Raw genomic sequence first — 72,089 nt, forward strand, 5'->3', positions numbered from 1 at the left:
ATATATTAACAAAATCAAAATTAAAAAAAAATGATAAAAAAAAAAATCTCACATGTATGGGTGGGATAAATAATCTAGACAAATGACATTAGTTGGATTAGTTATTCCGACTTCAAAAATGCCCTGGACTGGACAAATTAGTCTATCTAGTCTAGTCCAGTCCTGCGTACCAAACGGGCCTTAAAAATATTTTTGGACTTTCTCTAAATATATATGTGAGGAATGAAATGACTTTTAGGACAAATGTCCATAAACTTTAGTCAAGTCTAGTGTGTGTTCTTGAGTGTTATTCTTCTTCCTTTTTTTTTTTTTAATTTCTTATAACTTTAATTTAATATTTTTCATTATATTTTAAGTAATGTGATTGTAACCATCCTATTACTTCTTATAATGATAAAATTTCCAACAAAGAAAACTTAAATTATAATTAAATAACTCAATGCAGTTAATATGCCTGTAATTTATATATGCACATAATTATTAGTTTTATTTTTAAATTCTTGCGTGTCAAGAATATGAATAAAACAAACAACATCAAACTTATTACAACACTCAATAGTATCCCTAACAAATGTGTTTAATTAATTAATTAATAATTTCTTAATTTTATAACAAAGTCAAAGTTATTACCGCTTTAGCAATTTAATTAGCTCTTTAAACTTATTATATCACAATTAAGTCCTAACTTACGCCAGATCTTATTCGTTCATCTAATTTACATAAAAATAAGTGTTGCTTTTTTCTTTTTTTTCTTTTTTTTTCAAAAAAAAAAAAAACTTTCACGTGTCAATATTTAAAATGTAAACAACCTTAAAATATTTAAATTTTAAATTTATTGTAAACATCAGTGAAATCCACATACCAAACAATAAAATAAGAAATTGAAAGTATATAAGCATAAATTAATCAAACTTTTGTGTCTTTTTCTTTAAAAATAAATAAATAAAAACGAACATTCCAGTTAATCCTAATGATGCCACGTCATGCATGCATGACCATTTTTTTCCTTTAAAAAAAATAATGCTCTCATACTAATAGTGGAGGAATATGGAATTGCACTCCCAAAATGATGTACTTCCTAGTGTTTAAAAAACTCTCATAGTCTAGTCTTCAAACGGGTGATGGAATTGAGTAATGGTCTGCTCCAATTGAAAACAGTATCAAGATCAATATTGGTGCTGCTTTTTTCGAAGGGAGAAACAGCTACGGCATTGGACTAGTAGCACGAGACCATCACAGTTTTTTTATTGGAAGGCCGAACTGAATTCTTCATGGGCGTTGTCGCGCTGCTACACCAGAAATTGCTAAGGTGATTGGGGTCCGTGAAGCCTTGAGTTGGACTAAAAAACATCACTGGCAGCGTGTGATCATCGAAACGATTGCCTGACGGTAGTTCAAGCCCTCCGAAGCTCAATTCAAATGATCTCTTTGTTTTGACAAATCATTGTTGAATGTAAACAACTCTTTTTAGAGTTAAAAAATGTTTCTGTTTTTTTTTTATTAAACGATCAACTAATGTGGTAGCTCACAACTTTACAAGAGAAACTATGTTATTTCCTAGTTGTCATTTTGGTATGGAATCTGTTCCTACCGATTTGTTACATTGTTTGGTAACTGATTATGTTGGTTAATAAAATTTATTTTCCATTCAAAAAAAAAGTTAAACTTAAAATAACTTTTAAAACTTATCTTTAATATTTATTTTGAATTATTTTCTCACGTGTTAATTTCAATACTTATTTTAACTTTATTTTATAATTTTTTTAAAATCATTTATAGTTTTCTAATTTTTTCAATTGAAATTTTATTATTATAATATTTAAAATATAATTTATTTTTATTTAATAGGTATATTTTTAAGAAAATATAAATTGAGAGAAAAAAATTAAAAAATATATATAATTAAAGATATATATTTTATGTAAAATAAAAATTATTAAAATATGATGCATTTATAAGTTTGTGGGGTGCAAATAAAACTCTTATCTTTTAACTTTGACATGAAATTTTATTGTACGAAAATGTCAAAAATCGTGTTCGTGTTCGTGTGTCGTGTCGAAATCCGTTTTGCCACCCTTAGGTGGGGGTCTTATGGTTCCAAAAAAAAAAAAAAAAGTGAAAAAAAAAGATGAAAAAAGTTTTGTATCTTTTGTATTTTTTAATTATTTTTTAAAAAATTAAGTTATTTTAATTTTATTTAAATATTAAAAATCAGAAGAAGAAAAGAGAAAGAAAAAAGAAGCAAAAGAAAAGAAATGGAAAAGAAAAAGAAAAAAGATGAAATAAAATAAATTTGTTTTTTTTTTAATTTTTTAATTATTATTTTTAAAAAAATTAAGTTATTATAATTTTATTTAAATATTAAAAATTAAGTCGATCAATCAAATTACATAATATGTGTATATTTAAGTACACGTAGACAATTCTCTTTTGGCGTTTAAGAGCAATTCATTAACAAAATAGTTGAGAGTAAAACAAAAGGAGAATTCACAAGATTTTATACCCCCGAAAATTAGATTTATAGAATTAAGTATAACCAAATGTATGGTTTAAATTATTTTGCCATGAGAATCCCTACCATTTTATTTGTATATATGATCATTGATCATTGTACCTTTGCATACTTTATAGATAGAACAAAATAGTCATGAATATGAGGCAAATTCAATTAACTTCTGATGCATTCAAAGAAGAAGACAAAGAACTAAGAATTCTCAATTGATATCTTGAAAGTTTGAAATATACGAAGGAAGCTACATTGTACATCTATTTTATTTTATATATTTTAATTTTTACTTTTATTTTTATATTTTTTGAGATTTATCTATAGATGATGTCCACATTATATCCATTAAATTAATAAAAATTATGTGCTAGACTTAAGTGGAGAGTGAGAGAATATTTGGACAACCCATTCATAAAACTGGGTATATTTTAATGAAATATAATTTGAAGGTATTTTTGACTAATAATATTCACCACATATTTTACCATGAAATTTGAGCTCTTAAAAAAATTAGTAAGTATTTATATACAATTATAGATCTACTTTTTATATCCATACTAGATTAATATTAGGTGTACATATATTTAGGTGAAAATTACATGAAATATGAGATTTCATAACAAAGTTAGAAAAATATGGCATTTTTAGGTTTGCCACTTTTCTATGGCATTTTTTCACATTTAAGTTTTTTATGGTATTTGATATGTCATATTTTTATAAACTTATTATCCAATCCCATATTTTATGTTTTTGTTTTTAGCTTAATTAGTTTTATTTATTTTTTTAATTTATTTTACACTTACATTTTAGGGTTTCTTTTTATTTGAAAAATTTACACCAAATACTACATTTTTTTTCAAACATTACATTTTTAATTTGACAAGAACATTTTACTTTTATACTTTTATTAATTTTTTTTTCTTTTTTACTTATTGAAACTTCAAAAAGTTTATTTTTTTGTTTTTTTATATATTTTTTAGTCAATTTTGGCTCTCTTTTTTCTTTTCAAATTTTAAGTCAGTTGCTACTTTTTTTTTTCTTTCTTTCGCTTATCTCTCTCTATTTTTTTTTTCTAATTTCTCTTTGTGTCTCTCTTTTTTTTTTCAATTTTTTTCTCAACCTAATTTTTTTCTCTTAATATATATAATAAGTGTACATTTTTATATTTCATTTTTTTTTACAAAAATTAAACTTGTTTTTTTTTATTTAAACTACTATTTGTTTTTTTTTTCTTAAAAACTAATTATTCCATTAAAAACAGCAGAAAAAAAAAACCAGTTTCATCAATATCATCCCGAAAAAAAAAACAATATAAAAAATCATAATCTAAAAAGAATCCAAACTTTAAAAACTAGTTTCATCAACATTGAAAGAAACTAATAATTTCATTTAAAGAATACAAAAAATAGTTTCATCAACAAGATAATGAAAAAAATTACAATCTAAAGACGATACTAACTTTAAAAACCAGTTTCATCAATATTAAAATAAACGAATTATTTCATTAAAAGAGGCAAAAAAAAAAAAAATAGTTTCAACAATAACATAATAAAAAATACACAATGCCTAATAACTAAACTTTTACAAATTAACGATACTAAATTTAAAAACCAGTTTCGAACATATAAAATTTATATCAATACCTAATAATCAAACTTCTAACTTCATTCTTTATTTTGGCATTTAATTTTTTATTTGCTTGCTCAAAAATTAGAGTTAATTTAAACATACAATATGCAGCAAATATAACAAAGAGAATCACAAATTAAAATCAAAGAGAAAAGAAAGAAACAAAGAAAATTAAAGAGACAAAAGTGCAATAAAAACCATAAAAGAATAACAAAAAAAAAAAAACAGTGGAATGTGAGAAACCAGTTAGTAAAACAACCAAAATAAAAACAAACAAATAAAAACCAGTTTCTTGAGATAAATTAATAAAAAATTGAATAAAACTCAATTATGAACAACAATAAAAAAAAATAATTACTTAAAAAAACCGGTTATGAAAATAATAAAATAATATGTATGTCGAAATCGATTAATTAAAATAAAATAAAAATTGTTGTTCAAATATCATACAATAATAAAACTGGTTTTATACAAACGAAAAAATATATAATAATATCATAAAAATTGAGCAACCCCTTTACAGAATAGTTAAAACATGTGAAATCGGCTTTCGACATGTGAAACCGATTTTGACGTTATAAAAAATCATAACAAAATACAAATGTTAATAATAAAGTTAATTGAAACCAGTTTCATCAAACAATCAAATAAAAACATACACACACAAATATACAAAAAAAAAAAATACTAATCACAAATATAATCAAAACAACACATAATGCCTACCAATAATTTAATAACAAAATATAAGTGTAAGTTTCCAACCTAGAAACAAAATAATAAAAAAGTAACTTGAAAAAAAAATTCTAATAACATAATGAAACTATTTTTTTTATTCTTTTAATGAAATTAATAGTTTCTTTCAATGTTGATGAAAGTGATTTTTAAAGTTTATATTATCTTTAGATTATAATTTTTTATATTGTTTTTTCTTCAGGATGATGTTGATAAAACTGGTTTTTTTTTTTTTCTGTTGCTTTTAATGAAATAATTAGTTTTTAACAAAAAAACAAAGAAAAAAATAGTAGTTTAAATAAAAAAAAAACAAGTTTAATTTCTGTTAAAAAAAAATAATAATATCTATAGTTGAGATCATTTTTTATTTATTTTAGTATTTTATTTTTTTAAAAAAGAAAAAATAAATAAAAAGAAACACAAATTTTAAGTTTTTTATGGCATTACTCAAGACTTTTTCCCATATTTGTAAGTTTTTTAAAAAAATGCCATATTTAGTGTAATTAAGTTTTTATGCCATATATATCAAAACTTATCTTTATTTTCCCATATTTTTGTAAATAGCCCTATATTTAGTTATATTTTTAATTTTTTAAAGTAATTTTTTTAATTTTTATTTTAATTATGTATATTTTATTAGTTATATAATTAATTATTTTTTTGGATATTATTCAATAAATAAAATTATATCTTATTAAAAATATTTAATTTAAGTGTTATTTATAAAAAAAATATATAATTTTAAAATTTGTTATAGTTTAATTATTGTAATATTTTTAATTTTATAATACTTTTTTATTATTTTTCAAATATCATACACAATGTTAATATAAAAAATGATAATATAAAGATACTTTTTAAATATGTGCAATAATTTTAAATTTGAATTGTAATATAAAAAGAAAAAAAAAATTTGTTATATAAATATATTTAATATAAAATAAAATATAAAAAAGATTTGTGTAATGAATTTAAATTTAAATTGTAATATTTAAAAAAAATAGTATTTTTATTATAAACCACATAAAAATAGAATTATCAGTTATTAGTTATTACATACTTAAATTTTATAACAATAATGTAAAAAAAATTATAACTCTTAATGGGTATTACTCATGAATAGGTAAAATTAAAAAATTTTGAGTTTTTGTGCTTAATTTTTCTATCTAATTAAAAAATCTCTTATTTTTATAACATATGGGCTGAGATTGTTCCATCGATAAAAAAAATTTTAAAAAAAAAAAAATTAGCAAGAAAAATAAGAAACAAAAAAATTGAGTTTGAGTTAAATATTTTTGTATGAACATATTTTTGATATAGTGTAAAAAGAGATATTTTTTGATATTTTTTTTAATTAAGCATAGAAATTCAAATTTGTGATTTCATTATTCGTTATTAGATCAAAATTCGATGGTTTGATATTTTTAAAATTAATATTTACAGTTAAATTTATTTAGTAACCATTCATGGGTAATATCCTTTAAGAAGTGTTCCATACATATATATATGTATGTATATTATATAAAATCTTAATAGTATTCTACTATTGCAATTTAATTTTTGCTACTGCAATTAGTATTGTCTATATGATATAGTTTTGAGTGTTTTAGTTTTATCTCTGATACATGATTTTAAGTGTTTTAGCCTTATCTATATGACGTGGCCGGTTTTGTTATGTTTTGTTTTATTGTTTGTTCTTCGATGACTCTCTATCAAATCACTGTTAGTGGTTAGGGAATAACACGTTCTTTGCGATTGAAGGGGTTGTTAGTAGTGCAGTCACATACCTTGCACAATAGTTGAAGGGGTTCTTTGCGAATGAATTTGTTGCAACATTTTCTACTATTGTGTCTTCTGAGAGGTAGATGAAACTAAATATATGTGTTCTGGTTAACTGTGATGCTGCAATCTTTTTGATTTTATTTTATTTTTGGTTTTTTTGTCAAACGATTTGGGAGTTAGATGGTTGATTATTTTGCTCATTTTTCTAATTCTAATTCCGGTCGTATCTCTAATAAAAGAGATCTCTCGATTTGATTGCAATATGTTATTTTAATATTGTTATTATTAAATTTAATGATTTATTCCCAAAAAAACAATATATTAAATGTTGTTGGTGTTAGTAATGATAATTTTATTGTAAAATTCCTACAATGTCATCGGTTCGTATCCTATACATCTTGAAGAAAATAATAAAATAAATGTTACCTATATATCCATTTGAATAGAGAAATGTTAATACTTAGCAATTTTGTAATGTGTAACATTATTATTAGTGTAATTTAATATCATGTCTCACTTATTTTAATTTAATAAAAATTATAAAAGAACTACTAACTAATCAAAGGATGGCACTCCAAAGTGATGTTAGGCACTTTAGTGCCCTATAGCAATACTAATTTGAATGGCATGTGCACATAGTACAATAAGACTATGTTTGGCTGGAAGGAAGGAAGGAGAGTAAGAATGATAGTGAATCTATAGGGTGGAGAGGATAATGACTCTCTCTTGTGTTGTTTAGTATTGGGAGTAAATGTGTGAAGATGGAGAGGAAGTTATTTATTGAAATTATTATAGTATCCTAATTAGTATAGATATTTGTAACTTTTTAAAGGATAATTTTGGTATTTGGTGTGTATATTTTGTCTTTTTCTCAAAATCTTTCTAAAATGAAGGGATTGAATTTTTAAAATTTGAAGGGAGAAAGTCTCTCTCCACCTTTCCTCTCCCTTCCTTTCTACTTCTTACCAAATAAGGGATTTGTTCTCTCCTTTCAACCCTTCTTTCCGGCCCTCACCATCCACCTATCCATCCTTCCTTCCTTCCAAACATACATAGTGTGAAAGTTGTAAAGTTGGAGCTCAGAATTGGACGAAAAAGGATTTGATTAGATTAGACTGGACTGGGCAAAATTGGATTATGCAGAAAGTAATCATGTGTTTGGTTTAAGAATAGACTAGACTATTTTGTTTATTTCATTTTTTTTTTTTTAAAAAAAACTTAAATTAAAATTAAAATATATAATAATAAATAAATAAAAATAAATAACTCTTAGCAAAAATAAAAATAAAAATAATTAAATTATAAAATAAAAAATAATATATCACATATAATTAAATATATATCATAAATAATTTATCATATTTTTATTTAATAAATAATTAAAATATTAAAATAAAAAAATGCTTAAATAATATAAAATTATTTATGTCAAAAAATAATTTAATCAGTAATTTAATACAAATATTAGTTTTCTAATATATTGATATAAATTTTCTAATAATTTAAAAAGAATATATAATTTTATTATCATATTATTTTTATTAGAATCAATTTAAGTAATTATTATTTATTTAATATTATTTTAAATTTTAAAAGCTTATGTATAAAAATTCAAAATTATACATTTTCACTAATTTTAATGAATAAGTTTTTGATAAGAAAATCTATAAATAAATTTGTAATAATTATTTTATTTAAATTCATATTAAATTTAAAATGCATTGACAAAATCAAAATTTAAAAAAAAAATGATAAAAAAAATTATTTGTATGAGATTATTTATATCACACTACTGGATGGGATAAATAATCTCATACAGATGAGATTAGTTGGATTAATTATCCAGATTTCCAACATTCTCAAATATTGGACTGGACAAATTAGTCTGTTTACTTCAGTTCAGTTCTACGTACCAACCCTAAAAGAAAATTTGACATGATTGACATCAAATATATCCATATGTAGTAGATTTTTATTTTTTTTTTTGCTTTATGGATGTTACAATTTCAAGATTAAAGAACCACATAATTATCTTTGAATGGAAGTAGGCATAATTTCTTTCATTTTCTTTGGTGAAATATGATCCTACCCATGTGGCCATGTGTATATTCATGTTCAAACCATATATAATCTAAAAGTTTTGAACACATGGTCAAGAAATTATTGAAAGTTCAAAACAATTTACACAAAGCGAAAGCATTAATTAATTTTGGCATATATGTGTACATATGATTTTTGGAAGAAAGTACAACACTAAATTCAATTAAAGTAAACTTTGCAACAAAAGGAACCAAAATGTCATCTTCCAATACATTGACAATGGAGGAAATAATAAAAGAGAAAAGTTTCTTGGCAAAAAAATGTGCTTGACCTAACACACAACTTGATGAGAGCACTTTAAAGTTTAAACTTTCACAACCGGCCAAAAGTAAAAAAAATAAATAAAAAAATAGAAAATAAAATTAAAAAAAGAGAGAGAGAGAGAGAGAGAGAGAGAGAGAGAGAGAGAGAGAGAGAGAGAGAGAGAGAGAGAGTATAACATATATTGCTTTGAGGCTTAGTTGAAAAGGATTGATCACTCAATAAAAAAGTTCAATACATAAAGATTAATTAATTAGTGTTACATTGAAAAATATACTTTGTACACTATGAAAGATCAAATCATTAGATTTCTTTTGTATGATTTTCTACTATTTTCAATAATTTTCAACACTTAGAGCTATTTGTAATAAGTTGTTTGATATATTAAATTATATTATAGCATGCTTAATTAAAGTTCTTCTTTATTTCATAACGTGGCATGCATTCATTTGTGCAATTTATTATTGTTTTTAACATGTTATACAATAATAATTTTTTACGTAAATTATAAGCTAATTAAGATTTTTACCTCCCGAACTTTAACATATATCAAATTATACCCATTGAACTTTTAAGATCATTAAAAATGCACATGAATTATTGAGACTGTTGAATTTAATGACTTTTGTCCAATTTTAATAAAAAAAAAGTCTAACATAGATGAAAGTTCAAGGAACATGATTTAGTTTATGTAAAAATTCGAGGTGCATGATTTGATATATATCAAAGTCTTGAGAGCATGATTTAGTACATGAATAAACAGTTAAATAGTAAAATTGAATGAAATTAGAAAAAAGTCTTTAAATCTAACAATCTCAATAGTTCAGGGGGAATTTTTAACGGTAAAAAAAGTTCAGGAGACATGATTTAGTACATGTTAAAATTTAGGAGAAAAAATCCTAATTAGCCTAAATTATATGATGTTAGATCATCTAAAATATAAAGTATAAATATTGTGCTAAATTTGACACGAAAAATTAATAAATGTTATATTTGTCACAATATTTATTATTGAGTTTTAATGTACAATAATATTGTATGATGCAAATTATAACGAACAGTAAAATAACAATATTAACCATTATTAATAAATTAAATATTTAAAAAATAACTAATAATAATATTGTAATTAAAAATTATGTATTCTAATTTATCATTAATTAATAATAAAATTATAATTATGTATATTTATTGGTGCCAAATTTAACATAATATTATATATTGTGTTAAATTTAACACAACTTTAAAAATAAGTCAAATTTGTCTTAATCTTTAATATAGTATTGAAGAATTAATTTTCTTAGAAGTGGTAGAATATACGCTATTTTAGCACACCATTAAAGATCTCTTAGGCACCTTGCTAAAGGGTTTTTCTGGTTTGTACATTTCTCAATGAACTTGGGATTGGCAGACTTTGCCCCTTTTTTTTCACCATTCACAAAATTATTGATTTGAAAAGTTTGAGATTTTATGGAACTAAAACATTAAAGGTTTTCAATTGGGGTTTGATCAATAAAAGTACTGAAAACCAAAAGTTGTATACGATGAACAAATTAAACAATGGTCTAGTGATCAGAGCTTCACTGAGCCCCACATTTGGAAAAAGACTGCACCCAAATTATTTATGCATTGCTGGCCCTTTCTTGTCACTCCCTTTTCTCACTTTTCTTCATATAGTACTTTTAACAAAAAAAATAAAATAAAATAAAGGGTCTTTTTTATTTTTATATTTTTAAATATATATTTTTTTATATATATTTTTACGAAATTATATATAGAAACTCTTATTGTAATTAGGGTTGTACAAAAAAATTCGTAAACTGCCCAAACCGAATAATTCGCCCAAACTAAACCGAAAAAACCGATAAAAATTACAAACCAAAATAACTTGAAAAAATTACAAATCGTCCAATCTGTTAATTGGGCGTGTTGAAAATAGGTCAAACCCGCCCAATTAAACCGACCAACCCAATTTTGAATTTTAATTTTTTTTAACCTTTTAGTTTTTATTATATATAACATAAATGATTAAATATATAATAATATAAAGTTATATATTTAATTGTTAGTTTTAAAGTCATATATATATTTTGTGTTGTATTTTAGTGGAATGTGATATTTTTAATTTATCTTTCTAATTTTTATTGATTTTGACTTTGAAACTAAAAAGAAAAAGTTTGGCCGGTTTGGGCGGGTTAACCCGACCAAACCGATGGTCGGTTTATAGATTTTTTTTTTTAAAATTGAGCGGGTTGCACTTAAATTTTAGCAATCCGATATTTAAATTGTGTTAGAAAATATATAAGATAAACCGCCCAAACTGACCAATGTACGACCCTAATTGCAACTAGTGCTGCAACTTAAATTGTAACAAAAAATCGTATAAAAAATCCTATTGCAACTAGCGCTACAGCCACTTTAAAAACTTAAACCGTAAATTTAAAAAAAAAAATTAAAAAAACTGGAGTAATTCTCCTAAATATCTTTATATATTAAAAGTGCCTATCTAACGGCAATTCTTGGTTTAACAGAATATACTTAAAAATAAAAAGAATATTCTGTTAAATTTAACGATTAGGTTTGATCTCCCGTTAACAAATAAACCCAATAATTAAACCAAAAAAAATTAAACAATCTTTTAAATATTAATAATCTCTTTTTAAATTAAAAAAAATCATCTTAGCCACATATCTCTCTAACCAACCTATCTTGGTTAATATTTTTTTATTTATTTTTTTTTTAAAAAAAATCTTTATATATTAAAGTTAACCTCGTTATCTAATGTTTTCTCTAGATAAGCATAGGAAGCAGAAATACCACTTCTATCTTTGTGTGATTGCAGATATACCACTTCTGTCATTGACCCACTTTTTAGCTTTATAAATGGAGATGTTCATATAATATTAATACTTTACAGAATATTTATAGATATAAACTTACATTACAATGCTATGTTAAAAAAAAAAACTAAATAGAATAATCTACTACTCCAATAATAAATTTATTTACAATTTTATAATTACACTAATATTATTTTTAATACATTATTAAATAATATTTCAAATATAAATATTTAATTTTTTCAAACAAAAAATTTGTAATCTTTAAAAATAAAATACATTCAAAATCTTAAAAAGACTAAAATCTTAAATAAAACTAATAATACGTGGCTCGGCACGTACATTCACCTAGTATTATATATACATACGAAGAAGTAGAGCATATCACCACTATAGCATATAACAAAAAGATAAAAATAAAAAAACCCACTTTCGATTTAATGGATCTAAAGTTAACAAAAGAAGAGAAACTCAACACGCAATAAAGTGATTTGTTTAATGCTATATATGAGTTTCACAGCCTATTCTGTCACGCCCCAAAAGTCTCGACTCTTGTTATATATATATAGCATTAAACCATAACACTTTTCCTTAGTGTTATCAAAATACTCTCTCAAATTCCTCCGTTTTTTCAATATTTTCTCTTTCAAAAATCTCAAACTCTGAACTTAGTTAAGAGCTAAAAAATAATCATGTTTCCCATAATCGAATTCCCATCTCTATCCTCACTTTTCACAGCCTTTACTTCAATCACAGCCTCCATAATGTTGTTTCAGTCACTACTAAACCAATTCTTGCCTAAACAAGTTCGTGACTACCTAATCTCATTGGCTCAAAGATTGTTCAGAGCAAATGACCAAAATCTCACCTTGGTTTTCGATGGCGGCCGAGATTACTCGGGCAACCAAGTCTACGACGCGGCCGGGGTTTACTTAGACACCCTTCGTAGCCCGAAAACCCGAAGGCTTAATGTTCGAAAGAGTACTAAAGAGAAAGGCCTAACCATTAGGCTTGAAAATGGGGAAAAGCTAAAGGACTTTTTCGAAGGAATTGAGCTTCATTGGAAGTTTGTGTTATCAGAACAAGTGAATAACAACTCTGGCCACAGATTTGGTTCTCAAAGCTCTGAGAAAAGATTCTATGAGTTGAGTTTTCACAACAAGCATAGAGATTTGATTTTGAACTCTTATATTCCTTTCATTTTGAAAAAAGCCAAAATCATGAGAGATGAGAAAAGGGTGTTGAAGATGCATACTTTGAGTAACACTTTCGACCCGGGAATGAGATGGGAATCGATTAATTTAGAACACCCTGCAACTTTTGATACTTTGGCTATGGACCCAAAAAAGAAGAGTGATATCATTGAGGATCTTAATAGGTTTGTGAAGAGAAAAGCTTTTTATAAGAAAGTTGGGAGAGCATGGAAACGTGGGTACTTGTTGTTTGGACCGCCCGGGACGGGTAAATCGAGCTTGGTTGCTGCCATGGCTAATCATCTTAAGTTTGATATTTATGATTTGCAACTTGGTAATGTACAGCGTGACTGTGATCTTAGAAGGTTGCTTCTTACAACGGCTAATAGGTCTATACTTCTCATTGAAGACATTGATTGTAGTGTTGATCTTCCTAATCGTCTCAATGGAGGTGGAGGAGAAAAAGATGGTGACAACAAATGTGGTGACCAAAATGACAAGAATCCTGGCCCATCGGTAAGTCTTCAACTTTTTGTTTCGAAATAACATTATTATTAGGCACTAATACTATTTGGCACCACTGAATATTGATTTTTTATATTTTATATTAAATTATACTAATAGTAATACGACAGATTACAAATTACAGTAATGCTAATTGATTGGTACCTTTTAGCATAGTTGTGATATGCTAGATGTGCCTGTTAGAGGGTGAGGCAGCTGACATGGCCTAAGATGTCAAAATTTTGCCAAAAAAAATATTACAAAAAAGTTTAAAATTTTATTGAAAAAAGAAAAACAATTTCAAAATTTTGATATTATATGTGTATATTTTTTTTAAAAGAAAAGAAATAAAAGAACCACAAAAACACTCTTCAAAAGGCCTATTTTTATTATTTTGTCAAATGCTTCTTAGATCCTTAGGCCATTAATATAATGTTGTTTGTTTTATTAATTAACTTGTGCTCCTATAATTTGTGATGGAAAAAAAATGTTCTTTTTTTTTTTTTTTTTTATCTCTTTGATTTGGGTAATCTTAATTTTCTTTCATATAAGTGGCCTTTGTGGAGTTGAGTTGAGTAGTGAGCTATGTGCACAGTTTTTGTCTCTTCACTCCTATAATAGTAAAGTTGGTTTTTTTTTTTCATCACACTTTACCAATTAGGACAAAAAATTTGGGTGCCTTGGAATCTGGTTGGCCATAAAAAACCATAAGTGCCTAACATGGATTATCATCACTTCTCATTTCATTAAAAGGAAAAAAGCACCAAATTAGCCCCACCACCAACCTTTCCCCACTAAACAATTCATTTCACAGTCAAATTACCACAACAAAAAACTCTAGTTATTCTACTCACTTCTCTTATTTTAGTACTTTATTTTTGTTTGTTTTTTTAACAGTTGGAGACTTTTTATAATAGAAGAAATTATAAAATTTATGGGGTTTATACTTTTTTGTCTAATAATATGGCTTTCTTTTTTTTTAAAAAAAAATATATATATATATTATGAGAAAATTAAAGAAAAAGTTAAAAAATATGAGAAACTCAAGTATAGTAACCAGGTACTCTTATAGTAACTAGAGATATAACCAATTACTAGTGGGTAACCAGATACCTTACCGTTTCTTTCCATATTTTCTTAACTTTTTTTTTCCCATAAAATAATTTTTTTTTTTTTGAAAAAAACTATATTTTTACAAACTTATACTCTAAAATCTATAAAAATAAGAATTTTCCTTTAGCTTTAAGATTGAGTGGACTTGGGGAAAGAATAAAAATTGTTGGACCTTTTATTAAAAAAATATGGTATTTTTAAAAACTACTAAAAGATATGATTACTTTTAAAACAAAAATATTTTTCTGGTACTAAATTTTAATTATAGTAGACATCTCTTCAATATTTAGAAAATTATAATATTTGCATCCATGAATTTTATATATAAAGTTTGTAGACTAACTTAAAAGAAAAATGAAGGACCAACTTAGAGTTTAAAGATTTGCCCCACAAATAAACCTATTTAAAACTAGCTCTTAGATTTGCATAAAGAAATTGGTCTATGTGTAAAGTAGTAGATCCACAATCACAATTTCTTAAATTCTTTTTTCTTTCCTACTTTTTCTTTTGAGAATTTGACTTGAGGAGAAATTAAACAGAAAGTTGTTGAATTAATATTTTTCTATAACACCAAATGAATTAACTTTTTTTTTTCAATCAATGCAGTTGACATTATCTGGATTGTTAAACTTCATAGATGGATTATGGTCAAGTTGTGGAGATGAAAGGATCATCATATGCACCACAAACCACAAGGACAGGCTTGACCCAGCTCTGTTGAGACCTGGTCGAATGGACATGCCTATTTACATGGGCTATTGTACTTATGAGGCATTTAAACAATTAGCCTCAAATTACTTGGGAGTCATTGGTGACCACCAATTCTATGAACACATCAAAGTGTTGCTTGGTGAAAAACAAGTCACTCCAGCCCAAGTTGCTGAGGAGTTTTTGAAGTATGAGGATGCTGATTTAGCTCTTAGTGAATTTCTCAAATTACTTAAAGGAGAGAAATTGGAATGTGATGATGAAGAGATGAATAATAATAATAATAATAATAAGACTAGTCAAACCAATAGTGTTGTTGTTAGTACTATTGGTTGTAGTGATAATTCTACTTCTCCTCAAGGGCCTATAGTAGATGATAATTGGCAATTTGAGTAGTGTGATTAGCTAATTAATTAGGAATTAAAAGAAATGGGAAATAATAGACCTTGTTTATGGTCATATATGCCCCTTGTTTTAGTGTGAATTAGTTATTAAAGGTCAAATGTTTGGTTTGTATCTTTTGCCCTGTTTATGTTAATTTATATATAATTGTGATGAACTTAGTTAAAAAGTAATAACACATAAGTGTTTGTAGTATTTTAGTACCAAAAAAATGTGTATGTATGTGGGAAAATTATAACTAAAGTGCACAATTAAATCAACTAAAAATTTAATCAATAAATAAATAGTGATGATAAGATTAATAATTCACACTATTAGAATGCGAAAGTGTATGGTCAAGGTAGTAGAATAGGTGAGTGTATGATAAGGTGCATGAGATTTCATCTCAAAATCAATTGGCAATGAGAGGAGTAACCCATGCATCTTATATATGATATTTAGTTTCAACGCATTATCAATGTGAGACTCTCTAACATTCTCCCTCAAGATGGTGGCTATTTTTTTTTTTGCTCACCAATCTTGCACGACGGCTCAGTATCTTCGAATCACAAGCAGCTCTTTTTGGCTCGTCTTTTTGGACTGGATCGATTACTTATTAGAGTTAGTTTGGCTCTGATAGCATGTTAGAATGCGGAAGTGTATGGTCAAGGTAGTAGAATAGGTGAGTGTATGGTAAGGTGCATGAGGTTCCATTTCAAAATCAATTGGCAATGAGAATAGTAGCTCATGCATCTTATATATGGTATTTAGTTTCAACACATTATCAATGTGGGACTCTCTAATACACACAATAATTGAAGATTTAAACATGGATGAACAGAATATTAAAACCAAAACGATAAAGCAGTAAAACAATAAAAAAAACAACACCGGGATATATACTGGTTCAAGTCCTATAGATCGATGTGATTTATGGCTCTACTCTAGTTTTGGAACACCACCAAAATCTTCTTTATTGTTTGAGCAAGAACAGGGTACAATACAGTCGAGATTGATTCTCTGATGAATTCTCTCAAAATGTTTATCTCTTACACTCTTACCTAAGAATTTTTTTTATCTATAGAAGATTCTTCATACAAAACTCAAATTCAGTCACTCTCTTTTCTCTGAACCTCTCTCTCAAGATCACCTCTCGAAACTCGTCTAATTCCCGTTCAGTGGACTCTATTTGCTCTTGGTTGGAGGAAATGCTTCCTCCCCTAATGTTTATTGTATTATGAATCTGGTTTTCATATAATAACATTTTATTTCAATAAAAAAAGATTTTTTTTAAATTACTACATTTTACATTGAAATATTTGTATGTATATATTTTTTAAAAAAATATATGTTTTAATATGTGTAAATTAGATTGGATCGATTATTTTTATATGTTAATTAATATTCAATTTGTACAAATACGAATTTTAAAATTTTCAATTGAATCCAATTAGTATAAATGTGAATATCTATATTTTGTGAATTAGATTGAATTGAATCGTGCCAAATTTAATTAAACAGTGTAACATCTAGACACCTTGAGAGTAATTTGGCAAACATTGATTTTTGGGTAAGTTAAGTTTGGCTTTGGCCACACCCCAAACCGTGTCTAAAGACTTTTCCTTAGCAACACCACCACACATAACATAGAGCAGTTGACTTGACTAGCATCTGATGAATTTACCATGATACCCTTTAAGGTCATGTCAGTTTTGTAATTTGGCAAAGCCTTTCTCATATCTTTCAAGTTCAGGAATTTGTAATCAGTCTCTTCTTCTATTTTCCTTTGTTCAAAAGTGACATCTTTAGAAGAAGAAGAACAGAAAAGGTTCAGAGAATAATTTGAATAATTCTGATCACATTCTCTAGCAAAACCCAAACTGTAAGTTTAACCCACTTTTTTTTTTCCCTTTATTAATTCTTGATGTGGATTTTGCTAGCTTAGTTGAAATTTATATCCATTGATATGATTGTATTAGTGTCTACTGAAACTTCAGGGTTCAAATTTGACAGGAAATTAAGCAAACAAAAAACCCTTTTCTATACCCTGTTTTGGATTCTACTCAACTCAACTCAATTATTATTATTATTATTATTATTAAAAATCATACTTATGAAAATAATTTTGAACTTTGGGTGATTTTGAAACTTGAAAGCCTCCTATTTCTATTTCTATTACTATTTATGTCGGGTTAGCATGATTATGATTAGTTTAAGTTTTTCGTTTTAACTAAAAATAAGAAAGCCCCTTTCCAAATGAGCATTTCCATAAAGACTGCAGTAGAAGAATTTAACTTAGTAATGTGACCAAATTAGCAAAAGGGTATATTTGAATTTCATGTGTTTGTATCAGAATGGAGTATTTTAGAATTTATTATTATTTTCCCAAGAAGGGAAAACACTGAATGTGTTACTTTTTCTCTTTTCTATTAGATATCTTCAAAGTCAAAGACATGGTTGATGCTGTTGTGTCTGTGTTCTTAGAAAAACTGCTTGAAGCTCTATCCGAGGGGAGTCGGGTTTTGATCGAATTCAGGGATCAATTCGAAACTCTACAGAATGAGCTTCAGTTAATGCAATGCTTTCTCAAAGATGCAGAGAGGCTCAAAAGAAAAAACCAAACACTTCGCCTAATCATGGTGAACTTGAGAGAGCATATTTATCAAGCTGAAGACATGCTTGCTGATTGTCAACTCCAATCAATGGATAATGATTCTTCATTGTCTAGTGGTTGGTTGATGTGTTTCAATCCTTCAAAGATTCCATTGCAGTATCAAACTGGAAAGCGCCTCGAGGAAATGATTGAGAAGATTTTTGAAATCAAGAAGAACATTTCAACTTATCTTGGAGTGCCAATTTTGAGCCAACCAGGGAATTATGGTCCACACGATGACCAAATACCAAGATGGAGCTCTCCTGTTTATGATCATACCAAAGTTGTTGGTTTAGAAGGTGATACTATGAAGTTAAAGAACTGGCTTTTGGAAGGTGACAAGGAAATTTTGGCAATTGGGGTTGTGGGGATGGGAGGATTGGGTAAAACAACTATTGCTCAGACAGTGTTTAATGAGAGGGAAATGGAGGATTATTTCGAAAGGAGAATATGGGTTTCGGTTTCTCAAACATTCACTGAAGAACAAATCATGAGAAGCATATTGAGGAACTTGGGAGATGCTAGCATTGGTGATGATGCAGGGCAACTGTTGAGGAAGATAAACCAGTATCTTTTGGGGAAGAGATTTTTAATTGTGATGGATGATGTTTGGGATGGTGATATTGGTTGGTGGAGTAGAATCTATGAAGGGTTACCAAAAGGGAATGGAAGCTGTGTTATTATTACTACAAGGATTACTGAAGTTGCACAAAAGATGGCTGTGAAAGAATCAAGAATGCATAGACCAAAGTGCCTTAATAAGCATTACAGTTGGCTTCTGTTTCGAAATGTAGCATTTGCAGCTCATGGAGGGGTGTGCAAATATCCAGAATTGGAGGGTGTTGGAGAAGAAATTGTTGACAAGTGTAGGGGTCTTCCTTTAGCAATCAAGGCAGTTGGAGGAATTATGCTTTGTAAACCACCGCGTTACCCTGAATGGAAGCGAATTGCAGATCATTTTCGAGATGAGTTAGCTGAGAATGATAACTCTGTCATGGCTTCACTCCAATTGAGCTATGATGAACTTCCATCTTACCTCAAATCTTGCTTTCTCTGCTTGTCTCTTTATCCTGAGGATTGTGTCATAACAAAGGATCAGTTGGTACATTGGTGGATTGGAGAAGGTTTTGTGCCACTGAGATGTGGAAGATCAGCTACTGAAGCCGGTGAGGATTGTTTTGCGGGATTAACAAATCGGTGTTTGCTTGAAGTGGTTGACAAAACTTATTACGAGGCGATAGACAGTTGTAAGGTTCATGATATGGTTCGTGATTTGGTCATTGATATTGCGAAAAAAGATGCATTTTCGGGCCAAGATTATTCGAGTACGCGCCATTTAAGCATTGATACCCCCATAGCAAACAAGCAGTTGACCGCCAATTCGAAGCTACGAGCATTGCTGTCCACAACCAAAACCGGGGAAGTGAACGAGATTGCTTTAAACATAGCAAGGAAGTTCTGTGATTCTCACTACTTAAGAGCCATTGATCTTTCAAGATCAATCTTTGAAACCCCTCTAAAAGGTCTGCTAAGTCAAGTTGGATCTCTCCAACACTTGACTTATCTCGGCCTAAGCAACACTCACCCGTTAGTTCTACTTCCACCATCATTGGAAAAGCTTCAAAATCTGCAGATTTTAGATGTAAGCTACTGTCAAAACCTGAAATCTATCCCTACATACATAGTCACATTCAAGAAACTGAGGGTGTTAGACGCGAGCCACTGTGGTTCACTCGATTTCCTGCCTAAAGGGTTAGGAAGACTGTCACAGCTCGAAGTGTTACTAGGTTTCAAACCCGCGAAATCTAACCAGCTAGAAGGATGTCGCATTGGAGAGTTGAAAAACTTAATGAGACTAAGGAAACTCGGGCTTCAACTCACTCGTGGAGACGAGATTGCAGACACCGAAGTCCATTCGATGGTGAAACTACCAGAGCTGCAGCATCTGTCAATAAGTTGTTTCGACAGTCACGGTGATGATATCATAGCGAAACTAGACAAATTCTTTCCTCCTGAACAGCTTCATGAGCTGAGTCTCAAATTCTATCCAGGAAAGATTAGTCCAATGTGGCTAAACCCCATTTCACTCCCCATGTTAAGGTACCTCTCAATATGTTCTGGCAATCTTTGTAAGATGAACAGAGGATTTTGGGGTGATGATAACACTTCTGTTTGGAGAATTGAGGGACTGTTGTTGGAGTCTCTCTCTGATTTTGAAGAAGAATGGTCAAAGGTGAAGCAAGTTATGCCATCACTAAGGGTTGTTAGTGGCAGTTGGTGCCCTGAATTGGTGTCTTTTCCTATTCAAGATATTGGGTTTAGGGGTGGAGTTTGGAAGAAAGAAGAGCCAGAAAATTTGTGATTATTTTTTCAACAACAAATTACAACTAGTTTATTCATATTTCTTTTGGTACAAAATAAATATAATAAACAATCAAAATCTTTCAATTAGTAACACACAGTTTCATGAATGCATAATTTTATTTGCACTAGTTCGTTTTTGATCAAGGAATAATCAGATGTTGTTTGGATTAAAACCTGTGAAGAAGTATTTGAAGCATGAACCACCAGTTTTGATATCTATGCCTCTAATGCTAATTATATTTGTGTAACTAAAAATTCAGGGCAAAAAAATACGTGTAGTGAAAACTTTGATGTTTTCATTAATCATTTTTTTTGGTATGATGAATGCATAATTTTATTTGCACTAGTTCGTTTTTGATCAAGGAATAATCAGATGTTGTTTGGATTAAAACCTGTGAAGAAGTATTTGAAGCATGAACCACCAGTTTTGATATCTATGCCTCTAATGCTAATTATATTTGTGTAACTAAAAATTCAGGGCAAAAAAATACGTGTAGTGAAAACTTTGATGTTTTCATTAATCATTTTTTTTGGTATGGCATGCATGAAATAAGACTTAACGAATTTCTAAAAAAAATTATCTTTCTCCAAAATGGAAACTTAACCTTCAAATTCTATCGTCAATGCATAAGAGATTACCGATATAATATATATCATAGTTTTGGGTGATTAGAATTGTAGAAATTTTGTCCAAACTGAGCATGAAATCTTAGTAAAACTAAGTAAGTTGCATCCTTGAGACTTGAGAGGCACTTAAGGGATGGGAGCTCTTAAGGCATATTTGCTTTTGGCCCAATGAAGGGGATGCTATGTATGAATTTCCTATAGGCTACAAGGTAGCATGTGATTTTTGGGATTGTCGAAGGCAGGAGTAAAGTCATAGTATATAAAATGAGAATTGCTAAAAGACATTATTGGTACTTAACACATTCTTCGGTGTCATACCGCAATTGGTATAATTAAGTATCGAGTCCTATATAATTTTAAAAAATAACTTTTAAGAAATATTGTTAACCAATCATAAAGCGCTACTTATAAAAGGTGTTGGACGACACTACTAATACCTAATAACAATGCCCTTATAAACTATTGAGATGAGTACGAATTTAAAGTGCACATAATATTTAATGTAACTTTTTAAGTAGAAATATAGTGAGTTTCACATAAATTTAATGCGAATAAATTTAAATTATACTCAACTTAAAAATTATTATCTAATAATATATATTTTTAAAAAAATAGTATGTATTTTGAAGTATAAACATATATAACTACATGAATTGTGTTGGTGTATGATTGAAAGTATGCAAGTGACATGCATATAGCCTTAGGTAATATCTTTTAACTTATTATTGTTTTCTTTTTGAAAAAGAACTTTTATTGTTGAAATTAATATGTATATACTTCATTATGATGTATGGGTATAATAATATAATATTTACTCATTAAACAAAGCTTTGATTTGAAAATGAATTATCATATTATATGATGTATGATTGAATATGAGAGTTTGGACATGTTTTGTGCTCATCATATAGTAAATGTATTAATATGTTTTAATTAAAAAGTTATATATGGGAGTGAGTGAGGGTGTGGTTCTCTAATGACGTTGTAAGTTGTAACCTAACTAATTAGTAATTAACCCTTATTATTTATTTAATTATTAATAGATGATGCATGCACATGAAATTCCAAATGCATTGGGTAATCTACTTTCTTTTAATATATACAAATAAATACATACGTAGAGCTTTTCAGGATACTTGTGGACACACTACCCATCATTTCAAAGGTCAAGCTTCCACAATTAATAAAAAAAAATAATAAAATCAATTTGTTTAATGCTCAATTATTTAAAAATTTAAACTGTACTTTATGTGCATATATATATATTAATTATATGAAATATTGAAATGTACAGCTCCACTAACCTAAATCAGGTCACTAATTTCCCTGCCCACCATGTGATGATGCATGTAGTAAGATTTTATATTTATAAAATTTTCCCTAAAATATATAAGATTTGTAATTGGGGGCATGTCACATGTGCATATGCTTTTTTTTTTTTTTGAAAAGGCATGTGCATATGCTTTAATTACCAGTTTCTTTTTTTTTTCATCATAAAAAGAATCAATATTACCTATTTTTTTCTTCCAAAAAAAAAATATTACCTATTTTAAAATGTTTAAATAGCATCAAATATAATATTAGTGCACTTTCAAAATACATAGGAGAATTATCTCATATATTATTTTTTTTAATATTTTTCAAATTTACGGTTTGAGTTTCTAAAGTGGTTGCAGCGCTAGTTGCAATAGGGTTTTCTATACGATTTTTTGTTGCAATTTAGGTTGCAGCGCGAGTTGCAATAGAAGTTTTTATGTAGAATTCTGTAAAAATGCAAAAAAAAAAAAAACTATTTTGAAGTGTAAAAATAAAAAAAAACCTCAATATATATAAATATGTACATATAATTTTAGTGAACTCAACCCTATATACTTTATAAGTATATACCGGGTTTTTTTCTTTCTTATAAGTAGAAGTAGGCAAATTATTATTTACAAAAATGGCGCGCACACTCATTTATATATATTAAATTTTTATTTAAGAATACATTTAGTATTAAGCAAAATATTTAAATTAAGAGATTATAATTATAGAGTTACACTTAAAAAAAAGGTTCAGAAGGAAGCACAAAAAATCAGGCGACGTCAAATCAAAAGATGGAATTATTTGTTATTTATAAGTGGTTTTATAAAAGGAAAAAAGGAATGTATCAAGATCTTCGGTTAAAAATTAGTGTCTCATACTGTGTTAAATCTGTCAAAATTTGACACATCAACTAATCTAAATTATATTACATATATTAACTATTTAAATAAAAATTAATTGATATGTCAAATTTTAATTGATTTAACACAATATAAGACACTATAACACTATTTTTTAACAGAAGATCTTGATTCAAAAGGAATTATTGTATTTAAATAAAGAAAGAAATGAATTTATGGATGTTTAACTGCCAAAGTATAATATAGGTTGAGTATACAATGTGCATTAAACAAAATTACTTTTAACTTTTTAGTTAGATATAAAAATTTTGTAACTAAATGTGACTTTTATACAAAATAAAAAATTACTTAATTTGGTTGGGTTGATTAATTTTAGAATATATTGAATCTATTCCAAAAGTAATAGAAAAATTACTAGAATAGTTATCAAAAAGAGCTTGAAAATATATGTATATAAATATATTATTAAAATCTGAAATTAATTGAAGGACAAGAATCAGACAAAATTATTAATAGCAAGGTTATTTAGACACATTGCTATTTTTCTTTAGGAATTGATTTTAAATAATCATAATAATAATACATAGTTTGAAAATTATAAGGATGATGATGAATATAATATATGAGAAAAATTGACAATACATGTTGCAACTTTCCAAGCCCTATAGATAGGCATGAAAGCCACAACTCCATAATAATTAAGAACACAATAATTCTCATAGGGACTCTATATTTTATTAGTTTTTCTTTTTGTATTTTGGAGATATAATATAATGTATATACTCTCATATCATGATTTCATAAGATGTTAGGTGTTAGGTTTTTTGTTTTTTGTATATATATGCTTAATTAGTGTAGGTGTTACAATTGGCCATTCGACCTAGCTATCCATCTCCTCATTGAGTAAGGTTTTTTTTTTTAGGGCTCATTAAATAAGTTTAAGTGCTCATCTTTTCTACTCCCAAATTAATATATTTATATAAATGAAAAAGAATTGTTAAAAATTATTATTGGTGCCTAATATTTTTTTTGATGTCATACCTAGTGTAATTAAGTATCGAGTTTCAGACTTTCAGTGGGGTCATACCGCTTTTAGGGAATATCGCTAACTAATTGTGAGACAATATATCTAATAGCAATGCTCGTTCTAAAAGAGAATTGCTAAAAGACACTACTGGTGCTAAGCACCCTCCTCGGTGTCATACTGTTATTAGTGTAATTAAATATTAAATCTCATATAACTTTAAAAAAATATCATTTATAAAATATTGCTAATTAATCGTAAAACGTCACCTATAAAAAAAAAACAATGCTCTAAATAAATCTATTATTAATTTCGTAATATATATATATATATACACAATCTAATATTATATCTCTCTTCACAAAAAAAAAAAAGAGGTCCAAATTGGAATTCTCAACTTTCAATATTTAAAATAAGTAAATAAACTCGTCACTAGAAAGCAACTCCACCACTTTTTAATTTTAATAAATGTAACACCTAAGAGGTCCACAATCCACTATATAACCATATAATATAATAATAATAATTGAGTCCATTACATATCTAGCAAGTTATAACACCAACAAATAATATTAATCCATATTTATTAGACTATAATGCACTATTAATTTCTATTTCAAGTTACTAAAAATTTATACTACGTATATGCTTTTATTTATACATCATCATTTATTAGAAAATTAGATCATTTGTTAACTTTAAATATTTACTTCTCTACTTAATTATGTATAGATAGAAATTTTTTTTATATATGCCACCGACTAAATACAATGATATCTAATTGTAATGACAACTATCAAATGAGATTTAATTAAAGTAATATTAGGTAATAAAAGCTTAGCCCTTTTATTATTATTATTTATTTATTAAAAAGAGAGGGTAAATCTCTATTTTTTTTTAATAAAAATGTGGTAATAATGTTCAATAATAAAGTCTAAGAAAATCATTCACTAATTGATATTTTTAATAATAATTGTGAATTTATCATGGTCTATATAATAGTATTGTTTTATTTTATAAATATTGCTATTAGATATGATTAAATATTTATAATAATTATTTAATTATATTATATAGTGATATAACATCTGGTGATAGACATAGTGAAACCATTGTGTCATTTTTTATTTTTATGTCTTGAAAGAAAACAAAATTTCTTAGATATAATATATGTGATCAAGTACATCTAAGCACAGACAATTAGGAATAAGGAAAAAAAAATCATATATATATATATATATTTATAGGAAAGTTAAAATGTTCAATAATAATGGAGTTTATTATATTCTTATGACAATCCCACATATATTTTACAAGCCCAATAATATTACATATGCCAACCAATTTCTCTAATAATAATATGTGACACAAAAGGCTTTAATATAAGAACACAAAATTAACCCCATCTCCCACCCTAATAATTTATAATAAAATTACCCAAAACAAGCCAAAAAAAAAAAACACTAATAAATATATAATTAAAGAGAATGGACCCCACCTAGGACAATAATTATATCAATACATATACATCTGATGATCTGCTGAGGCTGCCATGATTGGTTGATTAAGAGGAAGAGAGTTCCAAGGGTTGATCATCATCATCATCATCATCTGAGAATCTTGATCATCAAATATCTGATTATTATGATGATGATGATGATGATCAAAAGGGTATGGTGATGTAGTAGTTTCAGTTGTTGTTGTTGTTGATGAGTTTATACAGTCGATTATTTCGTTGAGTGACTGTAATCTGTGAGTGAGTTCACCCATTTGAGCTCTGAGAACAGAGTTCTCTGCCTCAAGATTTAGGTACATCTGGTTGGTGATGTTAAGGCTGTTTATGATTTGACTGTTGTCTTTCTTTAGCTCACCCACCTGTGACACTAACTCATCCATGTGTTGCTGTTTACGCATCCTTGACCTACGTGCCGATTCTCTATTGGACAGCATTCTCTTCCTCTTTCTCTGATCCACTACTTTCACATCCACCCGACCCGCTTCCTGATCCGAATAACCCGATGAAGACCCGGTTGCAGTACTCGATGAACCCGCCATAATATAATAAAATTAAAAAAGCAGTTTTTTTTGGGAAAATAAAAATTAAAAAAAAGAGCAATTAATAATAATTAATAACAATAATTATAATTTAAAAAAGGGTTGAATTAGTTCATGAGAAAACGTAGAACCAGTAAAGGAAAACAACAGAGAAAGATTGAACAAGATGGGTTCTACGGCGGAGACTGGAGCTTATCATATACCCAGAAAGGAGAACTTCACTGAGTACCGGAGACATCTTCAGAGGTACTTCTTTTGGTTATTATTAACATCGATTTATATCTATAAGATTAATAGATCTCTTCAATTCGATCTCGATCTCCGGCTCTGGGATTAAGAGGGAGATTTTTGTGAGTAGAAAGTAGAAGTAGAAGAATTAAGAGGGTGAATAAGGGTTATAGGGAGGGAGATAAGGTGGGAAAGAGAAGGGTTTTTGGAATGGTGTAGAAGTTGGATTATATAGAACAAGGAATACCCACTTGCTCCCAATAAAGTCAATAAAAATAATAATGAAACTAAAATTAAATAATTATAATAATAATAATGTTGTAGTGTCGCTTCCTTAGCTAGAGTAGCCATGCATTTTATTTAATATTTTTTTTAAGGGAGAGTACTAATTATAATTTTTTTATTAATTTTTATGCTCAACATTATATGTGGAAATATTTTTTAATTTTTTTTGCAGCTGTATTCTTAATAGTAATATCATTTTCTTTATAAATATTTGAAAATTTTAAAAAGTTTACAATATATTCCGCATGTATTTTTTAGTACGGAGATTTACTAATAAATTATAATGGAAATGTTATATTATTTTATAATATAATAAGTGTAGATTAAAATGTAGTAATATATATTATTATGTGAATAATATGTATTAGGTGTTTGGTAAATAAATTGTGTAACATATAATTTATTTATCCTAAAATTGTAACTTACACTTTATAACATGGAGAAGAGTTACAAAGTTAATTGCTTTTGTAACTTCTTTTGGTTGATCATAATATTGTGTAATAAAAGAGATGTTACACAATTTGATGATAGGATTCAAATGGTTTGAAATATAGTTGTTACAAACTATATTAATGCTCATTATATGAGAAAAATGAGATGATGAGTTTGAATTCTAAGAGTGATCACCTAAACACTATATAAAGGAGTCTAATGTGCTCATTGAGAGAAGAAGTTTTCTATCAAGAAAGCACTTTGCTAGAAAACCCTAAGGCTTGATAATTCCCAAAGCTATTTCCTAGAGAGTTCCCTTAGTGCTTAGAGATAGGGGGAAATAAGCTTTTGGACAAAGGTGTAATACCTTGTTCAAGTCATGGTGATCCCCACTAATCTACACTCAAGGTTGTGAGTGAGTGTTTATATATATATATTATTCTCTTGTTATATATATATACATATATTATATTACATGTGTTGTAATCTTCTCTTCTACCTTTCATATATATATATAATATATAGTGTATATATATGTATTGTAACATATATTTAATAAATATCTTATTTTAGTCCTTGTATTATTTTACAATAGAGTTGTAATAAATCTTGATTTTCTTCCATTGTTATAAAATCTCTAACAATCAAAAGCTTATCCTTTTTCAATGGAAGAGGTGATAAATCAAGATTGTGAGAATACAAGGATAAGAGATTTTATGTGAAAGCCATTCATGGGTGAGCATGATGGTGAATATTATGTGATTTACTATTTTATATGATAGTAATATATAATATATATATATATGAGTTATATATATGTGACATATATGTGATTATATGTTTGTATCATATTAATATATATAGTAGTGTATAATATGATATTTAAATTTTATATCATGCTATTATATGTATATATGTGAGATATATAATATATAATATGTATGTATGAGTAATATATATTATATATATGTAGAGCATGTGATATAATATATATTAGTGAGATTAAATATGTAGAAATAATTACTTCTATGTATTTATGTGAGACATGCATATATAATATATGTTATATATGTGTATATAATATATATCATGTATATTATTGTGTATATATATGTTATATATGTGTGAGGTATGTAACATATATAGTTGTGTAATAAATATACATATTATGTGTATATGATATGTATATTATAGTATATATGTTATATATATATGAGATATGTAACATATATATTTGTGAATTTAATATTGACATTATGTGTATGTTACATATAAGATGTTGATAGTAATATAATAGTGTTTATTACTATTGATGTGAAAATTATTATCATCTATTTTGTGAATAAAGAATAGATTTGAATTCTTATTCAATTTGGTGGTGAACATCTCACTTTATGAGATAATAAAAGATGGATTTTGAGAAGTTACATCTTTTATTGGATTATAAGAGATAATCATCTCATATTATGAGATAAGGAAAAGTGGACTATGAGAGTTACACTTTTATTGGACTTGCATTGTGATCATAAGCAAGAACAATTAAGATCATAGTGGATCCAAACTTGTGAAATGAGTCATAAATTGAAAGAGCAATTTTAGACTCAAAGTAAATGAATCATTGTGGATTCAAAAATAGTGAAAAGATAACAAAATTGGAGAAGCAATTTTGAATCTTAAATGATCAAAGTTGTGAACAAAATTGTTGAGAATTTTGTTAACTTTGGTATAATTTTGGGTTAATTTCAATAAGGAGATAACCATAAATTATGAGTAAAATAATCACATTATTTTATGAGTAGTAATGTGAGTTTGACATTTTAGATTTATTGAGAAAACTAAAAATGTCAAATGATATTTTTTAAGGTGACCTTAAAAAGTCATTTCAAGAGGAAATACACAAAAGTGATATTTTATATACACTATGCTAGAAATGTGGGGGTGAGCCACAATGTGTTGAGACATTGTTGATTAATTTATTTGATTTTGAATTCAAATTCTAAATCAAATTTGGCTATGTGCATATCTAAAATTTTGACATATTTTGGTGTCAAAGTTAAGTGAAAATAATTTCAAGAAGGAAATTAATTAAAAAAGTTATAGAGACAAAGTGGTCTTCTATATTTTAAAATCAAGATATTATCTTGATAGTGAAATGTGAAAGTGTGGGGGTGATACTCCAATATGAAAAGTTTAAGACATGTTTGGTATCTTAAAATAAAGTATAATTTAGACATGTTTGGTGTCTAAATTAGTGTTTAATTTTGATATGCATGGTATCAAAATTATTGAGAATTTGAGTTGTGTGAAAATTAATCTTTTATGATTAAATTTTCAAAGCTTAAGTACTTAAGGAGAAAAGTGGTCACAAAGTGAACACTATATTTTTGGCATGCATGATTCACATGGAATCAATAGTGAGAGGTTATAACAAATCGCTTAATCTCCGTACAAGATTAAAGCATGAATGTTCGAGGGATGGGACCTGAACTCCCTTAGCGTTTTGCTCATTGATGGTAACCTATCTTAACACTAGTAAAAATCTAGTCTTAAGTTCAATAGGTAATAACAAGTCAATAGAGTGAATGTGGTACTCAATTGTCCCATCTATGGATGAGTACATGTTGTAAAATTGAGGGTTAAAACCAAAAGGTTTTTTAATGGAGCTTAAGCTTAAGAAAACTCACTTAAGCTTAAGAAGTGTCTAACGAGTGGTGAGACACTAAAACTCCACCTATATGGACTAGAGGTGGTGCCGCCTCTTATGAGAATTGGGAGTATTCTCTAGAGAGTCTATGAATTGGAATTTTGCACATGGCCATTAACGGTGCAAGAGCGAGACAAGCGGTCTCAAGTGAGCATTAGCGAGGGTGTGTGTGTTATCACCGGTTTGTACTAAAGAAATAGTGGTTCAATGCTACGGCAACCAAAATTTCATCAAACTTTGTGGTAACTACACTAAGGTAAAATTCAAGTCGAAAGACATTTTACCTAATGCACCTAAGCAAGACTTCTTTGAAAGTGTGTATTTATTCAATCAAAGTGGGGGAATGTTATATTTTGATATAATATTTTGATTGATTAAATAAATGTTACAAGTGTGTTACACATTTTAATCTAGTGGGGGATTGTTATATTATTTTATAATATAATAAGTGTAGATTAAAATGTAGTAATATATATTATTATGTGAATAATATGTATTAGGTGTTTGGTAAATAAATTGTGTAACATATAATTTATTTATCCTAAAATTGTAACTTACACTTTATAACATGGAGAAGAGTTACAAAGTTAATTGCTTTTGTAACTTCTTTTGGTTGATCATAATATTGTGTAATAAAAGAGATGTTACACAATTTGATGATAGGATTCAAATGGTTTGAAATATAGTTGTTACAAACTATATTAATGCTCATTATATGAGAAAAATGAGATGATGAGTTTGAATTCTAAGAGTGATCACCTAAACACTATATAAAGGAGTCTAATGTGCTCATTGAGAGAAGAAGTTTTCTATCAAGAAAGCACTTTGCTAGAAAACCCTAAGGCTTGATAATTCCCAAAGCTATTTCCTAGAGAGTTCCCTTAGTGCTTAGAGATAGGGGGAAATAAGCTTTTGGACAAAGGTGTAATACCTTGTTCAAGTCATGGTGATCCCCACTAATCTACACTCAAGGTTGTGAGTGAGTGTTTATATATATATATATTATTCTCTTGTTATATATATATACATATATTATATTACATGTGTTGTAATCTTCTCTTCTACCTTTCATATATATATAATATATAGTGTATATATATGTATTGTAACATATATTTAATAAATCTCTTATTTTAGTCCTTGTATTATTTTACAATAGAGTTGTAATAAATCTTGATTTTCTTCCATTGTTATAAAATCTCTAACAGGAAAGTCGACGGTATTTTTTTTTGTAAGAAAATTTATTTTTTTAAATACTACTAGTATTTTGGAAAAAAAAAATAATACTCTCAATTGACACAGTAGTAGCAGTACCCTATTCTTTATGTTGGAAATTACTTAGAACGGTCTGTAGTGTTTGATTAATACATTTTGATTACTGAATTTAAAATTGTATTTTTTTTATTTATTATATATATAATAAGAAATATATTTTAGATAATTTTATTTCACTTTTTTTTAAGTCAAATAATTTATTAAAATTCATACACTATAAAACCTTGATAAATTAATAGCATTAGAACTAGTGATGAAAATTTGACCACCTCAATGGGGCAAAGATTACCCACCTTAATGGGTAATGGGATGAGGGTGTGGTGAAATTTTACATACCCGAAGCAGGTTCAAAATGGGATCGAGGTGATACTACTCACCTCATATTCGACCCAAATATATAATTTCTAAATTTTCATATAATTTTCTAATCATTACGTATTAAAATTATTAGCTATATACTTACAAATTTATCTCTTAATCTTCCATGATTTACTGTGTAATAAAGTTATCTCTTAGTAATTTTTTCCCCGAACTTTGACATGTACTAAATCATGCCCTTGAATTTTTTTAACCGTTAAAAATTCCCCCTGAACTATTGAGATTGTTAGATTTAAGGACTTTTGTCTAATTTTAATAAAAAAATTCTAACATGGATGAAAGTTCAAGGGGCATGATTTAGTACATATCAAAGTTTGAGAGGCATGATTTGGTGGATATCAAAGTCTGGGAAGCATGGTTTAGTACATAAACAATCACTGAAACAGTATAATTGAATGAAATTAGTCAAAAATCCTTAAATTTAACAATCTCAATAGTTCGAGGGAAATTTTTAACGGCCAAAAAAGTTCAAGGGTCACGATTTGATACATGTCAAAATTCAGGTGGAAAAATTACTAATTAGCCTTATTTTAAAGTCAATATCTTATTTTTTATTTTTTTTTTATTTTGAATTATATTAAATTATTTTCTTTTTATTATTATTGTATTAATTGTCATGGGTATCCAATAGATTCTTATACCCAATAGGGATTCTCCTACCCCGAACCCATCGAAGATTAAGCGTGGTGGAGGTGGGGTGGAGGCATAAATAGGAAATAGGAACAGGGGTCGGGAAATGCATTACTCGCTTATTACTTATTCAATTTTTATCCATAATAAGGATGAGACAAAAAATATAATTTATTGAAAAACATTAAATAATTGAGTATTAATTTATTTTTATTTTTTTTTGGAGTCCGATAGAACAAAAGTATAATTTAATCAAAATTATTTAATTTACCGATATACTAATGAAAATGGTACATATAGAATCTCTCCTTTAAATAAATTATTTAGTTAAAAAATAATTATTGGTTAAATGAGACTACTATAGATATTTTTTTTTTTTTTTTGAATGGAGACTACTATAGATATTGGTATAGAATCTATCCAAAAAAAATTATTTTAGTTAAATGGAAGATATTTAAATGAGAATACTAATTATTGAAGCAATGCGGCGGGAGACTTCATTAAAAGTCTTATTAATGGAATTAGTTTTAATTTAAGTATATTAAGTATATTAAGAATATAACACAATTAATTTTAATACTAAGCATGTGATATGTTACTTGTAATGTCTTTATCGGTGAATTAAAAAATATATTTGATGACAACATTTTCAATGTTGACAACTGAAATGAAGAGATTTAAATAAAACTCAAAAAAAAAGTGATAGTGTTGTTATTATTGTTTGAACAAGTTGTAGAAAAAGTAATGACCAAAATTAGTGAAAGAAAGCCACTTAGTATGACCTCAGTTGATTGGAAGGTAGATTAAAATTATTAAATGTAAAAAGATGTATAGTACTTTGAAATAATAGGGTACACAACCTTAAATCTATGTTCTAATTGATTAAGAGTATGTGGCATTTTTCAAATTTGTGATTAAAAAGCTCAAACCACACTGAATTTGTTGTCTACTAATGAGTAATGAGTATTGGGCCCCTTAAAATTCGTACAATTGGTGTTCACGCGCACGCGCATTATACCATTTATATATAATTTTTTTTTTTGCCTACTTAAAGTTTCGAGTATTGTTATAGGATATTAGTAGTAATCCGTAATTTTTATAGTGATATTTTTCAAAAATTAATTTTTTTTTTTAAGATGAGATTTGATACTTAATTATACTAATATCGATATGATGCTAGACACTAATAGTGCTTTTTAACAATTCTCTAAAGTAGTGTCCAAATACTTTCCTGTAAGTAGTGCAATTAAATATCAAATCTCACATATTTTAATTTAAAAATTATTATAAAAAATTATTAATCATTCCCAAGATAATACCTTGTAGTGGCATCACTAGTAATAACAATATTATCTCCTTTATTTATACACTATATATTGTTATCAGTATAATTATGTATTTATTTTTAGCACTTAATTATTTTGCTACCAAATAATAAGCTAGAAAATGTCGAAAAGCACCTTAACATATTCAATATCGAATTCGGTGTCATTATTGATGTAAATCAATATTGGTACTATTTTTAGTTTAAATTAAATATATAAGACATGTATGAAATCGTATTGATAACAATATGTGATTTTCAAGTTTTGAACACCCCTCCACGTGTATGAGGTTAAACATGCTTAAAATTTCAAGTAGCAACCTTTTATTTGCCTTTTTTTTATTATTTGCTAATTTATATATTTTATTTCTTTATTTTTTACAAATAAATGCTTGCAATAAAATTATTTAACTTGCTTTTTAAAAGTAATCCTATAAAAATCAAATTTAAAATTTTAATTAATATAGTAATAAAAATCAAGAATAGGAATATTTTAAAATAAATTAAATTTTTCATGTACTATATTAATCTTGCACTTAAATCAAACCACAAAATAATTTAATATATAACAAGTTTGTGTGGACTTATTCCGTTGTTAATTTGTTCGAAAAAAATAATATGAGAATATAAAATTTAATATTAGTTTGTGTGAATTTATTTGAGAATTTTATCAAATTGTAAATATTTTGTTTTTTTTATCAACATGAATTATAATTATATTTTTTTTCTTTATATATGAAATTTGTGAAATATTTAGTTAATATATTATATATATATTTTTGGATGCTGATGCACCTCTTAAAAAATAAGAGTATTGATGTACCTTTTTGTATTTTTAATATAAAATAATTATAATTTCATATTTTTTTCACCTAATAGTGTATATTATAATCAGTTAATATACTTTGTAAAAATTTTTAAAAAAATTAAAATAATTTATAATACATAAAGTAAGATTTAAATTATTTCGCTTATAAAATAAAATAAAAAATCAATTTTCAGCCGGTTAAATAATTATTATGAAATTCGCAAATATAAATAAAATTAAAATTATCTGAAAACTGAAATCAAAGAAGGTGCACGTAATATATCTATTTTTACAAAAAGAAAAGAAAAAAAAGAATCTTTATTTTTATTCAAAAGAAGGGGAAACTAGTGGATTGGATACAAAGAAAGCTTAGTAATGATGCATTGCTAATTCTATATATGCAAATATATTTATATAGAAAGAGAAGTTGAGTTCTTTTTTTTAGGAAATAATGTAAGCAAAAGAGGTAAACTGATAGGTTAATGATGTAAGTGAGGGTACACTACACACTCACTCACTCACTCATTAATAAGAATAAGAAGAAAAAAAAAAAAATCTATAATGGAGATGAACAAGTCTGACAATAACTGATTTGTTTGTTTCCCGAGAAAATAAGCATAAGAAAGCGGTGGGAAAAAAGTTAGTTGTGGTGTGGAAAATAGTCAGGTGTGTCCTAACACTTGTACCGGAAGTGACTGTATATTGTTAAATATCAGCCGTACAATTTAACCACGTGGCATTTATCTGACAGCTCTGAAAACTGGTCCCAAATTTTTAATATTTAATTTTCAGAAAATAATAAAATAAAATTAAGATCATCAGATCTCATCAGGCCCCGCCCACCGCCCCATATTACCACTCGCCAGCTAATTTTTTTTAATATTAAATATTTTAACATTTTTGGGTAAACAAACAAACGAAGAAAAAGGTCGAGAGATAAAATACATGGAAATGTGATTCTACATGCATGTGATCCATTCTTGTTTATTTCTTCATTTTTTTTACTTATTTTATTGTTTATGTCATTTTCTTTTTAATGCTATAAAATATAGTTTGTGTTTTTAGTCTCTCCTACTCCTACATTTAATTTATACTATTAGTAGAAGCCATATAATTAATCTTAAAATTTGTTTATCGGGTTTGCGAAATTTTTACACAAAATAGTTAAAATTATACTTATTTTTTCTTACTTTTCTAAGGATTATTCATTTTGTTTTTGCAAATGTTATTTTTTTTACTTACATTTGCAACTATAGAACAAAGTTTTGGCTTCCACCTTATGAGGTTGGAAACACCGTTAAAGAGCGCATAGAAAATGCAACAACAATTCGTCCATTGGCATCACGAACCAGAACCACAACCCTTATACTCAAAAGATTTGTCGCGCGCAATTATAGAACATGATTTTTAACTGTCGGTAATTAGTTCACATTTTTTTTTTAAATAACACGTTTTCTCTCGATCTAATATAACACGTTTTTAGATTTGAAAATTTTTAAATTTATATAATTTCAAACTCTCTCTCTCTCTCTCATCTCTCGCTCTCTCTTTCTCTTTCACGAGCTCCACCACAAGCTCCAATATAGACGAAAGCCCATTTAAGATCCACCACGATCGGCCACGAGCACCATCGTCACTCCTCTCTCTCTCTCTCTCTCTCTCTCTCTCTCTCTCTCTCTCTCTCTCTCTCTCTCTCTCTCTCTCTCTCTCTCTCTCTCTCTCTCGTCCGAAGACAAATGTACGACCACGAGCCACCACAAGCACTGGTCAGTCTTCTCTCTCTCGTCCACTCTTTCTCGTAACTTCTTTATTATTATTTTTATTTTAGGATTTATGTATTTTTGAGATTTTTGTATTTCAAAGATCGTCTAAGATCTCGGAGATTGTGATTTTGGCAGAACCGTAACTCAAATCTCGACTCTTTGGGGCTCTTAATGTCAAAGAAACTCACATCTTAGTTTCAAGGAGGATGAAGACAGTGATTTTTTTTTTGGAAATCCACTATAGCGACGGCTTAAAACCATCGACTATACTATAGGCCACGGTTTTATATATTAGGCCTATAGTATAGCTGACGATTTTAAACCGTAGCCTATAGTATCGACTATAACTGACAATTTTCAATCGTCGGAAGTTTTTTTCCCCGGTCTATTTTTACCATTGTCTATTCTACCCAGTATTCGCGATGCTCATATAGGCAAACGTTGTATAGACCATTAGGAATTCTTTACCTGACAGTGTAAAACCGTCAAGAATTTTAGGTTTTTTTAGTAGTGTGGGTTTTACAGATTTTGAGTTATTCGGGTTCAAGTTTCAAATGTGCGGGAAGTGTGTACCAAACTCGCCCGTGGGGTAGTATGGGTTGTCAGGTTTTGGGTCTAGGTAGCTCATGGCACGGGTTGGGACGGGTTCGAGTAGGTAAGGATCGAGTTTCAAGTTGGGCTGGGCCAAGAAAATAGCTTTTTTTTTATTTTTTATTTTTTGTTAAAAAATGTCATCTTTTACATTGCACGCTGGAGCTAAAGTGGTGGTGCGTCGATCGTGTCGATGCTGGAGTGATGGCGGAGCTCGGAAGGACCTGGACCTCGAAGACGATCAGAAAAAAAAAACAAATAAAAAAAACAAAAATGAGAGAGAGAGAGAGAGAGAGAGAGAGAGAGAGAGAGATGAGCAGATGAAAAAAAGAAGAAGAAGAAAGAAAGAATCACAAAAACATACCTTAGATGGGCGGAGGCCGTTGGTGGTCAGGTCGACGTCATGCGTGGCTAGCTGGGCCACCAACAAGAAGGTTAGAGAAAGAGGAAGAGACTACGGTGGACGAAGGGAAGGGAAGAGGGAAAAGGGATTAGGGTTCTTTTTATTTGAGATTTTTCGAGTTGGGATGAAGGGTAGGTATTAGGTTAGAAAATTAATTAATAGTGTAGGTGGGTTTCGGGTGAGTCCGGGTGCAACCCGAGTTCTGAAACTGTCTAATTCTCAAATCTGAACCCACTTGATAACTGGGTTTCATCACCTGAACTCGCCCTATAATTTTTACAACCTATTTTTTGGGTTTTTTTTTAGTTTCGGTCAATTGGATTTCTCAGGTGGTTGGATTTTCGGGTACAAATATTTCGCCCTCGGAGCCAACCACATTCCTTAGTGGGGGTAAAAAAATTATTTTTGGTTATTAATAAAAAAAAAATTATAATTTTTATGGAGAAAAAAATAATTATGTGATGATAAAAATAAAAAGAACAAGTTTTATAGGGAAAAACATAAAATTGCATGGAATAAAATAAAATTATGTAAGAAAATAATAAAAACAATATGAAATTTATAAGGATAAAAATGAAAATATGTAAGGATACAAATGAAAAAAATATATATAAATATATTAATTTTATTGGGCAAAATGTATTTTTTAAAAATTTATATATAGAAAATTGAGGGATGGGGTAAGTTTATATTTTTTAAAATGGTACAAAATAAAACACTAAATTCAATTTTCGTCATGGCAATAACACCTTCAAATCATTTTATTATTTAATTTTATTTTGATGATAATTAAGCTCATAGTATAGATTATATTATTTTAAAAAAAATACAGATCTAAATTATCATTTAACAAAATAAATGTTAAACAAGAAAAAAAAAATTCTAATTGATAATTTTACAAAATACAACACCTAAAATAATAGTATTTACCTCATAGTAGTTTCTCACTCATTTGATGAAAACAAAAATAATGGTTCTACCAAAAATAAGCAAAAGTATGATCAGTGTCCCATTATAGATATAGGTTTTGTAGAACAAGGTTGGACCAAAATGACATGGTTGTTCCCCTGTTTTTTTTTTTTATTACCATTGTAGTGGGTTGGTGACCTTTTTCTATGTCTGCACCCAAAAGTATAAGAAAGAAACAATATCTCTATCCTCTATCTCTAAAGTCATCACTACACCAAAATTAACTTTATGTTTACTTAAATCATCTTCTCTTCATCACTTTCATCTTTCCAACTTTTTTCTATATACATATATTTGCTCATCTATTCATATGTATATATAAATGCATGCTTTTAAAATTAGTAACTTCTTCCCCACCCATTAAGCTAAAGTGAAAAGTACTAACCATTTTCTTAATTCCCCTCTTTCTATTAATTACATCACATTATATACATAATTTATATACTAAATTTTGTTTGTAATTTGTTTTTTTGAGCTTCCAATGATCGATGCTGTTTATAATCCAATCTAATACAAAAGTTATTATATAAATTTATTACAAAAATATTCGACATAACTGTGAATATTTATTTATATTTGAACATATATATATATAATTTATATAATACGTACCCTCGAATGAAGTAACCATGTACTATTGGTTCAAATTGATCACTCAAATTTTTGTTTCCTTTATTGGTTTTTTTTTTTTCATAAGAGGGAAGGTCTTTGTTAGTGCATGCCGACGTGGAAATACAATAAAAAGAGTTGAGATTAAAAAGTAATGATGTAGGGTTTCAACTCTTATATTATTATTCCAAATTAAATAGGAAAATATATTTACTTATGTATATATAATATATAAATATATATATATATTTCCAAATACATTTCTCATTGCCCATATGGTGTCACAATCAACCCAAGTTGTTCATTAACATAATATTTTAAAGAAGAAAAAGTAAACTCGATGAAAGGCAAACAAATTAACCAAAAGAAAAAGCATATATTCAAATCTATGATCGATCACAATCTCAATTATATTTAATATATAGACATATATATGTCAATATTAATTTATCATGTGCTCTAATATTATCTAGGTCCCATAATTAACCATAATCTAAAAGAGTGACGGACCCAGAATTTAATTAGAAGATGGACGTAAATTTTTTTCATATAAAAATATTTCAAAAGAACAAGTAAATATAAAAAAAAAAAATACAATTCAATATTTCAATTCCCAACTAAAAAGATATTAAATATCAAGCACTAAAAATCTTCTAATCATAAAAAAAAAAACAATCTAAAACGATGTTCAAAATATATAACATACTCAATATTCTAAAAATTTAGCAAATATATCAATTTTTGAGCTCATATCTTTAGAGTTGTCATCGACGAGTTTTCATGTTTTCAAAACGATAAATAATAAGCTCGTTGTCAATAGCATTGAATACATCCTTTTTGAGATATACTGTCAAACTATTATTCAACTATTGATCTCCCATTTTATTGCACATTTGTAGTGGGCAATTAAAATAATTAAAAGATTTTTTTTTAATTAAGAAGTAAAAGAAATATTTTTTTTCAACATGGGCTTAAGCCCACACTAATCCTTCATTGGGTCCGCTATATCCTTATCTAATGCCTCGTATTTTATATAAAAAAATAAATTTATCCTGTGTATTTTCAAGAATGCTTATCTATAATATCACTTGTATATATATTTTGAAATTATATATATTTAGTATTAAATTTAAGTTAGATAAATAAAATTTTATCAATTTAACTAAATTCTTCCATTTACATGTAATTATTTAGTAATTAAATTATACTATAAAAAACGGTTACTTTTAGTGACAACTTTTTAGTCACAACATAATTTTTTTGTGATTAAATGTGACTTTTTTTTAGTCACAACAAAAATTTACTTGTGACTAAAACTTAGTATTTAGTTACAAGTTGTCACTAATTTAGTTTTAGTCACAACAAGTATTGTGACTTAAAACACATTTAGTCACAATAAATTGTAATTTTTGTGATTAATACATTTAGTCACAGACCCTTTAGTCACAGCATAAGAATAATAATTTATAATTAGTCACAATTTTTTCTTTTAGTCACAACTTTTGTTGTGAAAGTAAAATTTTTTTTAGTGTTAATTGAATTTTATTAATCAAATTTCTTATGTACATTGTGCTTCGAAGTGGCTCATGAATTAGTTAAACAAATTTTAGTGTTGGATAATATATTGTATTTAGTTAGAAGAAACTCTTCCTACTATTTTTTCTGTTGTTGTAAATGACACTCTTTAAGTTATAATAATAGATTTTTTTTTCAAAAAAAAATATATATATATAAATATGAAATTTATGTATAATTTAATAAAATATAGAGTACCAAATAAATACACACCCATTTTTAAATAGTAAAGATTCCCCAACTTTAAAAATGGCTTGTATAGTTTGAGCAAATGCATGCATGTATATATAAGTTGGTCGACAGTCAATACATTGAGAAACTTCCTCACTCTCCAAATTTGGATCTTATCACAATTTCTATATAAATATTTATAAATATATAAGACAATTTCTTTAGTATACAGGACCCAATTAGATTGGATTGAACTATTTGTTAAGATTAGATTGAATTATGTTAATATTATAGATAAAAGAATTAAATATAAAAGAATATATATACTAATAAAAATAATATATACTAATATAAGATATTTAATAAAAATAAAATATTTATAACTAAATAAATTGATTAATATATAATAAAAAATAGAAATTAAATAATATTAAAATGATACACAGCATTTATCAAATTTTAGTTCATGTATATATTGTATGTTATAAAATTCAACTCAAAAAGAATATTTAAAAAAAAATTACACAAAACATATTTATAATTTTTAAAATTAAAAATAATGTCATTTTTATAATTTAATTTATTAGTTAACATTTCAAGGTAATGATATATAAAATATAAATGGACTAGACCATTAGAATTTTATCCAATCATTCAACCATAAAATAAAATGCCAAACATAGATTAGTATTCAGTAGTCCAATACTCCAAACATGACTATATTATATAGGGTAAATAACGGCATAAGTACCCAAAATTTTAAGTTTGTAAGCGGTATAAGTACCCAATATTTATAAAACTGTAATTTTTTTCTGATTTTGTCAATACAGACTCTGTTATTGTCTTAAACAAAGCACATATAAAATTCAAATTCTAAATCATTTAGGTCTAGATAAAAATATGTAGTATCAGTTACTTCCAAATGTTCTTTTAATAAATTTAAAACACGAGTTTTAAAGAGATAACTCTTACCCACATTATCAGATTTTACAACCAGTTTTGCCAAACAAATTACCTGATCAAACATTGCACATAGCACAATACTATTTTTAACTATGATTTTACACAAAAAATACTCATAATCAATAATTTTTTTTTTATAAGAAATCATACCTTCGACATTGTTCGGATTTTTAGGGTTATGGCTCGTGGTGGTCTCTCCATTCGTGGGTGGTAGAGATTTTTTTTTTTTAAAAAAAAAAAAACTCCAATGTCTGTTTGTGGTGGTGGTCTCTACGTTTGTGGGTGGCAGAGGTTTAAAAAAACTCCAATATCTGTTTGTGGTGGTGGTCTCTTCATTTGCGGTTGAAGAAGGGACTGGGACAATAGGAGAGGGATTGAGGTTCGACGGTGGGTGGTCTGAATGTTTGCGGTGGTCTCGATCAGTGTAATCGGGGTTTCGGTGGTGGAGTTAGGTGAGAACCAATGAGAGAGAGAGAGAGAGAGAGAGAGAGAGAGAGAGAGAGAGAGAGAGAGAGAGAGAGAGAGAGAGAGAGAGAGAGAGAGAGAGAGAGAGAGAGAGAGAGAGAGAGAGAGAGAGAGAGAGGGCAAAAAGTTTTGAAATGAAGGGATATTTTAGGGTATACATAAAAAATTGGCCTATTTCACTAATATTAGGTAACTTAAATTTAAGTTATCAATTTTAACTTATAGTATTCATATTAAGTAAAATTTCTCTTTGTCATGTACATTGTGATAGTCAGTAGTCCCGTGATTCGTAAGGGAAAATACTGGATAAGCTGTGCAATCTCACATCACCTGGAAAAGGTCAAGTGTGATGATTCTGAGATTGTGTAGGTATGAGACTACACAATTGAACCTACACAGTTGAAGATGGCTTAAATGGATTGGTTGGCACTACCTATATCAACAAGGTGCATCTTGTTTTTCGGTAGCCCATCACGAAAGAACTCCACAGTTAAGTGTGCTTGAGCTGGAGTAATTTTAGGATGAGTGACCTCCTGGAAAGTTTTCACAGGAAGTGTGCGAGTGGGGACAAAGCACGCTAGAAATACTCGTGTTGGCTTGTAGGGTCAGTCGTCATTCTAGGAAGCAGCCAGAGTGACGCACTCGTGTATAAGAGCCATCATTCTGTGGGTGTAAGGGATCGATGGAGGCTTGAAGCGGGAACATTACAAATGGTATCAAAGCCTTGACCCAACCGAAAGTGTGGTCGACGAGGACGTTGGACCCCGTAAGGGAAGGTGATTGGGACAGTCAGTAGTCCCATGATCCGTAAGGGGAAATACCAGGTAAGTTGTGCAATTCCACATTGCTTGGGGAAGGTCAAGTGTGATGATTCCGAAATTGTTTAAGTATGGGACTACACAGTTGAAGAGGGCTTAACTGGATTAATTGGTACTACCTATATCAACAAGGTGCATATTATTTTTCGGTAGCCCATCACGACAGAACTCCATGGTTAAGCGTACTTAACTTGAGGTAATTTTAGATGGGTGACCTCCTGGAAATTTTTCACAAGAACTGTGCGAGTGAGGACAAAGTACGCTGGAAGTACCCGTGTTGGTTTGTAGAGTCAGTCGTCATTCTAGGAAGCAGCCAGAGTGACGTACTCGTGTATAAGAGCCATCATTCAGTAGGTGTAAAGGCCTAATAGAAGTTTGAAGCAAGGACGTTATGTCAATTTTCATTACTGTGATAATTTAGATGAACCAAAATAATGTATTAATTTTTAATTTTACACATAGTTTTAAGTGATATTTTTAAGTTTTCCATAATGGTTTTGCACCCGGAGGACTAAGACAAAAAATTTCAAATGATGGGCGAGATATTTAAAATTTTAAAAGAAATAGAAATAATTGGAAGAGAAAATAAAGAATTTTTTTTTATTTTTACATTTTAAAATATATATATTTTTGTATTTTTACATAAATTTACATAGTAACTCTTATAGCAACCAACGGGACAAAGTAAATCGCAACCCAAATCTACTTAGCAACCTACATAATACCTACTAGAGCAACAACGGGAGCAACTCAAACCGTTAAAATAAAAAATAAAATTAAAAAATAGAATACAAGTGATTCTCCAAAAATTAATAATAAATTCATTTTCTTCAAAAAAAAAATTGGGGCCAATGCTCGATTTCCCCGAAACCTAGATTGTGTGCCCCATCAATTTCAAGAGAACTCAATTTTTAGGGGATGTATCATTTTTCACACACATAGCTGCCCTTTTAATAAAGAAAGAATTTTTATTTGTATGGTTTTAAGGTATAAATTTGTAAGAATATGGCTTATTATCAAAATATAATGTTATGATAAATTTTTATTTATTTATTTATTTTAAAAAAAGAAAGTTAAACAATATGGGAAAAATTGTATAATGTGACTTGTTATCCCTCTAATTATTATAAGAGTACTTCGTTACCCCTCTGGTTATCCTAAGTCCATCAGATTATTTGGGTTTTCATATATTTAATCTTTTTATTAAAATATTCCCATAAAATTAATTTTTTTTTTTGTAAAATTATATTTTTACACAAGTAGTATAAAATTGGGGTATGTTGAAAAATACCACTTTTATTAATCAATTAATCAAATTTACTTCTAATTTTATATTTAATTGAAACATACTTCTTTTTACCCAAAATACCCCTGACATAAGAGAGTCACATGGAGAGTATACTGAAGTGATTGAGACAAAATTGGTACAATATTTAAAAAAAGAAGTAAAAATAATAAATTTTATAAAAGAAGGTAAAAATTAAAAAAAAAAAAAAAAAAACAATATAAAAAAGGTATAGAGTGTAATTTTCTCTATAAAATTCCATAAAATATTTTTCTCTATAAAATTCCATAAAATAATTTCTTCTTTTAGAGAAAGAAAAGTTAGTGGGTATGGTATCTATATAGGCCCAATTTTAGCCCACCAAAGGCCCAGTCAACATATGCCATGTTGTTGTCCATGGATAACAAGGCCTAATCAATGAGGATTGAAGACAACAATTTGCAAATTATTAACATGGAAAAGAAAAGGACATTTTTTTATGTTCTTTTTATGATAAGAGTACAAAATAAGTACTATGAGAGAGAGAGAGAGATTGAAGAATATTCACATGGGATCTTTATTATCCATTATATTTGTTCCTTCTTATCCAGTGTGGTACACCTCAGCTACCATTCAGTGGGGCTTGTCAAAATTAATCAAGTTTCTTATAATATTATGTAATATATAAATTAAAAATTTATAATAAACCTAAAAATTTTTCATTTAATTTTTTTAATGATAACGTGTGTTATAATTTTTAAGAACTAACTGTAAATTTAAATTTTTTTTTTTTGAATATTTTATAATATCGAATATCTATTTTTAGTATTATAAATTATTTAAAATTTATAAATAATTACAATATATATAATCGTAAACAAATATTAGACTAAAAATGTCTTGTGATATTGATAAAAAAATATATGGAAACGATACTCTCAAGGGTGTAATATAAATTTTACTCAATATCATAAAAGCATGTTTTACAATATCACTATCCAATTTTGAAGTTTCATTACAATAGTTCTCAAACCCAAACCAAAGAAAAATCCACACATCATTACAATTTACAAATACTAAGAGTCAAAATATGAGCACCCACAAATTAATAATTACACCCAAATATTTTTTAAACCAATCACATTTACTTAAATTAGAACTCACTCATTGTCAAGTCACTATGTATAAAAATTAATTAATTAATGGGTTTAATTTGTTGACAGATACTCATATCATTTATCGTACCAAAATAACAACAACAATAAAAACAAAACAAACAAAAGAACAAAAAAAACCAAATTTATTACACTCCTTTGGTTCTTCTTCAAGGGAAATAATAAAGCCTCAAAATAAAACTACATAACAGAGTAGAATAACAAAGTCATATATAGATATAGTCTCATAATTATAAGTAACTAGCATAATTATATTTACACCTTACAAGATAACCATGGTTGCTATGCAATGCAAAGATCTCAAACTACCAAAGTAGTTGTTAAAAACCAAATCTTTGAATGTAGAATCATGGTGTTAAAAATTCAAATGCTGAACAAGTAGCATCAGTAGTAGTTCTTCATAGAAAAATAATATAGTAGATAGATAGTACTAGGGTACTGCTGGTTCCAAAAGCTCTCAATTTAAGTCAAGAAAAAGAAAAGGTTTTTTTTTTTTTTAATGAAAGAGAGGCATTTTTTGACTCATATATTGATACTATTGACAGAAGCAGCTTCAGGATGGTAATGAAGCATTTCACTCCACATCATTTCCCTTATCATTGGTTCCATCAAATTCTCATCTATATCAAGGCTGATTGGTACCTGGGCAGGAGGGTTTCGTCTCGAATCGTATAGTCCTGACATGTAAGGGTGTTGAAGTGCTTCTGTAACAGTGATCCTCTTTGTTGGATCAAACACAAGCATTCTCTCTAGCAAATCTATTGCTAATGGATCAGCATGGGGATATAGCCTGGAAAAATGTGTCCCCCTAGAATAAGGCAGGGATTTTATGAACTTTCTGGCCTTTGGATTATCAATAAACTCGATATCTGTTTCACGCTGGCTGCCAAGAACATTGATGATTAGTTTAAGCTGGTTGAGGCATTCAGTTCCGGGAAAGATTGGTTTTCTACCAAGGATTTCAGCAAATATGCATCCTACAGACCAGACATCAATGGATGTTCCATAGTTGTCACAACAGAGAAGTAGCTCGGGTGCACGATACCAGCGAGTCACAACATATTCTGTCATGAATTGCCCATTTCCTCTACTGGTTCTCGCTAGACCAAAATCGCATATCTTTAGGTCACAATTAGCATTGACAAGGAGGTTCCCGGGCTTCAAGTCTCGGTGAAGAATGTTTGCAGAGTGAAGATACTTGAGCCCACGAAGCAACTGCACAACAGTGAAACATTCATAAGTAATGGCACTGAAAATTGCATCAATCCACTGGAAACAGTACTTAAAAGAACTGTAAAACACACAGGCATATATATAGTATAAACTTGATATTCAATCTTGTACCTGAAATAAAAAGTATTTGCAGTGATCACTAGAAAGCGGTTGTGAGGACTTAATAATTTGATGGAGGTCAGTATCCATGAGCTCATAAACCAGATAAACATCTTTGAAAGTTGCTCTATGAATAGGCATCATAACATCCTTTAAAGCAATCACATTCTCATGTCGAATATGCCTAAGAAGCTTCAACTCCCTCAGAGTCCTCAGGGCATCTACGCGGTTCTCAAACACGTTGTTGATCTTCTTAATTGCAACTTTCTCGTTCGTTTCCCTATTGATCGACGAGCACACCACGCCATAGGCACCTCTCCCTATTGGTTTGATAGGAACATACTTGGTGTCAATCTCAAACAAAGTTTGCCACATTGAGTAGTAATGCTTTCCTTGTTGCCTAACTCCATTAGGGGGATCAACCAAAGTTGCCATTTTCCCTACAAATCACCAAAATCAATCAACACCCATTTAAGATTAAATCACAAGAAAAATAATTACAACAACATAAGTTTTACAACATACACTTGTTCAAAGCTTATTAAACTATGAGCAACACAACCCAGTTATACAATGAGTTAAAACTAAGAAAAAGTTAAGAGGAATGTACAGAGTATATAAAAGATGTGCTGTTAAGACTTTAGAATCAATCCTTACTTGCCAATTCTACTTCTGGGTTATGATCTTCTCCCTGTAAGGTTATTCTCTACACTTTCTTCTCCCCTCTTTTTTTAAATAGTAAAATTCCCACTTTTATGCCTTTTTCCCTTAGACTTCTCTCTCTCCTTTTCCTCACTTTGTTCACTTATGACCACCCTCTCATATACTTAATCCTCTTCCTTAAAAAACCTCTCAAATTCAGTTCACACACAAAGCTAATTTATTGAACCTCAACAAAACAACAATCTTTTCCTCTAGATTCTTACAACTCCTTAATTCTTCTCCTTATTCTCAAAATTAAGCCAAGAATCAAACTTTTACTCTGTTCCAAGTAAAAGATTCCTTCAAAAACAAAACCAAGCAAAACCCATCTTTCCAAAAATAAAGCTCAGTACTTTCACCCTCCAATTAAAAGAAAAGAAAAAATAAATTTTTGCAGAAACCCCAAAAAGGAAAAAAGAAAGAGAAAGAGACTAACCTCAATAATTGACAACCAACATGAATAATCAGAAAAATCTGAGATAATAGAAGGCAAATTTCATCAATATCCTTTATCTGAAACAGGTCTGTGCAATCAGATCACGAAAGAAAAAAGCTTAATGAATCCTTCAAATCGTCTTGAACAGAAAAAAACTTAGGCGATACCCACCATTAAAGATACAAACTTTAAGAAAACCCAATACTTAAAATGAGAAAAATGGAAACGGGTTTGGGGAGAATGGGGCAGGAGATCATGAGCCAAACCCACCCATGACACTACCCACACGGCTTCGTAAGCTACCCCAAATATACAGAAACGACAGCTATGGATTCTTTTCTTTCTCTTCTTTTCTTTTTTGGGTTTTAAATAAAAATTAAAATTTTAAAAATAAAAATAATTACTTTTTAAAATATATATTAATTTGTTTCTTTCTTTCGTCATTGATTGCTTGGAAATGAAGCACTATCAAACAAGTTTAAGAAAAATATGGAAACCAAAGCTAAAATATGATATAGATATATAGATATACACATGTACAAAACAGATGGTGAGGTGAGCTGTTGAGTTGAGTGTGGTGAATGAAGCTTTAGCTTAGGTCTCGGCTTACTTACTTCTTCTTCTTCATCTTCTTTCCTTTTTTTCTTTGCCTAACTCAATGTACCACTCACCCAACTTTATCCATAACACTTTCCTAAAATATTTATTAGAGGAATAACATTTAAGGGTTGTTTGGTTATATTTAGATTGATTTAATTTAAAGAAGAATTTATATAATAAACTAAAATTTTTAAATAAATTATTAAAAAAATAAGTTAATATGATTTTTTTTTAATTTTTTAAAGATTTTTATTTATAAAAATATATTTTTAGTAAAAATAATAAATTGTTTTTTTATATTTTATTTATAATTATATGGTGAGATTGATTTTCATTATTTTTTAATTGTTTTATAATTTATTTATATTTAATTTATAGTAATGGTTATAAGATTGATTTTTTTGTTGTTTTTTTAGTTATTTTTTTACTTTTTACTAGAAAAAATATATTTTTATATTTTTATAATTTTATAAATACATTTTTGTAAATACAAATTTAAATAGTAAAATTGTAAATAAAACTTAAAATTTTTGAAAATTCTCCTAATTAATATTAGTGATATTTAAATTGAAAATATTAAAAAGAGCACTCAATGTGTCATATTGTTATAAGTATCAATTGAGTTTCACAAAATGACACCTTAGTAGTACTAGGAGTCTAATAATATTGTTTCATTTATTTTAAAAGTAGAATATGTAAGAATTATGCTATGATTTTTTTTCTAATAGTTGTAGTATTATTAATGATATTTATATCTTCCGTAAGAAATTTTTTGAGCTTAATTATATTAAAAAAAAATATAGTAACTTAAATTTTTGAAGTCACTATACATGTAGTATTGTGCACCATATAATGCTAATATAATATAATAACTCTTTTTGTAATTAAATTATTTTGTAAAATGACACTACAATAGAAAATGTAAAATTTTCATCAATTACTCTAAAATGGATTTATTATTTTCTAATTTAGAAGTTATTTAAATTTGCAACTAAATAAAAATAAATTAAAATCTTTATGTAGAATATTTTTTATAATGAAAAGCTCTATTTATTATTTCCTCCTCTTTTTTTCATTGTCACACCAATAATGCCCCATACCTTTGGGAAAGTTACCCTTTTGGTCCTACAAAACAACAAACAATAATAAATATTCTTATACTATCCCATTGTGTCCTTTCTCATACTATTTTTGTTTTGGATTGGCACTGAATATTTCAAAAAGTCATGTTTTTTTTTTCAAAAACAAAAAGAATTAAAAGTGTCTAAAGAAAGTGATAAACTTAATTAAAGAAAGTAATATTCTTATAAAATATACACTAAAACACTACATCGATCGTTGTGATCTACAACTAAAGATTTTTGTGAAACATTTAATAAAGATTAAACCCATTTTAGTGCTATAAATATCCATAAGAATAATTATTTTTTGCTTTGTTTGTTGTTTATGTAATGAAATTCATAGAGAAGGGGGCATTAATTTAGAAAATAAAATAAATAAAAAGAGGAATAAATAGTAAAAGATTGACTACCTTATTAAAAAAGTTTGTTATCTAATCAAATGTATTCATAATTTCATGGAAATGGTCAATATTGATCAACAAAACAGAGTATCACTTTTTCTAACAGGTCTAACTAGTCTGTAATTTTTTTTATATATATTTATTTTTGTTCAAAAAAAAAAAAAAAGATTTTGAATGACCATAACTTAATAGTCCTAATTGACCGACCTTATGGTGCATTTTTTTTTTCTTTTGACAAGATCTTAACCCAAAAAACTAAATTTTAAAAAAATTTACATAATAAACCAAAAATTTAAAAAAATTACAAAAATATATCAATACAAAAAAAAATTATTTTTTTCTTTTTGAACTTTTTTATTTACAAAAAATACATATTCAGTTAAAATAATGAACTGTTTTTCTAGTTATTTTATAGTTTATTTATAGTTGTATTATAATTATATTGTTATGAGATATTTTTTGTTTATTTTATAGTTGATTTATATTTGTTGTGAAGTTGATTTTACCTTATTTTTTAGTTTTTTTACTTTTTGTTGAACAAAGTATATTTTTATAGTTTTAAAATTTTACAAGAGTATTTTTATAATTAAAAATTTAGACCGTAAAATTATAAATAAAACATAAAAAAAAGTATTTTTAAAAATTTTTCCAAAATTTTTTACTTAAGAAAATCAAATATGTAGAGACAAAATTCAACAGCCATTTATAATATTAAAATGTCAATTTAAACACACATATATATAGGTAGTTTACCAATCCAACATTTCACTTTTGACTCACAATAAACTCACTATAACTCCAACCATTCCATAAAACTTCCCCATAACAAACCACAAAAAAAATGAAAATCATGTGTTATTTTTCTATTTGAATATGTACAATTATTGCTTCAATTTACAAAAATATTTATATTTTATTATTAGAATTCTAAAAAATCACGATTCTAAATTGAATTAATTGAGAATAATATGAAGTAGGCAGAAGTAGGAACCTCTCTTAAATAAAATAAAAAGGTCAATGGTGTGGTGTGGTTCACATCCACACAAATTAAAACACTGTGTTTCAACAGTGAAAACAGTACTGATCACAATATATATATATAGTGTTATTATTTATGATTCTATTATAAAGTCGGTGATATATATAATATGTAATTATATTAACTAACGGCTTAGATAATAATTAAGCCAGGTTTGAAGAGCTAGCTAGCTGTTGTGAGTTGTGACCATAACATACATACATGCATATATTATATATATGATATATATATATATGAAATGAAAGAGTGGACTTTGATAACGAAATTAAGAAGAGAAGATATAGTTATTAGTTGAGTGAAGATATTAACTAAATAATATATATAAATAAAACCAAACCTCATCATATCATGTATATATGCCTTTGCTTTCTCCACAAACAATGTTGTGTTGAATTCAAACTACACTCTCTCTATTAATTCTGATATTTTACATTTATATATATATTAATAATAATTATCTTCCAAAAGAAACATTCCCCACAAAATGCACTTTTCTTTTTCTTTTCTTACTTTCTAATTTATAATTTAATTTCTCCTTTTTTTTTTCTCAACCTCTTAAGCAAGAGATGTGTACACGTGGAAAGTAGTGGTGGCGGTCGCCGGTGGTGGTGGTGGCCGAAAAGGACTTTAGCCGGTAGCTTTATACATAACTTGCTTCTATACTTATAGTTTACTTATAATTAATTAAGCTCAATTTTGGCGTGTGGGATTTCTCTTTTTGGCCATCATCATTATCATCATTAATACATAAATATAAAGTATATATTTTATGTCATATACTATAGTAATATTATAATTTATATAATAGTAACCCCTTAAATAGGTTTTCATTATTGTTTGTTGTCACAATGCCTATATATGTTTTCTTTTATATTATGTGTCTCTTTTTGTTTTGTTATTATTATTGGAAAAGAATAGAAAAAGATTTATAATTCATGCACCAAACATGCAAAGATGGCTTAAAAGACTTTAGCATTTAGGTCATAATAACTAGGACGATTTTTTAAATTTGGGTAATGGCCCATAATTTATTTTTGGCACTATATATGTAATATATAGTCACATTGTTTGTGCTCTAATTATGTGGGTAGTCTTTCTTTCTTTTTTTCTTCCCTCTTGATTGGTAACCAAAGGCATGTAATAAAAAAGCTTTAATAATTCATTACTCAAATGTTTAAGAAAGAAAAAAAAAAGCATTATTATAAAAGAGAAAATCTATGGAAAGTCATTTTATGCAGTGAGCATTATTCAATAATAGAATTATTGTTGAGCAAAATTAAATCTACAAATGAAACTTCTAAATTAATGTTGAAGAGATTAGAACTTGGCCATTGATCGAGTTCAAACAATATCATAATGTAATATTCAGTTTATATATATATATTGGTATTTGGTATATTAAGTGTGATACAATTATATTATTATTATTATTATTATTATTATTATTATTATTATTATTATTATTATTATTATTATTATTATTTTTGTTGTTGTTGTTGTTGTGCGTGTGTAACTAGAAAATATATCTATTCTATATAAAGTGTGTCTATATAACTGAATTCTTGCGTTTATGAGAAATTCATGGATAATTTTTTTTTAAAATAATTTTTTATTCAAAAATTATATATTTTTTTTTATTAAGATGTATTTTAATATTAATTTTTAAATAAATTAATATTACTTTTAAATTTTAATCGGGTTTATGAGAAATTTATGGGTAACTTTTTTTTAAAATAATTTTCTATTCAAAAATAATAATTTTTTTTATGAAGATGTATTTTAATATTAATTTTTAAATACATTAATATTACTTTTAAATTTTAATCGTATAAACCTAACCGGAAACACAATCTCTGAAAATTCTCAATAAAATAACTAACCCCAAAAGGATGAGTAACCAATCGTGATTATTTAGGATAATCATTTATAATTTCTTTTTCTAAATCTCAAACCCTCAAACCCTATATTGCTATTGAATTATTGCCTCATCTTCTATGCTGTGATTCATGGCCTCTCTGCTGCGATTCCTCACTTTTTGTTTATTTGGGTGTAATATTCAGTGTTCTATTAGCGAGTTATCCTTTGTTGCTCAAGTAATTATTAATTTGAGTAAGTCTTCTATTCCCTTGCTATATTGTTTTACTTTTAAACAGCTTTGGGATATGCGAAATATAATGTCATCCGTTAGAGAGTTTGTTGGGCACACCAAAAGTAACAAGATATCCTTTTCAATTTATAATCCTTGAATTTTTGATGATGCTCATTTTGAAAGGCTAGGTGTAATTGTAATGTCGGAGTAGCTAGATTTTTTTCAGAAGATAAAACTCACATCAGCACCGCCATTGCTGGCACCCATTCTAACGAATACTATTCTTCTAAGCTCATATCTAACACACAATCCTATGGGAACAACATAAAATTGGGTTGAACCAAGATGAGATAAACATTTTTAAGTGTATTACCTTTAAATATAATAAAAAATACCTAGCATAAAATTTAGTGTACGTGCCTCGCACGTAACTTTTTACTAGTATATATATATATATTAAATAGTGAGATAAATAAATAGTGAAACATTAGATTAGTTAGTTTAAAATTTAAAATTTAAATTTAAATCAGCATAATTTTATCTGATTAGTTAGATTTTTTATTTTTAAATTTATACCTATTATACGATAGTTTATATACGTATATACTCTAGAACCCTAGCAGCCAGATAGTATCATATTCCTTTATTCTCACCATCTCTCATTTTTTTTTTATCCTCTCTATTGAATCAAATCAATTGTTTTAATCTTAAGAGCTTCGGGGTTAGCAATCAACCGATCATCGTTCCGTGTCTTCGAAATCTTCAGGTAAAATTCGTAGTTGTTTTTATTTTCGTTTTCAGAGAAATAGGCTTCCATAAAACTATCATATCTCTCTCCCCATATGTCTGTTTTCAGTGATCTAGGTACCGTTTTAAAGATAATTTAATGATCTATATTTTTTTATGAAGAAATTCTTTCCTAATTCTGATTATTTCGATGTTAAAAAATTCATGTTTTACACTGACTGTCGAATTATAGTTTTTTTTAAATTTCTTTTTGATATTGTCATAGTAAAAGTGTGATATCTCTCTCGATATCTATTATTTTCAAGCGATTCTTGTACTGTTAGAAAGATAATTCAATAATCCATATTTTCTTTGAAGAAACCTTTCCCTAATTCGGAGTTCTTACCAGTCAAAAGTTAGTATCTTTACTCGGTTATGATATTTCGTTTTAAGTTTTATTTCAGAAAAAGTGTCTTCAGTAAAAATTCAATATCTCTCTCACTTTTGATCCATTTTAAAATATCTTTATCTCGTTTTAAAGCTTAGAAAAATAGCTACATTTTTTATGAAGAAAGTATTGTCTAGATCGGGGTGTAACTATTTTTAAAACTTTTATTTTTGGGCTGTATTCAGAAATCGGCATGATCCAGGATTTTAAAGAAACTGTTTTGAGAAAACATGCATAACTCTTAGGTTATAGCTCCGATTTTGATGATCTTTATACCGTTAGAAAGGTCTTTCAATTAACTAAAAACTTTGTGAACAGTAGGACTTCTAATTCAAACGTTTTATAAGTCAAATTCTAGGCTAAACTTGCTGTACAGTAAGAATAATAAATATATTGAGTTTATCGGTGGACTAAGGGTTTCACTAATTGTTATAGGGCCTAGAAGGTATTGTAGGAGTTAATTACAGCGGAGTTGAGGTAAGGAAAAATAATTATACTTTATACTTGCTTTTTATATGGTTTGAGAGTATGACTGCTTGAATAAATTGTATTGAAACTGTGAAATGTGATAGTTTCGGTGAAATATTAGTGTTTTGTCGATGGATTGTATATGGTTGTTTAATCATGTTCCAGGTACTTGGAAGTGGTTGGAAACCACACATGTATGGTGATGTGGTAAGTGAGGCAGTGTACGTAAGGGTGCACTGGTTATTGGTACTGCGTTCTGGTTAAGAACGTAAGACACTCCAGATTTGTATGGAAGCTGGAGTGTGATTGTGAGTGTGAGTGTGTGGTATTTCAGTATTTGTGTGGTTGCCTCTATCTATACTTATGATTAGTTTGTTGTATGTTTGATGTATATGTTTGTGCTATGATGTGTGAATGCTGGTACATGGTATTTTGTTTTTCCTTACTGGGCTTTGCAGCTCACCCCTTATTTACCCCCTATGTGCAGATAAGTAAGCCTGTAAGCTTTCGGTGACAAGTTGAGTCTGGGCAGCATGGGGTGTATCTCGTGTGATCATGTAACTGCGTGTGGTCTTGGCCATCTTCCGCTGAAAGTTTTTTTTTTAAATTTATTAAACTTATCGAGGATGTTGTCGTTTAAATTTTCTATTACTTTTCCCTAAGTGGAAATACTTTATTTTCAACTGGGTACCCATGTTTTGAAAATTGTTTTTTTTTAATAAAGGCAACATTAGTATCTTAACGCCAGTTTATTTATGGCATCTTATTTTATATATGTAAGGGCGTTACAAATGGTACCAGAGCCACAGTTACATTGATCTTGAATTCACGCGACATACACACCATCGCTGCAAAGGATCAACTTGTCATCAAGTATGTATGCTTTATATATGTTATGTCTTATATGTTAAATTTGGTTTAGTCTTTATCTTTTAATTTTCCTTTAGTTAGCTACAAGTTTAGGGTATGGTTAATCGAAATAATTAACTGATTCTTCGGAGTTAGAATTTTAGTATAACTCAAACAATTTTCTTATTAGTGTAATTTTTTTTTTATATGAGTGAAGATTATTTATTTATTTATTTATTTTACATGGTGAATTGTTGCTTGATGATTTACGTTTTTTTTAGTTTATATAATTTAGTGTATAGATATTTCCTTTTTGAGCGAGATACATCTTTGGTTATTTTTCTTATCGATACCATCTCCTTTCTTTTGAAGAACAAGTTAAGGGATTTGATGGAAAACGGTGAACCCAGAAGATCAACCCGGTTGAATGAAAGAGCGGCTGTAAGAGACCGAGCTAGAGGTCGAGGGCGAGGAAGTGCTCGCGGTCGAGGCAGGGGAAACCAGCATGTCCCTGCCGAGGCGGTGATCCAGGAGAATCAAAATGCCCCTGTAAATGGACAACAACCAGGTCAAGGTGGGGGCAACCACGAAGTCCCTGCTGGGGTAGTTGGTCAAGAACACCAAAACGCCCCTGTAGTGGTGCCACCACAACAAGAAGATTTGGCGCAAGAAGTTGCTCGTCTCAGTGAAAAAATTAGGAAGCGAGATGAAGAGGCTCACAACCGTCAGGAACAATCCAATCAAGGACAACATCGATTTTTGCCGGTGCAATACATGCCTGTGCCGGAGGGTCGATGGGAACCAATATATGAAAGGTTCCGCAAGCAACACCCACCAAATTTTGAAGGGGGCTCAGATCCAATGGAAGCTGAGGAATGGTTAAGAACAGTGGAAGGTATTGTTGAGTACATGCGGCTCGGTAACGGAGATAGTGTAGCTTGTGCTGCTAGTTTATTGAAAAAGGATGCCCGCATCTGGTGGGATGTTATTAAACAAACACGGGATGTGGCCGCAATGACCTGGGCTGACTTTGTACAAGTTTTTAACAAAAAATACTACAGTGAAGCAATACGCTCAGCTAGAGTTAATGAGTTCACGAACCTGAGGCAGGGTAAGTCTACAGTTACAGAGTATGCTCGCCAATTTGACAGATTAGCAAAGTTTGCCACAGATCTGGTTCCTACTGAGTTTTTGAGGATTCATCGTTTTACTGAAGGGCTCGACTCCCGAATAAGTCGGGACATAGCGATGTCAGGAATAAGGGCAACCACGTATGCTGAGGTACTGGAAAAAGCCCTAGAAGCTGAGTTGTGTGAAAGTCGTATACAGAAAGACAATACAGCAAGGTGGGAGGCCAGAAAGGCCAGTAATGGAGGTGGTGATAACAAAAGAAAACTGCCAAGTAACCAACACAACGAAGCCGACAAGAGAAACAAGATAGGGTCCAATAACTACAAAGGGAAGAAGCCATATGTGGAGTACCCCCTATGCCCAACATGTGGTCGTAAGCATCCGGGAGAATGTCGACTGAAAGGCAAGACTTGTTACAAGTGTGGGCAACCAGGCCACTATAAGAAGGACTGTCCACAAAAGGGTGATCAACTCAAGGATGACAAACTTGTCCCAGCTCGAGTATTTGCACTAACCAGAGGGGAGGCTGAGACTAGTAACACTGTGGTTGCAGGTCAGATTTCTATCTCTGGAAAACTATGTACTGTTTTATTTGATTCTGGAGCTACGCACTCATTTATTGCTTTAAAGATGATAGATAAGTTAGAACTACCGTATGTAAACTTTAGTTATAAGTTCATGACGGAGTTGCCCTCGGGCGAGGTTATGATATCATCTAGAGGAGTGCGGGATGCGCCAATAAGGATTGCAGACAAGGAACTTAGTGGAGATCTGATAGAGCTGGAGATGAGGGATTACGATCTTATCTTGGGTATGGATTGGCTATCACGACATGGAGCAACAATAGACTGCCGAAAGAGGACAGTGACTTTCACCCCTGAATCTGGAGAGGCATTCATATTTGAAGGAATCAAAGTCAAGTCAAGCTTACCGCTAGTTACAGCCCTGAAGGCACAAAAGATGACACGTGCGGGATGTCAAGCATACTTGACCAGCATAGTAGAAAAGTCAAGAGAAACCACCCTCAAGCCAGAGAATGTCCACATAGTATGTGAATTCCAAGAAGTTTTTCCGGAAGACCTACCAGGGCTACCCCCAGATAGAGAGATAGAATTTGTGATTGAGCTGGCACTGGGCACTGCACCAATCTCGAGGGCTCCATACCGCATGGCTCCCAATGAATTGAAGGAATTGAAGGCTCAACTACAAGATCTTTTAGACAAGGGGTTCATTAGACCAAGTTACTCACCTTGGGGTGCGCCAGTGTTGTTCGTCAAGAAGAAGGACGGTAGTATGCGGATGTGTATAGACTATCGAGAGCTGAACAAAGTGACTATAAAGAACAGGTATCCCTTGCCTCGCATCGATGATTTGTTTGATCAGTTACAAGGGGCGATCGTCTTCTCAAAGATCGACTTGAGATCTGGGTACCACCAATTGAAAGTCCGAGAGGAAGATATACCAAAGACGGCATTTCGAACACGGTATGGGCATTATGAATTTCTAGTGATGTCATTTGGGTTAACCAATGCCCCAGCAGCCTTCATGGATTTAATGAATAGAGTATTCAAGGAATATCTTGACAAGTTTGTGGTGGTATTCATTGATGACATACTCATTTATTCAAGGACAATGGAAGAGCACGAGGAGCACTTAAGGCTAACTCTAAGCAGACTCAAAGAGCACCAATTGTACGCCAAATTCAGAAAGTGTGAGTTCTGGTTGGAGAAAGTGGCGTTTCTAGGCCATATAGTGTCCAAAGATGGGGTAGAGGTGGACCCTGCGAAAATTGAAGCAGTGAAGAGCTGGCCAAAACCAAAAACCGCAAGTGAGGTTCGGAGTTTTCTCGGACTAGCTGGATATTATAGGAGATTCATTGAAGGGTTCTCAAAAATAGCCACACCGTTGACGAATCTGACTCGAAAGCAACAAAAATTTGCATGGACAGATAAATGTGATGAAAGCTTTCAGACATTGAAAGATAAACTCATAACAGCACCCGTCCTGTGTGTTCCAACTAACAAACACAAATTTGTAGTATATTGCGACGCATCAAAGCAAGGGCTCGGCTGTGTGTTGATGCAGAATGAGAAGGTGGTAGCCTATGCCTCTAGGCAGCTAAAGGAGTATGAGACAAGGTACCCAACTCATGACTTAGAGTTGGCAGCAGTGGTCTTTGCATTAAAAATCTGGAGGCACTACCTCTATGGAGAGAAGTGTGAAATATACACAGATCACAAAAGCCTAAAATACTTCTTTACGCAGAAAGAGCTCAACATGAGACAGAGGCGGTGGTTGGAACTGGTAAAAGATTACGATTGTGAGATACTGTACCATCCTGGAAAGGCTAATGTAGTGGCGGATGCACTTAACAGATGCAACTATGCAATCTTATCAATGTTAAGGGCATTAAAAGTGTCGTTGCAACAGGAAATTGAGAGATCTGGAATAGAGTTAGTAACAGGAAAGCTAGCTCACCTCACAATTGAATCAAATTTATTAGAGAATATCAAAGAAGAACAAGCCCAAGATGAGTTTTTAATCAAGAAGCGGGTCGAACTACAAAATGGGAAAGCCGCGGACTTCTCAGTTAATGAAGAGGGTATTCTACTATACAAGGCAAGGGTGTGTGTACCTAAGAAAGCGGAGTTGCAATCAAAAATCTTACAAGAGGCGCACACTACACCCTATTCTTTACACCCAGGATCAACCAAAATGTACAATGATCTGAAAGGTAGGTATTGGTGGCCGGGTATGAAAAATGATATAGCAGAATTTGTAGCAAAATGTCTTACCTGCCAGCAAGTTAAGGCCGAACACCAGAGACCTGCAGGGCTGTTGCAATCTCTTGATATTCCTGAGTGGAAATGGGAAGATATTGCTATGGATTTTGTGACAGGGTTACCGAAGAACAGCAAACAACAGGATTCTATCTGGGTGATTATCGACAGACTCACTAAATCAGCACATTTTCTGCCTGTGCGCACTAATTACAATGCAGAGCAATATGCTGAACTGTATGTAAAAGAAATTGTAAGGCTACACGGAGTCCCAAAGACCATTGTATCTGATAGAGGTTCAGTTTTTACTTCTAAGTTTTGGGAAAGTGTGCAAAGTGCTTTGGGCACAAAACTGAAGTTGAGTACAGCATTCCATCCTCAAACTGATGGACAATCGGAACGAACTATTCAAATACTAGAAGACATGCTACGAGCTTGTGCGTTGGATTTCCCAAGTAACTGGAGCAACTATTTGCCACTAATGGAGTTCTCGTACAACAATAGCTATCAATCTACAATAGGGATGGCACCCTATGAAATGTTGTATGGGAGGAAGTGTCGATCACCACTACACTGGGATGAGGTTGGCGAAAAGCGATACTTAGGCCCAGACCTAGTAAGAGAGGCCACTGAAGGGGTAGAAAAGATTCGAAATAGAATGGTAACTGCACAAAGTCGCCAGAAAAGTTATGCCGACGCAAAGAGACGGAATGTGGAATTTGCAGTGGGTGATAAAGTGTTCCTTCGAGTGTCACCTATGAAAGGGGTTATGCGTTTTGGAAAGTGAGGAAAGCTAAGTCCAAGATTTATAGGTCCTTTTGAGATATTGGACAGAGTGGGACAGGTAGCTTATCGACTGGCATTGCCACCAGTATTAGCTGAGACGCATAATGTGTTCCATATTTCTATGCTACGAAAATACGTGTCGGATCCATCACACGTGCTGAACTATGAAAGAATGGAGCTAAAGCAGGACTTGAGTTATGAAGTGCGACCAGTTCGCATTATAGAGAGAGGAACGAAGGAGTTAAGGTCCAAAAGTATTCCTCTAGTAAAAGTTCTGTGGAGCAACCGTTCAGAAAGGGAGGCAACGTGGGAAATGGAGGGAGACATGAAAGAAGAGTACCCCGAACTTTTTGGTAAGTCTAATTTCGAGGACGAAATTTCCTTTAAGGAGGGTAGAATGTAATATCCAGTTTATATACATATATTGGTATTTGGTATATTAAGTGTGATACAATTATATTGTTATTATTATTATTATTATTATTATTATTATTATTATTATTATTATTGTTGTTGTTGTTGTTGTTGTTGTTGTTGTTGTTGTTGTGCGTGTGTAACTAGAAAAAAATATATATATATATTAAATAGTGAGATAAATAAATAGTGAAACATTAGATTAGTTAGTTTAAAATTTAAAATTTAAATTTAAATCAGCATAATTTTATCTGATTAGTTAGATTTTTTATTTTTAAATTTATACCTATTATACGATATGTTATATACGTATATACTCTAGAACCCTAGCAGCCAGATAGTATCGTATTCCTTTATTCTCACCATCTCTTAATTTTTTTTTTATCCTCTCTATTGAACCAAATCAATTGTTTTAATCTTAAGAGCTTCGGGGTTAGCAATCAACCGATTATCGTTCCGTGTCTTCGAAATCTTCAGGTAAAATTCGTAGTTGTTTTTATTTTCGTTTTCAGAGAAATAGGCTTCCATAAAACTATCATATCTCTCTCCCCATAGGTCTGTTTTCAGTGATCTAGGTACCGTTTTAAAGATAATTTAATGATCTATATTTTTTTTATGAAGAAATTCTTTCCTAATTCTGATTATTTCGATGTTAAAAAATTCATGTTTTACACTGACTGTCGAATTATAGTTTTTTTTTTAAAATTTCTTTTTGATATTGTAATAGTAAAAGTGTGATATCTCTCTCGATATCTATTATTTTCAAGCGATTCTTGTACTGTTAGAAAGATAATTCAATAATCTATATTTTCTTTGAAGAAACCTTTCCCTAATTCGGAGTTCTTACCAGTCAAAAGTTAGTATCTTTACTCGGTTATGATATTTCGTTTTAAGTTTTATTTCAGAAAAAGTGTCTTCAGTAAAAATTCAATATCTCTCTCACTTTTGATCCATTTTAAAATATCTTTATCTCGTTTTAAAGCTTAGAAAAATAGCTACATTTTTTATGAAGAAAGTATTGTCTAGATCGGGGTGTAACTATTTTTAAAACTTTTATTTTTGGGCTGTATTCAGAAATCGGCATGATCCAGGATTTTAAAGAAACTGTTTTGAGAAAACATGCATAACTCCTAGGTTATAGCTCCGATTTTGATGATCTTTTATACCGTTAGAAAGGTCTTTCAATTAACTAAAAACTTTGTGAACAGTAGGACTTCTAATTCAAACGTTTTATAAGTCAAATTCTAGGCTAAACTTGCTGTACAGTAAGAATAATAAATATATTGAGTTTATCGGTGGACTAAGGGTTTCACTAATTGTTATAGGGCCTAGAAGGTATCGTAGGAGTTAATTACAGCGGAGTTGAGGTAAGAAAAAATAATTATACTTTATACTTGCTTTTTATATGGTTTGAGAGTATGACTGCTTGAATAAATTGTATTGAAACTGTGAAATGTGATAGTTTCGGTGAAATATTAGTGTTTAGTCGATGGATTGTATATGGTTGTTTAATCATGTTCCAGGTACTTGGAAGTGGTTGGAAACCACACATGTATGGTGATGTGGTAAGTGAGGCAGTGTACGTAAGGGTGCACTGGTTATTGGTACTGCGTTCTGGTTAAGAACGTAAGACACTCCAGATTTGTATGGAAGCTGGAGTGTGATTGTGAGTGTGAGTGTGTGGTATTTCAGTATTTGTGTGGTTGCCTCTATCTATACTTATGATTAGTTTGTTTTATGTTTGATGTATATGTTTGTGCTATGATGTGTGAATGCTGGTACATGGTATTTTGTTTTTCCTTACTGGGCTTTGCAGCTCACCCCTTATTTACCCCCTATGGGCAGATAAGTAAGCCTGTAAGCTTTCGGTGACAAGTTGAGTCTGGGCAGCATGGGGTGTATCTCGTGTGATCATGTAACTGCGTGTGGTCTTGGCCATCTTCCGCTGAAAGTTTTTTTTTTAATTTATTAAACTTATCGAGGATGTTGTCGTTTAAATTTTCTATTACTTTTCCCTAAGTGGAAATACTTTATTTTCAACTGGGTACCCATATTTTGAAAATTATTTTTTTTAATAAAGGCAACATTAGTATCTTAACGCCAGTTTATTTATGACATCTTATTTTATATATGTAAGGGCGTTACACATAACCACCATTATAAATTAAAGCTCTTTGTTGTTTTTTATTTATTGACTATATGTATTCAATATTCTACAACCATTAATTAATTGTAGGATGTACTAATTTTGCTATTAGTACATGAATATACTTCTCTCTTTTTTGAATATAGGAAAGGTCTAAAAAAGCAACAAATTATTTGAATTTTGTTTATTTTGAGTTTGTAAACTACTTGAAATTCTTTGTAAACAATAATAGATCCACGGTACAAAAAAGTTACTTTTAGTAATAATTTTTTAGTCATAATATAAATTTATTGTAACTAAATATAACTTTTAGTCACATCAAAAAGTTACTTAGGAATAAAATATAGTATTTAAATACAAATTGTCACTAATTTAATTTTAATCACAACAAGTACTGTGACTAAACATAGTCACAAAAAATTATAATTTTTGTGACTAATATCTTTTGTCACTGACCTTTTAGTCAAATTTTATTGTGACTAAAAGATAATATTTTATAATGAGACCTATTATTACTATTATAAACACCGTCATCAATTTTTTTTTTTTTAAAAAAAACATCTTAGATATGTTATTGGAGAGACTAATGTATTTTTAAAAACTTATTTTCTAAAAGAGAATATGAAAGAAACCCATCAAATAATATCAGCCCTTGATTCCTCAATAAGAAAAGGATAATTACATAAGACACTATTTTTTGTAAAAAAAAATTACATTTTTACGTTTAAAGAATTTTTTTTATATTTTTACGGTTTTTCATATAAACAACATGAAAACAATAAGAAAACTAACAACAACAAAAAATAACATACAAATAACAAAAAATCAACAACTAATTAACAAGAATACAACATAAAAAGACCATATATTCTATAAATAAAACTAAAAAATCGAAAAAATGTTTAAAATTCCGTGAAACTGTATTTTTGTATTTTTTTTTTGTTGTTTTTGTAAAATTATCCCAATAGGAAAAGGAAAAAGAGTATGGGCTTAGGCCCAACAAGGCCCATGAAAACAGACCATTATCGTTAAGAACAGAACTTAAAAAAAAAAAGAATAGTGTGGCTGCTGGGATTCGAGCCCAGGTCTCCACGGCCACAACGTGGAATTCTTACCACTAAACTACAGCCACTTTGTTGATGTGGCTATTCATTTCTAATATTTACAAACATTTCATTACTTTAGTGTCCTACTCGATAGTTTTATTTCTTAATTTCTTTCTCTACTTTTTATTATTATTATTTTATATATATATATAGACTACATAGTGTGTGAAATATTCTTTCATATTGTCTTTTCTATATAATAATATAATGAAAACCTAGCAAAATGTCAATGTCTACTTTGGAATGGGCGGAAAGGAAAGAATGAAATATCCCAAAATTTGGAAATCTTCTTAATTATTATTAATTAAAGTTACACCTAACGTCATGATCCCTAAACTTGGATTATTAATTAATTCCTTGCTTCAATTCAAGATAATCCACAACAAAGCTTGTATTAATTATTCATATATTGCAATTAGATATATAGCTAGGGCTTATTATAGAATAATAATAAAAAAAAAAATTAATAATAATATGCATATCTCCATTCAAGAAAAATTATTAATAATATGCAAAAGTCTCAACCTTTATATAATATATATACTTTTCAATGTAAATTTTGTTTTTACCAACATGTGCATATCATCGATCAAGATTTATAATTTTTAGGGCAAAGATTTTAGATTCAATTATAGCAAATAATTTATTTTCCATGTGCATGTATATCATATATCTATATTTGTGTATATATATATATATATGATATGTACCTTGAACAAGGTTGACTGCCACAACTGAAAAAGTCATTATTAAAGAAAAATAAAGGAATAATTTTTTTCCCTCACTTTTATAATTATGTTATGTACATTAATTATTTAATAAAATGAAGTCCAACCATAATGCATCCAACGTGGATTCCAATTTCTGTCTACAATCATATACTATATATATACACTATATTATATTATATAAATATAAATGCAAGTAGCTTTAACAAAAGCTATAGAAACTTTCACTTTGCAATTTAAAATTCTTATTTGAAAAATAAATAAAATGGCATCTTGGAATCCCAATGTTAATTCGTGTAATAATTGGGTCATAATTATTTTTTGCACTAACTTATATATTAATATACATATATATATATCTATATAATCAATAATAAAATTAGGGTTATCATATATAATAGCTATATATATAGATATTAACATATGTATATATAGAGAGGGAGCTAAATATAGGGTATAATTATTGTGGTTGGAAAATTTATTAATTAATTTATCTATAAGTATAGTGACTCTATAAAAGTACATGTATATATATAGTACAAAGACAACTTGATTTTGATCTATATATCCAAAAAGAACATATATAAAATTAATCAAGTGCTCAAAAAAAGACAAAAATACAAAGGCACGGGTCAATGTATAATAATTAACATTAATATATCGATTTTATTTCCTTTTAATTAATCTAGCCGCTACTATATAATATATATAGATTAATTATCTAAAATTAAACAGATATAAAGGTAAAGATTAATTAATAATCTGAAAGAAATAAATAAATAAAAATAGAAAAAGTGAGATTGGAAATGAAAATTTGGAAGGAAAGGCAGCGACAAATATGCCCATAATTAATACTAATAATATTCTTATTTCAATATTATTATTTTTCATTCCCGCCCCTTACTTTTTTCTTCTGACAATTCTTTTTTGTGGGACAGATATGTATTGATATATATAAAATATTACATACATATCTCAGTGATATACAGCTTAATTAGTCCTCATCATAAAATCATTTAAATAATACAAAAATTTGGATACCCAATTATACCCTGCTTAATGCTTATTATATAATATATAAATATACTCTATAGAAAAGTTCTTCATAAACCCTTAAAAATGAATCTGCATGTATTTATGTATTTTTGTTTTAGTTGGGGCAGGAATTATAACTCTTAATTGTTTTTATATAATTTTATTGTAGTTATTTAGAAAAATCTCATATTTTTACATTATATAGATTGTTCCATATGCTGAAAAAAATAATTAGGAAAAAAAGTTAAGTTTGACTTAAGTATTTTGTATATTAATATTTTTTAATATAGTGTAAAAAGAGATATTTTTTGATATTTTTTTTAATTAAGTAGATACATTAAGCATAGAAATTAAAATGTCTCATTTATTATTCGACATTGGATATCAAAATCTAATGGTTTAATATTTTAAAATTCATATTTATAGTTAAATTTGTTTAGTACCATCAATAGATATTACCTATTGAGAAGTGTTCTCGCTATGTATATATATGTATATAACTAATTTAAATAATTGATATTCAGTAAAAAAATCAATAATTTTTTTAATAGAAAGATGTAATTTTATTAACTCAAATCATTCAAAAGTATATCACGTAAACTACTCGGAGTCGTAGAATCCGAATAGGTACAACTAACATTTAACTACGAAGATCTAGCCAAATGGCGAGCAACACGGTTAGCAAATTGCTTGATAAAAATTAAAAAGACATTATTCAAACTAGAAAAAACATGTCTGCACTGATCAAAAATGCAGAACCTAAAAATAAAAGTCATATCTAACAAACTTTGGATATCTTGGATCTTGACCAAACTGTTCGACTCCACCACCACATCATGTCATCCTATTTCTTTCAACCAACTCAACAACTCCTTAACTCTGATAGCTTCAGCAAGCATAGGATCAATCACCCCCATCCGACTTAATGTTTGAGCCATAATAAGCTGGCCAGAAGAGTTCTGTGCCACCCAACCATATCCATACTTATTCTGATTGCTAAAGATAACTGCATCGACATTGATTTTGATAGTATTAGCAACTGGTGCAATCCAGTGCTTGTGCCCTAACAAAACAAAGAGGAACCAAGAATTTTATCTTGAGCACAACTCTATTGTTCGAAACTACCCTTAGCCAATGAAACCACCTCTTTAAAAGTCATATCCATACCATTGCACACAGACTACAATGCCCAGCAAAGCATAACAACTCTATGATTTATCCCAGAATCCCAATACTGAAATCTATCATGAGGCCATTCCCTAAAAGAATTGTCACCGATTTCTATCACTAAAATATCTGCCATCCGTCCATAAGCAAAAGCAAACGAGAACACCCCACAAGACAATGAGAAATAGACTCTTCAATTCACAAGTACCTTAGACACAACAACGAGGGGAGAGGAACATGTTTCACACCTAATTGGACATCGGTAGTAAGACAATTGGAAGTAGCTGTCCAAACTAAATCCTTGACTTTAGGAGACACTATCGAATCCCACAACTCTTTCCAAAGATCGAGTTACCAACTCCAACTAACTCACATTTAAGCTCTTAAAGAAGCTGATACACACTCTTGACCGAATATACAACAGAACTCTCACCATTCTACTGCTAAATATCGTCAGACATTGAGGCAAACAAATGAAGGCTCAAAATAAGCTTTATGTCCCTCTTTACAAAAATGTCTGAATTTTTTCATCCCAAGACGATTCTCCAAAATAAGACTGGAGACCTTTTGAATTGCCAAACTAGGGTGATTCGAAACCAAAAATGGGTTTTCTTTATCTGGAGGCCAAGGGTCCGTAAGGATATCAATACTCATTCCAGATCCAGCAACCATACACCCCTTTTTCGAATAAGAGATTGTGCTCCATGGATACTATTGCATATAAAACTCGAATTTCTTCCCAACTCTGCCCCCAAATAGGACTCACGAGGATAATAACAAGCTTTGAACACATGGCTAACTAAAGAACCTAAACGTCTGTTTTCTAAGAAACATAATATTAAAATCATGAAACTTTCGAAATCCAAGCCTCCCATGAACCTTTGGGACACACATCGACCGGTCCCAACTCATCCAGTGAATGTCACTGCCATTTTTACCTGAATTCTTCCACCAAAAAGAGCACATTAATTTTTTGATCTCGTCACACATCTTTTTAGGCAAAAGAAAAATGCTCATAGCATAGGTCTGTCTTCAACAAAATCTTTTACTAGCTCTAGATAAAAACTTACTACCCCACCCTTCGATTTGATTCCTCAAATTTTCCTTAAGAAAGCCCAACACGACTGACTTGTTGTGGTTCATAGTATTTGGAATTCCAAGATACGAACAATATTCCCCAGCTTCCACCATACCTAAGATGGAACACACAAGTGCCTTCATACTAAAATATTCTTACTAAAGAAAATAAAAGACTTGACTAGATTTACCTTCTGACCAAAAGCTATTTTAAACTACGAAGCAACGACATCACCCTATTAGCCTCATTCTCAGCGCCTGACAACACAAATAATTGTCATCTACAAAGAACATATGGGAGATAACAAGTGCATGATGAGCAATTTTACAACCTTTATACCAACCCCTCCGTACATATTCATTAATAAGAGTAGACAATCTTTTCGCGCATAAGATAAATAAGTAAGGAGACAAAGGATCCTCTTGGTAGATACCCCGAGTTGGAGTAATAGGCCCAAAAGAGAAACCACCATATTGAACCCAATATTTAATAGACGAAACTGATGTCATAATCAACTTCACCCACAACTATCCAAACCCATCCTCAAGAGCATAGCCTCCAAAAAAAAGTCATTCAACCCTCTTAATTTACTCATGTCAAGCTTCAACGCCATTTGACCTTCTTTCCCAACACTTTTTCTTTTCAAATAATGTATTATTTTAAAGGATATTATCAGATATTAGTCTCCAAAAATGAAAGTACTTTGAGAATTCAAATTAAATTACTAGTATATATGATCATTAATTAATATAAGTTCATTTCATGATCGTATATCAACTATAAATTGGAACTAGCTCATGAAAGGTTTGTATTTTATTTAATGTATATATTTAGTACTTGAGCTATATGTACTTAATTATTAGAGTTAGTATATGGTTAAACATATACATACTAAGTTATTTTTATGCAATATATTTAGTTATATTTTGGTAATTATGTGTATTTTTATTAGTTATATAATTTATTTTTAATTTTTTTAATATTATTCAATAAACAATATCATTTTGTATTAGAAAAAATATTTGATGATATTTTTTTTAAAAAAAATGTAATAGTATTTTAAAAATAAATGAAAATATTATATAAAGTTTTAAGTAAATTAAATTAGATTCAAAATATTATCAAGATGTATGAAATAAAATAATATTTAAATTTTATAAATTAAAGAAAATCACTTATAGTGGTTTCTGCCTAGTGGTTTCACGTCTCTTGTCACAAAGAAAAGGTTTGCAAGTTTGAATCTCATCTTCCCCATTATAAAAAAAAAAACCACTGATAAACTTCTTATTTTTATTTTATTTTTTAAAAAAAGTTTAAGGTTTGAAAAATTTAAGAAAAACAAATATAATGTTTAAGGATATTAAAAGTGAACATAATCCCAATACAATTATAGTTTTTTTTATTTATTTATTATGTTTACTCACATTTTTGTTAACAACAAATTAATGAAACCTTGTAAATAATAATTAATTATTTATAATTAATATATATATATATGAAAGAATCTTTATGTGGTTTTGTAGTAAAAATCTACATACTTCACGAGTCATTATTATTTCTGAGTATTCCCTTACAATGTGATTAGATTATAAGAGGATTTCTCTGAATAGTCACTCAATCTCACTATCACATTCCTTCCCAAAAATGATCGATCCCTTTCCACTCAGGTTCTGTCCCTACTTATAGGTTTTTTTAGGGAGGACAATTATTTCTCTTTTGATCTTATCTAGGTAATCGCTCATGAAACGTGGACAATCCCCACATTTTATATTTACAACATGTAGATAAAATAAAATAATTACTGATAATTGCTTTTTGTTCTTATAAGGAAATAGTTTCCGTTGCCGAGATAATATATCTAAAATATAGCTCGCATTCTTCAAAGATATTTGGGAATGACTGGTCGTATTGCGCAATACACTAGTCAGAATATTTTTCCTGGTTGTTGCCTTTTATGTCAACTCCTAAGATTAGTCTTTTAGGAATCCTGTGATAAGTATCATTTTTGCGTATTTTCCTTAGTCTTTCAACATACTCACGAGTATGTAGGTCAATGAGTTGCAATCTCTTAAAGAACTCGTTATTTACCCTTTTGTTGCTATAATTTTAAACACTACGCAAGTATACGCAATCAAGTAGTAAAATCTCACACAGGTGAGGTCGATCCCGCAGGGAATTGGATTAAGTACCACTAAATTATACTTATGATTCTATTCGGTAAATCGAAAGCAAGTATGATTTAAAAACAGTAAAATATGAAAGAAATTCAGAAAACTTAATAACACAATTTAAAGTTGAGCAAGATGAGACAATAGGGAGGAGAATCCTGTTGTTGTTTACCCAAATCGTTAATGATTAATTACTATCCTATTCTTGCAGTGAATGACAGATTATGAAATAACCTAGCTCCTTTCAGATCTTCTAGATTCTAAATCACATGTTATCTAATTAATTCCTTAATTAAACTAACATGAAATCAGCATTAAGTAATAATCTACTCGTCACATAAGTCATGCAAATACTTTCGTTTCACATAGAACATTGATTATCTTAATTTTAGCATTCTCAATTCTCACTTTTCAGATTTTGAATTGAGATCATAGAGCATGCACAAGGTGATCAATCTTAAACATGAAATTAAGAACAAACTAAGATAATTTCACACACAAGAATTGAGGAATGGTAATTAAACATTAACTAGGCAAAACATTAAACAACAATCATCATCCTCCCTAAATGGGAAATTTAGTTCAGAAATAAATCCATAACCATTCCTATAGCAATATTCAACATAAATAAATTAAAGAGGAATAAAGAAAAGAACTGTTTGAGGATGAATTCTGGATCTTCACTCGAATCTCTATGCTCTTCCTGCCGCTCTCAGCTGTGTTTTAGGGTTCCCAATCGCTCTCCCAGACTTCCAATCGCAGTTTTCTATTTATAATTGAAATTTAGGGTTCGATGGACGAAAATGCCCCTGGTCCGTACGGGATCTCGCCGCGGCCAAGCTTCCTCTCGCCGCGGCGAGAATATTGCAAAATTGGGTGCTCTCTGTATCTCTTAACTGGCCGCGGCGAGCCTCTTCATCGCCGCGGCGACTGAAGCCTTGTAAAACCTCGAGATTTAGCCGCGGCCAAGTTGTGTTTAGCCGCGGCCAGATATGCACAATTGCTCAAAAATTGAGTTTTCTTCGGCTCAGCACGTCTTTTAACGAATTTCTGCACCCGAGACCTCTTTTATTCCAAAGAACCTGAAAACATAGAAAACAAGCGTAATTCCGTCCCAACACAGCTAAAAACGCACATAAATTGGATCCAAAACATAGGCTAAAAATAGCCTAACAAACTCCCCCAAACTGACTCTTTACTCGTCCCCGAGTAAACTAAGACTAAACTAAAAAAAAAAACTGACAATGATAGCTAAACTTTCCAATAATTTAATTGTTACCACCACCTGCACAACTTCAATCCATCAATAACCAGAATTTCAACTTGCCAACTCTAAGAACTAAGTTGAATGTGCAATTTACAAGTAAGTAATTCATACAAACATAAAGCATCGCAATTGCCATCAATATCACAACTGTTCTAACTTTCAAACATCCCACTAACACATGATCAATAAGTTTGAATGACATACCTCTCTCCACTAATGTTGACAAATTTCTATTTGGAATCAATAGGTCTTTTTCGGTTAACATCACATGGCTTAGGTACATGGGTAGGTGAGAAGTCATTTAGGCTATACTATACCATAAGCACTATTAACCAAGCAAGCCTAGACATTTATTTTGCTTTCTTTCCATATATCCCAAAAACAGAAATAAGAGATTGCAATTTTTCTTATGTGTGTACCTCATAATTTTCTTAACTTTTTTTTTTTCTTCAAGAAGACACATTTTTTTTTTCTTTCTTCTTTTTCATAGGCACAACACACAATATTATTCCTTTTTTTTCAATCTCTCATTCCTACACTCTATTTTTCCACTTACAGCAGTTATCCCCCCAAACTTGCTTCAAGGCTCATGGCATAATAAG

General features: G+C 29.2%; 4 protein-coding genes and 1 non-coding gene across 7 annotated transcripts; 2 read left to right on the forward strand and 3 right to left on the reverse strand.

Annotated features, from left to right (window-relative positions):
- Nucleotides 1–12,250: 12,250 nt before the first annotated feature.
- LOC115714888 (AAA-ATPase At5g17760) lies at nt 12,251–15,930 on the forward strand. Its single transcript, XM_030643646.2, has 2 exons — nt 12,251–13,562; nt 15,270–15,930. The coding sequence occupies exons 1-2, from the start codon at nt 12,546–12,548 to the stop codon at nt 15,765–15,767; spliced, it is 1,515 nt and encodes a 504-aa protein (XP_030499506.2). The 5' UTR covers nt 12,251–12,545; the 3' UTR covers nt 15,768–15,930.
- Nucleotides 15,931–17,480: 1,550 nt separating this feature from the next.
- On the forward strand, nt 17,481–20,897 carry LOC115714714 (disease resistance RPP13-like protein 4). The gene is made up of 2 exons (XM_030643472.2): nt 17,481–17,634; nt 18,186–20,897. Exon 2 carries the CDS (start codon nt 18,206–18,208, stop codon nt 20,765–20,767), a length of 2,562 nt encoding a protein of 853 aa, XP_030499332.2. The 5' UTR covers nt 17,481–17,634; nt 18,186–18,205; the 3' UTR covers nt 20,768–20,897.
- Nucleotides 20,898–25,843: 4,946 nt separating this feature from the next.
- On the reverse strand, nt 25,844–27,192 carry LOC115714043 (bZIP transcription factor 2). The gene has a single exon (XM_030642561.2). It carries the CDS (start codon nt 26,638–26,640, stop codon nt 26,101–26,103), a length of 540 nt encoding a protein of 179 aa, XP_030498421.1. The 5' UTR covers nt 26,641–27,192; the 3' UTR covers nt 25,844–26,100.
- Nucleotides 27,193–45,577: 18,385 nt separating this feature from the next.
- On the reverse strand, nt 45,578–48,651 carry LOC115712819 (mitogen-activated protein kinase 7). Of its 3 annotated transcripts, none has more exons than XM_030641198.2 (4): nt 48,555–48,651; nt 47,941–48,028; nt 46,815–47,242; nt 45,578–46,685 (listed from the first exon to the last, which is right to left on the reverse strand). In XM_030641198.2, exons 3-4 carry the CDS (start codon nt 47,235–47,237, stop codon nt 45,993–45,995), a joined length of 1,116 nt encoding a protein of 371 aa, XP_030497058.1. In that variant the 5' UTR covers nt 47,238–47,242; nt 47,941–48,028; nt 48,555–48,651; the 3' UTR covers nt 45,578–45,992. The 3 variants fall into 3 exon arrangements, with proteins under 3 accessions (XP_030497058.1, XP_060970568.1, XP_030497059.1); XM_061114585.1 differs by having other exon boundaries at nt 48,551–48,651; XM_030641199.2 differs by lacking the exon at nt 48,555–48,651 and having other exon boundaries at nt 47,460–48,517.
- Nucleotides 48,652–63,998: 15,347 nt separating this feature from the next.
- On the reverse strand, nt 63,999–64,070 carry TRNAH-GUG (transfer RNA histidin (anticodon GUG)). The gene has a single exon. It is a non-coding gene; the product is annotated as a tRNA-His (tRNA).
- Nucleotides 64,071–72,089: the final 8,019 nt, after the last annotated feature.

This window comes from Cannabis sativa, chromosome 4 (genome assembly GCF_029168945.1).
Source record: "Cannabis sativa cultivar Pink pepper isolate KNU-18-1 chromosome 4, ASM2916894v1, whole genome shotgun sequence".
Taxonomy (NCBI): Eukaryota; Viridiplantae; Streptophyta; class Magnoliopsida; order Rosales; family Cannabaceae; genus Cannabis; species Cannabis sativa.

Coding starts and splice junctions, on each gene's coding strand:
- LOC115714714 (XM_030643472.2), top strand. CDS start 18,206: ATGGTTGATGCTGTTGTGTCTGTGTTCTTAGAAAAACTGCTTGAAGCT.
- LOC115714043 (XM_030642561.2), bottom strand. CDS start 26,640: ATGGCGGGTTCATCGAGTACTGCAACCGGGTCTTCATCGGGTTATTCG.
- LOC115714888 (XM_030643646.2), top strand. CDS start 12,546: ATGTTTCCCATAATCGAATTCCCATCTCTATCCTCACTTTTCACAGCC. Junction 13,563..15,269: donor ACAAGAATCCTGGCCCATCG/GTAAGTCTTCAA, acceptor CAATCAATGCAG/TTGACATTATCTGGATTGTT.
- LOC115712819 (XM_030641198.2), bottom strand. CDS start 47,237: ATGGCAACTTTGGTTGATCCCCCTAATGGAGTTAGGCAACAAGGAAAG. Junction 46,686..46,814: donor GCAAATACTTTTTATTTCAG/GTACAAGATTGA, acceptor ACTGTTGTGCAG/TTGCTTCGTGGGCTCAAGTA.